We start from the raw sequence: 72,089 nt of genomic DNA on the forward strand, positions 1-72,089 counted from the left end.
GAAGGTCAAGAAGACCCAAGAATTTCTTATTTTTTTTGTTTTACAACTTGTAAATGTTAAAAAATTGTTTAGGGTCGGTCGGGTTACTGGAAACACAGAATTTTTTTAATTTCCTAAAGTGGAAACGTTTGACCACATCATCGGGTTTAAAATTGTTGGGTAATTTACAGAATTTTTCATCGATTTTTCTAATTAAAATTAATTACTTGCTGGGAAGCACGGCGTATTATTGAGCTAGCCGCGATGGGTTCATGTCATTATATTAATGGTATCCTATAGGTGTCATTTCAATTATATTGGCATCTGTCACGTTCAAACAAGTTCAGATCGATTGTGAAATCGATATATATGCTAGTTTCATTTTATCTAGTTAATTTTATAGACAGCCATAAACTAAACTATTATTGTTGCATGTGGTAAATTACGCAAGCGAATAAAACACGTGTACATTTGCTTGCTTGTGGCAGTCAGGCGTGTGGGTGGGGTGGGTGGATGGGTGAGTGTGGGTAGGCGTCAAGTTTTATGTAAATTTATGCCGTCACCCCCAAAAAATTCAAAAAGAAAATTCCAATTTCGACCCTTTCTATTTTTGAAAGGTATTGCAAATTGACCGGAACCGTACTATTTGTCTTGTTTGGTGTAAGCTTTATTTCAAATTTGCCAATTAAAGCTGTGTAACGTGTTGGTTTTTTTTTTGGTTTTTTTTGGTTGTTTTTTTTTTTTTAAACTTTTGTGACTTACTTGAATTGTAATAGTAGACGCTGATCATACAGTATTGAATCACCTGTTGGTATATGTTAGACTGTCGACAGTCGCTCGCGCCTTTTTTCCTACGTTTTATCTAAACTCCGATCCGGCGCAACACGAGTGTATAATCGCAAACTGATATTGAGGGCCGAAGGCCCGAATGGTCGAGGGCGGAAGGCCCGAGCGGGCCTTCGGCCCTCGATATCAGTTTGCGATTAGACTAGTGTTGCGCCGGGTCGGAGTTTAGATAAAACGGAGGAAAAAAAGGCGCGAGCGACTGTCGACAGTCTAGGTATATGTATGTGCAGCTGTATATAGAAATATACAATTTTGTAGTAGATCCATTCAAATTGATGATGTTTTAATATGTCCTCACCCAAAAGATCAGCTCCCAAAAAGTAGTGGAGTCACGATTTCAAACTGTTGCTGTACACCTTGTGAATCAAACCGACCTCGCATGTAAAATATCCAATTATTGGTATTTAAAACAATTATCAAGAAATATTTGTTGGTTGTCTGATAAAAAAATAATGCTACAGATATAATAAGTGCAGTTTTAAATATTTCATGAGGTTAACAACCTTTTGGTGACTAACCCATGTCTACATGTGGGGGGGAGTGCACGAAAATACAGACACACAGTATTACAACAATGTTCGACCAACTGTATCTCTTAGCGTGTCTCCCGCTGTGCTAAAACTACCTACGAGCAGCAAGTTTCTCTATTGACCACAATATAATCTTTCACTCCCTGATGTTTAATTGGATTGTACATTTCACCCGTGGAGTTTTAAGTAGAGTCTTCAGAATATCAATACTGTGGGATATCTAATCTGGCATAATGAACAAAGTTGCAATGTTGTGTTCCAGTTGCTAATTTAACATCAAATGTTGGAGTTGTTTGTTTACCATCTGAGTGAAGTGAGAGAGAGTGTATGTGTGTCATATTATATGTGTAGTGACTAGCCAGCCCTGGCCTTATCAGTTTCAATTAAACATCATGAGTGAAAGATTACACTGTGATCAATAGAGAAACTTGCTGCAAGTACTAGTAGGTAGTTTTAGCACAGTTCAGAGACAGACTAAGAGATACAGTTGGTCGAACATCCTTGTAGTGATTACCAATCATATTCACGATTACTAGATAAACGGATTAAACTAAGGACACAGAATTTTGTCTAAGATTGTGATTTTATATTAAACCCAACAGCAGTAATCGAAGTCTGTCACCAAGTAAAAAATTAAAAATAAGCTACTAAACAAAACAAAAAGATCATTTCTGTTACTGGGCAACGTTTAGTTATCTGACACCTGGAACAAAATACATATTGAAATTGTCAAAATAACATTACATCAACACTAAAAAGATTATCATTTATAGTATCTGACTTCGTGTTGTGACACCTCCAAATTACAAAAGCAAAAGCAAACAAACAAACAAACAAACAAACAAACAATCAACATGTCCATATCTCCCCATCCACATAACTTGGAGATATGTGTTGTCCTATGGTGTACATTCGGAACTTGCATTCCATTCTGAGAGTTGTCTTTACCACAGATAAGTAACACATGAACCATGATACTAGTCTGTGCCTTTACGAACATCTTGAATTCGAAAATCGACATGCTCTAAAAACCATGGCTCTTTCTTTCTTCGGTAAATTACAATAAGAATAACGACAATTAATACAAACCAGTTTTGTCAATTTCTGTTTTGTGTCATATTAAACAATAAAATGGCCTTGGAGGATGCAAAGCTGGGCTGTAAACTCACACGGTTCATAAATAAGTGTTATACAATAAATGTTGACATAAATATGACGTCATGCATAGATTAAAGTTACCGCATAACAATCGCGAACATAAATTGCTTTATAAAAATACATTGACATCTGACATACCGTGGAAAATCATGAAAACGGCAAAGTAAAACTTAATAGCCTATATATAGGGATATTTTCACTATCAAAGCCACAGACATCGAGTTGTCATCAATTGCATCCATGCATCTCATTACAACCTGATTCCAGGCTACCGTAATACTAAAAGTATATAGATGGCCTTGCTTTTGTTTACTGACTGTCTCTTACAATGGGTGCATGATTTGTAAGCTGTACCGGACATGCTCAACAACACGTGCTCGACTCTACTAGACCCTTTCGTTGTCTGTCCAACTACCTTGGTTATATCACAGGGGCTCAGACTTAGTTAGTCAAGTTTACACAAACAAACAAACAAACAAACAAACAAACAAACAAACAAACAAACAAACAAACAAACAATAACAACAACACATAAATACTGAGTCAATCAAACAAGAACGACAGAGTAATTGCAAATCAACATCAACAATATAATGTTTCTATGCAACAAGAATTACTGTAACGATATGTTTTTCCCACATACTCTTGGGTAGTAACCATTTATGTCTATAAAATACTATAATGCAAAGTGTGCCACTCTAACTATAGTATTAAACCATGTTTACCAATAGTCATGTTGGCATTACATTAAGTGTTACAGTAGCGTTATTAGGCTTGTTTTTATATCTTTCTGGGGATTACACTTAAAAATAGCTAACATATACCCAGGAACGACAAAAAGGCCAGAAAAAATAACGCTATAATTATTATTGCCGCTTCACTAGTCTAGCCCCACCTACTTTTCATTGATTTTTCTCTGTATGGCCCTACCAAGAGTTATCAGTTTAATGAAGCGACGCCAGTAAATATAAATATTAATTAATTATAATATTCCAATAGTTGCATGCATTGATAGCTTCGTGAATATATAAGATGTTAATTATACAATATTCCATTTTCAAATGATCTGATAAAGAAATTTATCATCTCATCTTTAAACCATAATATGCCTTGGCCTAATAGTATTATGCACATGTGAAATTCTATTTTCTATGTGAAATTCGCGTTTGATTTTATCACTGGCTTTCGAAATGTTTTTCAATGACGTCATTGTTTACAGTTTCCGAAACGCCGTTTTACGCCCTGTCTCATAATCTCACGGGCAAAAAATGCTATTATGAATCTGAAAACCAGAGATAGACAATGCTCAACTGCTGCCCGTTATAAAACGACGAAATGTGAGTTGTGAAATTCCCCGTTTAAATTGAGTTCATTGCCCCCATATTATAATTTTGAGAACCTGGATGACCTTGAAAACCTGGGAGGTCAACAGTTCAACGATCGCCTATCCATACGGTATATTCTAGCTCAACAAAGCTTCCAAATTGCCGAGTCAGCATAGACGGGCCCTGTTTGCTTACATAACGTCAAAGGTATAATTATAAATCTGAAGACGATTTTTTTAAATTAGCGTACTCAGATTCTTCGTACATCGGTATTACGGTGAATGTGGAGTACGTGGGAAAAGGGAGACGAGATAGAGATAGGCGCGCGAACGGACAGACTAGACGGAGACAGAAAGATAGATAGATAGATAGATAGATAGATAGATATATAGATAGATAGATAGATAGATAGATAGATAGATAGATAGATAGATAGATAGATAGATAGATAGATAGATAGATAGATAGATAGATAGATAGATAGATGGATGGATGGATGGATGGATGGATGGATGGATGGATGGATGGATGGATGGATGGATGGATGGATGGATGGATGGATGGATGGATGGATGGATGGATGGATGGATGGATGGATGGATGGCTGGCTGGCTGGACGGACGGACGGACGGACGGACGGACGGACGGACAGACAGACAAAGAGACAGACACACACACACACACACACACACACACACACACACACACACACACACACACACACACATAGAGAGAGCCAGGGGTAGACAGCAGTGATAATGGGGAAGCGAAGAAAGGAGCCTGATGAAACATGACGGACATGAGGACAAACATAGTCCACAAATGTAATATTTGAGAGGGTGGGAGTAGTTTGACCTTTTTCAAAATGGTGAAAATATGCTAATGGTATTTACAGGCTGAGTTTATATTTTCGGGGATGTAATTTTATCTGCGTATTAAAAACGTACTCACAGTATTCTACTTACTGAACAATACTTAACTATATAGTCTACTTCCTATACAATATCGCTACGACTCACACTGTTGGTATCCAGACCAACCTGAACTATCACTTGCAACTGATGCAACTAAAACCTGGTATAATAATGACTTATAAACGGTCCAATGACGTCATTTATTATGCGCATAAAAAATACAAGAATTCCCTATTACGCAACCAACAGTTCTAAAAATGCCAGAATACAAATTGTAATGTCACAGGCTAGGAGGCATGTATCAACATAGACATTATACAATTTATAGAAGAATTGTTTTTATTGACGTGTCTGTAAGTATTTCCACACAAGTGGCAAGCTAATATACTCAGCTTGTCCCAAAGTATGTCAAGTTAGAAAGGGCTTTCAATTGAACCATGGAAATGCAAGGTCGTGTCGGGTGAATAAATTACAGCAAAAGATATGCAGTGCGTGTCCCTTTGAGACTGAATGATTCAACATGGCCTGGACACACACCCATGATAGCCTTATTAGCAAGACTGTTTTCATAAATCAACGATGCCCCCCCCCCCCCCCATTCCTTATATCAAACCTTGATAAATTGGATGCAATATCTAAGAGGACCCTAACGTTAACCGACTGCATCACACGATTCATATCAATTATTATTTTAAAGACATGGAATCCAGCAAAATAAATCACTTCTTCTTTGTCAGTAGGTCACAGGTCGACGGCATCAACCGACAAGCCATTTTTAGTAAGAATTCGCCATTCTTTTGTATGTACGCATATGTACACCATTGACGCAGATGGCTGTTTTTGTTCTGTCGTCGCGTCCTATACTGAGCATGCGTATTGGGCATACATTCTAAAAGCAAAGACAAGAGAGAGAGAGAGAGAGAGAGAGAGAGAGAGAGAGAGAGAGAGAGAGAGAGAGAGAAGGGGAGGGAGGGGTGAGGCATGTGGTATGGTGTAAAGAACACAAACTAACACACAGCAAGATGAGGATTCAGTTTCGATATATAATATTTATTCTCTTGATTAGATGACAAGTTTGGTTGTACAAAATATTACTACAAAATCCTTGGGAAGTAAGTGTACATGTTTACAAAGTCTACAGAATCATCAAAATTCAACTTTGAAAATAAAGTGGACAAGTGTAACACAAAAAACACGCATTATTGAAGGGTGCTGAACAGCCTGTATGCAATAAAATAAATAATAACGTACTTTGGACTCTAAATGGCAAAAGAAAATTAGAACAAACTGAGGTTTTTCAGAAAAGTTGTTAAAATCGTATTTTTATTTTTTGTTAGATTTCAAAATCATGAATATTTACAAAAAATGATACAAATCAAACGAAAGATTATTTTGTATATTTTTTTTACTTTTTTTTTAATTAGCAACTTGTCAATGAGTTTTAAGTTTGTCTTCGGCTGAAAATATGAGTATCTTATCTATGTACAAATGTCCGTAGTCCTCCCCATCCCACCCGGAAAAAATTTCAAACTTGTAAATCGAAACGGGTACACTGGATTGTTCCTTATAACGTAGAACTTGTGTGAATTTACGACTGTTGACAGATTGTTTTTCAATCCCAGGCCTGACGAATCGATACAGCATCAACGTCTTTCAGTGTTTTGAATTGAAACGTTCAACCCGGAACTGAAAACAGGATCTGTTGCAATTTGACCCAGCCCACACCCACATGGCATTTCCCGGTGTGATTTTCATACTTTTTGACCAAACCATGGTCTGAAAATGGGTTAAAAGTGACAATTTCTGTAAATAATGGTTTCGTTTTTCCTAAAATGGATTCAAAGATACCAAACTCTGCGAGTCAACGTATGCACGGGGCAAAAATTTACAACTTCATTGTTCATATTTGCAAATATTACACAACACTGTGGACAAACACTTCACTATTACAAAAATGACATTTCTCATTTGATGTATGTAACTTCGGCAGATAACTTACGAAAATAAAATGTGAACACAACCGTATAGTAACATCGGTTTTTGTGCGGTAGTGCGACCTAGTGACCCCCGAACACAGTGGTCCCATCGTCGCTGACCACATTTGTGTGGGGGGAAGGAAAATCTGGAAATTGTGCGCGCGAAAGCAACTGCCGCGCTCATCAAAATTATGTAAAGAAATTTAACACGTCAGCAATAGAAAGCACGAAATCACATACATTAATGTCACAGTAAAATGCAACAAGACATAAAAGGTGTCCATTGCTACAAAAAAAAATATTTTCTCAATCAACTGTTCGTTGTGCACAGTCGGAGGTCAGCCATTAAGCTGGGCCTATTTTCGCTTTCAGACGTTGCATAGGGAAGACGACTCGGATCCTTCGGTATATATTCGGATTTACTCCCTGAAGTTTGGCATACTTTAAGTGGCTTTTGCATTTACACGAAGTAGAGAGAGTTTATTCTCCGGAAACTCATAAGAGAAAATTTTGGTGCGTCTTTCTGGCAAGCTTCCGTGCCATAAGAACACCACCAGTCTGTTCATACATTACACAGTAAATGACTTCGGTTTAGGGCACGTCTGGAAATCGCCAGTTTCTTGTTGATATTTGCTCGTAAGACACTTCGCCATTTCTGTTAACTGGTCAAGTACATTGAAAAGTCCACGGAGATGTTCTCTGAATAAGCCAGCGGCTTGTCTCGCCTGCTCACTGTGTTCACTATCCTCTTCCTCGGAACTTTCAGCGTCGGGCGCTCCGTCCATGGTCCCTTTAACCAAATCTATTTTGATGGTACGAAGTAACGAGAAATATGTATAGAGGTCCCTGTTTGAAACATTTGTTGGCACTAGTGAATTGTCTACATTTCCATTTTTTTCTGTGTTCATCGGCTTATCTTCAGTGTTGAGTTTCATGTCTATGAGCCGACTGGGTATCATGACCGTGGAGTCCATTTCGTTGACCGCCTCAATAAAACGTTTCATCATCCCAAGAATCGACTTGTCAGGGATCTTCTCTCGGTCGCTTAATTGTATATCCATGGTATTTCGTTTTGTGATAACTCAAGCAGAAGAAACAGGATGAACTTCACCTCTTGCACATGTACAGCTTTTTGATCTGGAGCCCGGTTTTCAAGCAATATCAGGCCACGATTTGGAGAATTATTAACCCGTTTCACGTTAGCGACCGTTGTCTACATTAACAGATAGAGTGAATAAACAAGCTTAGGTGGAATACGAAAACAGGTACACGTTATGCAAATTATTTTCTCGATCACGCTATGGTCTAAGCTCGTTGATTGGCTAGAATCAGCAAACACGCCTGGCATGCCTGGGCGCATGTGTCCTGAGTATTTGCATATTACTTTGCATATTAATCACCAAAATACAAATGGCCTCATGTATTTGTCATCGCTAGGGTCGACGAACTATCACGTCGTCATCGAGGGAATCAATTGTTTAATAAAATAGCAACGTATTTGAATACAAAGTGATGATAAACAATTCACGCATCAGTTTGATGAAAACATGGACGCATTTTTAGAAGGGAAAATATCGTCAACAACGAGTAATTTGTCGGATTAATCAAATTTTCAATTTAATTGCCTTCTATTTTAGGACAAGGTTTCTGTATGGAAGTAAATCAAGTAGTGACACTGGGGCCATTGAGCGTTTTAATTTCTTTGTCCTTCCAGACACTTTACAATATCCGTGTAAAAATTATCATCTATATTATATATGGTTTATGTTCTATATTTATAGCTCACGGTCTCTCCACGTCATGCCGAGGCATGCACATGTATGCACTGAGAATGAACTTTAGCCAAAGTTTGTTTGAATTTGAAATTGCTACGAAAAATGTGTTTATGAAATAACGAGCGTGATCTTAGAAACTTGTTATATACTTAGTATTCAATTGAACGTTTGTTCCAAACACAACTTGAAAATTTACCTGAAATTTTCGACTGCACACTTCAATCTTTGTCAACAGATTGACCTGCTATTCAGTACATGTGACCTTGCGGACTTGTGAGCCTAATAAGGGGTTTACCAACACAAATGAATTTCCATTTCAACTTGTTATATTTATTTCACATATCATCGGCCATTTTAATACTCCAATATTTAATTTTGGCGGGTTTATGTTTTACGGTCTCAAACATATCGTAGATCACGCGTACCTGTGGTGATCTGTTTTCCGATGGCTTGGACTGATTCCAGTGATATAATTGCTGTATAGGTAAACATGTTAATTGCTTACTACAGGGCTATTCTTAGCGAAATATTCATGCTCTAGAACTATTAGCTTTGTGTTGATGGAGAAACATTCTGCGGGTATTGTTACATATACATGGTATAGTGCTATTTTCAGCATAGTATCCTTCGTTAATTAATTGTCGAATAATTTGCTATTATTGTATGTGATCAATCATGAAGTGAGTGAATGATCTCGGCCTGATGGCCGGCCCGGGCCAACCCAATACAAGGACTCTTTATATAACGTAACGCGACAATGCAGTTGACTTGGTCTGTTTTAATAGTACTGTGATGCATATGGTCCTGCTTGTAGATGAAATAAGTGGGGACTCGATTGCAAAATGGGACATTGTCCCTTTCCTACTCTGGGATAATATGTCAGAATCGAACCCCACTTACATTAATTTGTAATTCTTCTGCAAGCAAGACACTATATTTGTCTAGATGTCTAGCCGTTTGTGGAGGCTCAATAGCCTAGCTAACTGGCGTATCTTATTTAAAAAAAAAAAAAAAAAAAACACGGCCAGACATACAAACAGGTGATTTCTCCAATCTATTGGGTTCTTGTTGTAGCTCGTCTAACAGCAGATCAAAAACACGAATTCGATTCTTCATCAGTTTTAGATTTTTTGATACCTGTCCTGACCTGTTCTCACTCTGAATCAAAGTTTTACCTATATCGTGGTTTACATCAATCTGATTGTAAATCTCATTTGGTGAATACGATTCGATTTCTTTATTTTAGCCTACCTCTGTTTTATTCGTTTATTGTCGTTTTTTTTTGTTCCCGGAGTGATAAATATCGAAAACGAACGACACTAAACGAATGAAACAGCGGTAAATAAAGAAATTGAGTCCGGCGGATTCACCACATCAGATTGGGTTTACATGTATTGTTATATAGCGTCTTATTCCCCTTTTCTTTCTTTCTTTCTTTCTTTCTTTCTTTCTTTCTTTCTTTCTTTCTTTCTTTCTTTCTTTCTTTCTTTCTTTCTTTCTTTCTTTCTTTCTTTCTTTCTTTTCTTTTCTTTTTTACGCATCGGATACCAATAACGCGATGTTATTCGAGGAACAGACATACATGTATTGATTTTGAAATAATTTCTTTTTACACGTGTCTAAAATAAGCTGTATTTATATCACTTCATAACTGTTATTTCAAAAATGATGAGAAAGTATTTGGTTAGAAATGTCTTCTTCTTTTTTTGTTTACGACACTTTGAATGGAAACATGCATGAGAATCTGCACGTACACACGCCGTGATCAGCACGCTGATCAGTCATGGGTAGATCATTGATCCGCTTATTCATATGATAATGTTTATGTGTCTGCGTGATGAACTTGATAATGAAATTGACCGTAGCGTCAGCAAGCATTGTTATTTTCTCCCGCCATGGTATTACATAACATAGACTTTCGGTGTGTTACTAATCGATTTGAGAATAGACCCTACATGAAAGTAGGGTCTATGTCATTTTTGATACGACTTGCCTCAACTCAAGGAAGGTGACGAAATTAAAATAGCTAGACCTTACTCACGATTCCCCTCCCCAGGGGAGAGAGTCCATGGGTAATCATTACCCCCATCGTGTGGACAAACCTCAGACCACTATTTATTGGTCTGAGGAGAGACAAACCATGGAGGTGCTACCTCTATGATTAAACCATGGCATAGAGGTCCTTCCTACCTCCAACTAAACCTACACATAGTAATAATAATAAAAAACTTTATTGCAACCTTATCTATCATTTTAGTTATCAGTATAGTACAATAAAGTAAAGAAGAAAATGCTTATATTGAAAAATGCTTATATTAAAACTGTGTATGTGTTTTATTAGTAAACAAAACTAAACCACATACAAGTATGTCTGTCACTAAACCTGTACTTCTTGTCTATTAAATATCGCGGTAATATCTACACAGTTTCTCGGTTTCCCTGGGAAAAAATGACGTGTGACGGTTTCTTAGTTCTATTAGGAGCGCATATGTCTAGCATGGATGTGTCCATGGTCCAAGCATATAGAAGTGGGATGGCCTTCCTCCATGGTGTAAGCATGGAGGTATAAGGGGCTAATAAGTATGCAGTAGACCACAGTTGAAATCCAGACTAGCAGTGTGTAGTTTAGTTTAGTTTAGTTTAGTTTATTTCAGTATTAAAACAACAAGATCGACAGTATAGATATACAAATAAAAACTGATACAAATTGTTGAATCACATGGATAACCCACAAAGTCTAAGACAAAGGCTGTGATCAGAATTTACTGTACGACAAAATCGCGGGGGGGGGGAGTGAACATTTTTGAAAGTGCGAAGGGGGCTGCGAAAAAAACGCCAAAAATGCTGTTTCTCCCCCCCCCTCCCCCCGCCGTAATTACTGACTGGATTCCAAATTCAAAAAAAAAAACGTAATTCAACCTACCAATGTATGAAATAAAAGTCGAGAGGATCTTGTGGTTATTAACTGAGTATGACATTGTCGTGAAATAATACAATATATAGAAAACTGTGTATGTGTTTTATTTGTCGAAAGAGGCGTTGTATAGTTGAGATATATGTGAAACACATTCACGTCAGTGCTGTCTATGGTGTCACGCACATTACATTGCCGGATTTTGAATACGGATGTAAAATTTTGAAAAGAAAGCCATTACCCGGATCCGACTTGCCTTTGCGGTTGTAAGTGTATGTGATTTACATGTGTTTGTATGTGATTTGTCGGACGAACAGATAAACTGCTATGACCCCAAATAATGAAATGGCATGATGTCATCGAGTGTGCACGGTGCATGTGTATGTATGTATGTATGTATGTATGTATGTATGTATGTATGTATGTATGTATGTATGTATGTATGTATGTATGTATGTATGTATGTATGTATGTATGTATGTATGTATGTATATGTGTGTGCGTGCGTGCGCGTGTGCGTGTGTGTGTGTGTGTGTGTGTGTGTGTGTGTGTGTGTGCGTGCGCGCGCGCTCGCACTTGCGCTCGACCAAGAAACACCAAATTGAATCTCTGTTTCACCTCTAAGCGTTCTTTCAGTACATGGGTCTTAGTATACATGTATATTTATTAGATGAACACTAAAGTCATTATTTATCTGAAGGAAATAGACACTTAGGAGTCGTGAATATTTAATGTTTGCCTAATTTACTGCAAGAACCATACAGGTAAAAAGAGTTTGAATTTGTTGTTTCTTAGCAACGAAAATTATGGTGCGAAATTATAAAAGGACTCTCCAGAACCAAAATTTGCAATGGGGAACATATCTTTATTTACTGCATGGAGTGATATTCCGCTTTAAAGGGCAAGTCTATGAGTAGATATACACACAGCTTTAAAAGTATGTCTGAATACAAATCATTTAAATTTTCAAAATAAAATTTGTCTTTCTTGATCGATTTTACTTCGTGTGTATTTTTGCAGAACCTGGCAATCCGGGCCATGGTGCCCTCGATTCAGAGAGCAGATGACATCATCAATGGCGCGTCAACATGATATCATCAAATTTATCTCACTCGACTACCTGCTGTACGATGACATGAGATAATTTCGTGGCGATTGGCGGTCGTTACCCTGTAAGATACGACGTGAAGTGCTACAGGTCTGAACGACACAAATCTCAGCTGTCTGGAGGTCGTTGACCAATGCCATTCCCTTAAATTAAGATTCCAGACTAGCACTTGAATTTAATATTTGTGGTTCAGCTCCCTGGCCGTACTTGTTACTCGGAGGGTAAACAACTTGATTTGAAATATTTTGCATAGTGTCAACAGTCTCAAACCAGTACATTGTATGTATGGCGTGTAATCAAGGCCAAAGGTCATATACGGTCAAATGATTCATGATTTATTAATACGGTCAAAATGAGCGTCAGCGAATGCGTGTATATATATATATATATATATATATATATATATATATATATATATATCAATCTGCTAAGACAGTGCTCTATACCGCAGTGGCAGAGCGCAATAGTATGTATGTATGTATGTATGTATGTATGTATGTATGTATGTATGTATGTATGTATGTATGTATGTATGTATGTATGTGTGTGTGTATGTGTGTATGTATATATATATATATATATATATATATATATATATATATATATATATATATATATTATATATATATGGAATCAACTGGTCAAAACCAAGGGGTATACCAAATAATGGGGGTTGTCATTGTTGAGCTCTTTAAAGGGCCATGTTTCAATCCTTGGTCATCACATTAGTGTTACCAGTTAATACGGAATACATATGATCATTCTTTTGTCCTGGGCCAACTTTTTTATAACTCTGCCAAACAATCTAGATTTTAATCCTAATCCGAAGATTAATCATAATCCGAAGATTAATCATAATCCGAAGATTAATCATACTGGCACTCGGGCTGATATTGCCAGAAATTGTGTTTGTGAATTTGATAAAATGTATACTTTGAACGCAAAGTCTGCATTCGTGTATTTTAATGCTGGTACATGTTTTTTTTCTTCCTTAGTTCCGTTTGTCCCTGGGTGTCACAGTCACCCGCCCACATAATTCACCATGGACGCATTGTGCGTTTACTAATAGCTATGGTATTTAGTTTACGAGTGTACATGTTCTTCGCTTTCAAAACATGTTTGCCACCGATCGTAACAATTGCTACTTGTTTCTTTGTATGCAAATGACTATAAATTTACTCAGATTTATATGTGATGTCATTCCAAGTGTACAAAGGCATGACAAACACGTGAACTCTTAACAAACCAAACATATACGTATACGCTCAAACACAGCTTTTTGTGAGCTTTTTTTTCTATTTTTGTTGGAAGAGGGGTCACGGGTTAGGGTTCTTCATAATCAAATGAAAGTTATTACAAAGTTAGAACAAGGTGATCAATACTCGGACTAAAAGCAGGATGTTGTTGTTGGGTTTTTTTTTCGAACACCTTCTGTGTGACCCGGATGATGCTGTTTATAACCGTTCAAATTGTTTATTAGAGTGGTTAGGCCAACGTCATGTCATGGTCATGCATACTTCTAAAAATCGATCCATATTGACGTTTTTTACTCAAAACTCATCGCCAGCGTCTATGACGTGTACAATGGTACATTAACATGACTCATCTTTGCGAGACCGCAACCTAGCTATTAAAAGCTTGAGGTATGACCCAAATTTGATAATGATATGCTCGCCTTCAAGGCTATAGTTTTAATGGCTTATTTAGTACTTTAATATTCGAGTTTGGTGCTTGGTGGTTTACTTGCATCACAGCGGAGAAGCTGTTCTGTAGTCACTACACTAGTAGGCCTAGGTACGACACCGCGATTCACACCAAAGTCGTCTGCAAGTAAAGTGGTTTGGTGACCCTTGAATGTACAAAATCTCTCCAAATGTCTATGCACTAATAGAGTTCATGTAAATAAATCACTTCAACTATCGAAATGCAGGTGGACAGGCAATTTGTGTGGATGTGTGAAGGGCTGGGTGTGGGGAGTGGGTAGTTGTTTTTGTTGTTCAACGGTTTTTCAGGGGAGGGGCTTTCACACGTTACTAATGACACGTTGGTATATTGATTCATACCAAGAAGGAAGTGATTACAGTCTGACGTGTTACCTTATGACAACACGTTTGTTTATCTATGGACAGTGGGATTTCTTATCCACTAGTACTGTCTTTATCAACATTGAAATGTCAAGGTCGTTTCACTTTCTTTTCGTGCTGTGACGTCACAGTCACTTGTGAACTACTATTCCATTCCAGGATGGTGATATTCTAGTCTAGGATGATCATAATACAAAATAATGACGTTATTATAGGTATTTACGATATTCAAAATACGGGTACCATTACCGGTGACTGTTGTGGAATAAACAGTGTTACCCAACACAACAGTCACCGGTCATTTTATAGGTATTTACGTTATTAAAGGTATTACGATATTCAAAATACCGGTACCGTTAGTTACCGATGACTGTTGTGTTGTGTTGTGTTGTGTGTATTCCACGATACAAAATAATGACTTTATTATAGGTATTTCCGATATTCAAAAAATACCGGTACCGTTACCAGTGACTGTTGTGTTTATTCCACAACAGTCACTGGTAATGGCACCTGTATTTTGAATATCGGAAATACCTATAATAACGTCATCATTTTTGTATTATGATCATCCTAGACTAGAATATCACCATCCTGGAATGGAATATTAGCTCACACATGACTATGTGTGTGTGACTTCTTTGCATGCTATTTCGTCAAGTGACGTGTGTCATCGTTGGTTTTCGGTTTTAGAACACCCGTGAAAGCCCGGAGAAACTTGTGGTATTATTTTTTGAAGTCAGACGCGTGGTACGCATTGTGCCATTATTATTTTGAAGAATGCTGAGTAAAACCCTTGTAAAAACCACGAGTGTATTTTACATCGTATGTGTTACTGTGTGTGCAAACACTGTATGGACATACACCATTACTCAACTACAGTGCGACCTCACACCAAGAGCCAGACTTATCTTTCGTTTATATTGATGACAATTTTACCAAATACGGCTCTTTTCGAAGAAGCTGGCCCAACTATCAAGATCAGTGAGCCTGATCACAAAGTTTCATGTTGAGATAGACACTAGAAAGATAACACATAAACATCACTTATACAGTGCCAACTCTTTAGTTAGTTAATGATATAAACAGTAACAGCATGCCCACCTTCACAATTACAGTAGACATGAGGTATAATTTCTTGGAAGTTCAAACAAAATCAATGGTCAGAAACCATCTGAGCTGTTTCTTTCATACAGTTACTGTTGATATCATTAGCTAAATAAAGGGTCCACTGTGTATGTGATGTTTGTGTGTTATCTTTTATGTGTGTATCTGTAAACTTGGTGTGAACTATCAATTCAAGACGTGTGTATACACACACACACACACACACACACACATGCACACACACACACACATACACATACACACACACACACACACGATGAGTATCCTGGGTTTTCCACGACACATGACACAACACAAACCAACACAAAACAAGTGTAACACAACACAACCACACACAACACAACACAACACAATACACTATAACAGCACCTAACACAGCACAACACAACACAACACAACACAACACAACACAACACAACACAACACAACACAGTATAACACAACACAACACAACACAACACAACACATAACAGCATAACACAGCACAACCACACATCCCAACACACACTCATACACTCACACAACACAACGCAATGCAACACAGCACAGAACAACATAGCATAAATGAATACACACAACATCAATACAATTCATTCCATGGGACTGATTTATTACACAAGTTTGAATGATAAAATAATTACATAAGTACACATTTCTTAAACGTCTTACACAGAGAACTTCTAAACCTCCAGAAAATATTACATCTTTGACAAAAAAATGTCTGTCTGTGTTATATATACCCCAAACAAAAAACAAAAGCAAATAATATTAATAATAATAATAATAATAATATTAATGATAATTTGAACACCCTGATGTTGTTCCTCTTGATATCACTAATTAAGCAGCCCTATACATTAAACAAAATTGTAATAAACTTTATGAGTTTTGGCATAATCGCAAGATAATATTACTGAACAAAATACACAAACATTGGGCTCCAAAATATAACATATAAGTCTAGCAGTATGCACTATGACCAACCAATCTGCCTCTTGGTTACCATACACCTAAAGAAAATATGCGAGTATAACATTAATGATATTTTTTTATTTTTCTACTTTTTTGATAACTTTCTATCAAATTTTATGCATATGTACATATTTTTTTTCCATCAAAACTACAGGTTTTTTTTTAATTAGTATGTCACTACGCTTGTCTTTTCTTGTAAATACAATAAATTGTCAAACTGGACAAAAGTTGACATTTTTTAGTTTGCTTTTTTCAGGATTTGTTTAATTTGTGAAAGTAAATTTATGCTTAATTATGACCGTGCACACAAATATTAAAGCTATAATGTCTTCAAGAAAACTTTACAAATAAATGAACTTCAAGTGAGTGTTTTTCTCCAATTAAGATCTAGATCTAGCATGATTTGTGGTCGGTTGTTATGGTAGTTTGTAAGGTATGCTGTGCCGGGACGACCACACATATCAGTCACACACCCACACACACACCCCTCCAGAGGGGCAGTGAGGGCAGAACGACACAACAGATCTTACAGTCTATGGTGCTATCTAGTCTCTTACTTTTGGAATGACTTGCTGGGTAAAGAAAAATTAAATATTTTGTTAATTAATGCCAAACTAAGGAGTCCTATGTTTGTGTACAATTACTAATGTACACTGTGATCACGACAAAGACTCCTTAGCTTATTAGGCAATGGTAACTCTTTCAACTGGTATTTTTAAACCCTTTCAGTGTGGTTATCTCAAAAACTCATCCAATCAAACAAGGGAACCATTTCTAGAAACAGCAAAGAAAGCCTACAAAGTTTCCTTTTTGGAGACATTATAGCTGTAACATTTCTCAATGACAGCAGAATCTAAATCAGGCGTTTATAAACTATTTGAAGCTGCACAAGCCTGCCACCTGTGATACGCTATGAAGTAAGAAGATTACACAGACTGTAAGAAATATAACTGTGTCTTCACTGTTGTATATGTAAGTATAGTAAATTGTCTGGTTTCCAGATGCATTGCATGAGACAATGTCATTTACGTATGTCAATTTTTTATAGTTTTTTTCCTGTTTATTATATTTGAAATCTGATTTTCATCAAGAAATGATGGAAAGACAGACACACTGACCTCTGTGATTGATTTGATAAAAGAAAGACTAGAAATGATGCAAGATTTTTATGAATCAATCCAGAGGATGGTGAGGTGACTAATATCTGCCTAAGTAGTTTGTACAGAGCCCTCTGCATTTACTAAATACATGATGATGATGATGTATGGGGTGGCACGTGATGCATCTTTGAACTGGAAACAGGTAACTTCGATGTCGATAGAGAGATTTTATCTTAAATGTTAAACAGGGATCCCTGATAATAGTGTATGAAGGACTCAAGGATTTCACTGACAAAAAAAAAAAACAGTGATCACATACACTGTAAAGTTCCTCACCATACAAAATGGATGGTACAGAATGAAATTGAAAACGCCTGCCCATTTCACCTGTCTCCATTGAAAGAAGATCTCAGGACAAAACATGGGAGGAAAAAGCAACCTGGCTTCTCTAAACCTTACTAGCCCTGCTAGCTCTCTGGAGTATTAAAACAACTGAGTACAAGAGTTGACCTTGGTATATGAAATATAAAATCTACAATATGGCCTTTTTTCTAATTGGCAAACAAACCTCAACCAGCATACACAGTGCCCTGAACTTTCAGTTTACTGATTTGAAGTGCGCCCTCAAACTACTGAACGGTACACTACAGATCTGAATGAATAGGAAGTGCGCCCTCAACCTAGAAAACTGTACAGAGCCGAATGACCATGAAATATGCATCTAAAATCTACAAAACTGTACAAGTCTGTATGAATGAATATGAAATGGGTCCTCGGCTAGAATACTTATCATGGATCTGTATCAATAAACTAATTTCCTCTTAGAATCGTCACAGATCGACAAAATGCATCACTTCACTTTTGTCTACACGAGATAATTCCACATTTTGCATATCAGCATGAAAATATACATTGCAAAAAGTATAAACTGGTGAATAAAAGGTCGGTGTAAAAAGTTAACTTTTTTTTAAAACTGTTGACAAATTTACAGCCACACTACATTGTCTCTAGTGGTATGCATCAACATTCAAACAGAGAGATAATTTATGGTTCAAAAAAGCAGAAAACGTATTTTACAAGTCACATTATTATACAACATTGTTATTTATTAGTAAAAGGAAATGAAATTTGAAAACGGGTTGTAAACAATGAAAAAGAAAATAAAGTCAGTTTGGATACGAGTAAAGATGTGACAGAAGTTGTAACTACATTTGTATCAGAAGGAGATTGCTCTCCGCGATGGTTTGAAAATAGTCTAGATGCTACTGTGGAATCAAATCATCTCTGACCCCATCTAGCTGAATGAGAAAATTTATGCACCAAAAATTGTTCATGCAAATGAGTAAACTCCAACTGTTAGATTCATGTAAACAATGTATAAGTAGCATCCTGAGCTGACAAATATACCATATTTGGATATTGTGTAACTACCCCAATAAACACTGACATATCATTGGGGAGAATTCTGTGATTGGTTAACGAAAACAAGATGTTAATGACTGTGACTGTAGCTGAATTTGGAATTTCATCTCAGAACCTCATTGAGCTAGACATAAGAGAGATCTTGAGATTTGACGCCGCAGATAGCACTAGACTAGTTTGAAAATGACAGCAATTAGCCAAATCTCTAGACCTTTCATTTTGGTGGCTGATTGCTACAATTTGACTACTATTCAATATTCTGGTAACTGAGCCGATGGTTTACTAAGATAGACCACAAACTAAAACAACATATTGATACAACAGTGATAAGCTATTGAATGGATGTTGGTTTAATTATAGTCTCAGTAGGGCAGCTCTCTGAAAGCTAGTTCCATAAACTTTCAGTGTAGTGTTTCAGGACTTCCAATGTCTACACTATTTTGACCACAGTGTGATTACAATCACGCAACCGAGGAACCACTATCACCCACTTGTGTAATCTGCCACATCGAAAAACAATAGTTTTAGTTTGTGTCTATCTCAAACCACTATTTTTCTATCTTAGTAAACCAAAGCCTCAATTGGCAGAGTAGTAACAGGGTTGGACATTAATAGATTCACTCTCCTGTAGTAGTGTGTCCTCTCAAGCTTATTTGCATACTAATTACAACAATAATTTTATACATGATCTAAGGAGTAAAACGTTTTGAAAATGTTTCCAATCTCAAAATGATGCTAAACTTTTTGACTATGAGAAATAAAATGACAGGACTTTGGAACAATAAAACATTGTGCACATCACTGCTTATGACACATGAATTCCCCCCCCCCCAAAAAAAAAAAAAAAAAAAAAAAAACTGTGTAAAAGCAGTCAATGGTCACTTTCTATTTTAACTACCAATATTATTTTGAGAATAGACAGCCTGTCATTATATTCATAAACAGTTCCATGCTTGATTCATTGGCAATTTGTGGCACTGGTAGGATAAGACTTGTAACCTTTGACCTATTAGAAATTCACAACATTGGTGGCAGCTGTGGGATAGAAACCCACAACAATGGTGGCAGCAGTGGAATAGAAACCCATGACATCAATTTGTGGGGACCGGTTAGAAATTTACAATATTGGTGGCAGCAGCAGTGGGACAGAAACCATTGACAATGGTGGCAGCAGTGGGATAGAAACCCATGACAGTCGCACAAAGCCTTAGAGGGCACACTACATTGGTGTGAAACTTACATAAATTGTCAAACCCTGCCTATACTAATCCTTTGACTATACATGTACATCCAGTGTAGATAGGGGTTGATGTTTGTCATTGTGACGTAAAGCAACAAAATCTTCTGTTCCATTGATATCTACATTCAGAGTTGTGGTAGTAGGTGATGACAGCTAGTGAGATATACTGCTACTGTGAACAGAACCATTCAAAAAGCAAAGCAAGTTATTTATATGACTTTTAAGTGTATATCTGTACTGTACTGTACTGTACTGTACTGTACTGTACTGTATTGTACTGTACTGTACTGTATTGTACTGTACTGTACTGTACTGTACTTTTATGCAAACAAGTCTTATGGACCATTTGAATCTGTGTATATCTGTACTATACTATATTATACTGTAATTTTATGCAAAATAGAATTTTTTTAAGTGTGTATATCTGTACTGTACTGTACTGTACTGTACTGTACTGTACTGTACTGTACTGCACTGCACTGCACTTTTAGGCAAACTAGTCTTATGGACCATTTGCGTCTGTGTATATCTGTACTATACTATATTATACTGTAATTTTATGCAAAAGTCTATACTGTACTGTATTGTACTGTAATGTATTGTATTGTATTGTACTGTACTTCACTGTAGTGTAGTGTAGTGCAGTGTAGTGTTATGTAAAATACACTCACTGTTTGAGTCTGTGTATGATTTGTTCCACCAATTTATCTGTGATTCCTGGACTTGATTCTTCTGCCAAATCAAATGCATTCCTCAGTTCATCAATACTTGCATTATGAGTACTGTGTTTCTCTTTTAGCTACAAAAAAAATACAGCAATCTTTCATTTTAATATTCACAGCTGTAAACGTCTGATTTCAAGGCAATAAAAAACATTTAAAATTTGATAGGTAACAGTCTAATCTGTTTAATTATAGAGGTTAGGTCGTGCAATGCCCCACATTGACTGGAACTCTGTTTCTAGTATTGATACATCTCCACATGACTTTCCTAGGAAGATCAGAGAGGCTATTAACACTACAGTCCCAAGATCAACAGAGGTGGGGTATCAGATTATCTAACATCTATATTCAGCTGATCATACTGCCACCTAGTGGTCAAATGTAACTATTGAATTTGTCATTCTGATGAGGAGCATCCACCAAGACAGATAATACCACCATCTAGTGGTCAGCTGTCACTTACAATATGACTTCATAGTCATGTTGTCATGGTTACACTACTACCATTCAGGTTATTAGCCGTACATTTTTAATGTGCAATTACCAGCTTGTTAATGCTAATCAGGACAACTTAAGCTTTGGATCTGAGGACTAAGCGGTATGACAGCTAACGACGCAATACAACAGCATAGTGTACAGACTATGATCTACCAAGCTGATGAACGTATCTGGTCATACTTACCTTTGTAAGTAAAGGCACAAATAATGATTGTAATGACTCAGATTTAGGTTGTCTTGTTACCACTGATGTAGGTTCTGCTACTTGATCTGCTTCTCCGTTAGGTTGGATTTTATTAGGTGAGAATGGCTGTATTTTCACTGTATCAAACTGCCATGCACCTACACCTTTATTACTACTATCACCACTATCAACTTCATTCCGGTCTCTGTAGTACAGCAAAAAAACAAACGATTATCACAGAGGCACTGACAGTAAAACTAAATCTGGGGTTCCACTTATTTTGGATTCAGAGGCCAAATTGGCAAAGGCAGGACCCCGCCAGCTGTGTAGCAGTACCATTGGAGTAACAATAATCAACCAATGCCCACATTTGTTTAAATTACTAAATTACTCCTCTTTCTCCCAAGGGGCATTTGTTTGTACAAAAGTACGTGTTTGGAGAAAGAGGATTAATATATATGGATAGTGGTGGCAGCAGTGGGATAGCGACTCATAGTGACAACCCTTAGATCATGAGTATTTTCCAGCTGAATGAAGAAAAATATTGGAAAATAACATAATTATACCAGTGCCAGTAATATCAAAGAAAAATTGAGGAAAGTAATGGCAAATTTTTGAATGTTTTGACTCATATTTCGAACACAGCAGAACCAGTGATGTACACATGTGTTGTTGTGATATAGAACGACCAGAGCATATACTTCATATATTTTTTGTTCAATTTGGCCCGTACATGGTATAATGATAAGTTATCACTTTGGTCACCCTATATTGATTTGAAATACCTACATGCTATCATCAGAGTCATCATCATCATCATCATCGTGTCCCTCTGCTTTCCATCTTTTATGTCTGTCTATCAACTCTGTTAAGAAGGACGTCTTCTTTGCTTGCTTGATAAACTTGTGTTTTAAAAGTTCTTTGGCGGTAGGTCTCTGCAAGGTTGAATACAAGAATACAATTATGAATAAATAAATGAATGATTGAATGAATGAATGAATGAATGAATGTATGTATGAATGAATGAACGAATGAAGGCATGAATGAGCAACTGAATGACTGAATGACATAAATGAATGATTGAATGAATGAATGAATGAAGGCATGAGTGAAGGCATGAATGAATGAACGAATGAAGGCATGAATGAGCAACTGAATGACTGAATGACATAAATGAATGAATGAATGAATGAATGAAGGCATGAGTGAAGGCATGAATGAGCAAATGAATGATTGAATGACTACATGAATGAATGAATGAATGAATGAATAAATGAATGAATGAATGAATGAATGAATGAATGAATGAATGAATGAATGAATGGGCACATTCACCTAAGGGTTTGTTACTACTCGTCTAGCAACTCGTAGTGACAAGACCCCCTTAGGTGACTCATATTTTCTTCAGCTGAACAATGAAAAATACAGGGGGATAATATCTGCATACTTACATGCTTTGGATCTTTATTTAGACAGGCTTCCACGAAGTCTTTAAATGCCCTGCTGTAATTACCATCCAGGGTTGGTGGGTTGTTTTTAGGTATGAGAAAAAGTACCCTCATTGGATGTAAATCAGAATGGGGAGGTTCACCTCTAGCTAACTCTATTGCTGTGATACCAAGTGACCATATATCTGCCTGTAAGAGTAACATACAAACATAGGGGTAAGTAACTCTATAGTGGAATACAGAAATTCACTAAAGTGTAAACCTGAACCACCCCAGTAGTTGCAAGTGGGACATTTCTTTCATCAAATAACTGATGATAAACCAACAATTGGTCAATTACTTTTAAAAAGATAATGTATAATATTAAGTAGTGGTAGTAGGTAGTGTAGTGGCAAGTTTAAATCTTGAGCAAAAGCTAGGTTTTGAATGTGTCACCAAGTTAAAACTGTACTGGTGACTGTAGTTGTAGTATCATTTTTTTATCAGACAACAATATATTCAATGAAAATTGTTCAAATACCAATAATTAGACATTATACATGCTAATCAGTGGTCGATATTATCTATCAACAGCACTGAAACAGGTTGAAATCGTGATCACCATTGAGGGCACTGATTTTTGGGCATGGACTCTTGGGATTTGATTGTGTATACAGCTACTAAAAAATATGTTGACCTACAGGTGATGAAATACTGTTCATGGTGTGTGATATTACTAGTAAGTTAGACTGTAAGATACGTCACGCTGTGTCATTCCACCCTCACCGGCCTCCTCTCAGGGAGGGGTTGACCAATGTGTGAGGCCCCATCACAGCGTACCTTACAGACTACACTCACCTTAGAATCATACGCAGACTGTTTGATGACTTCTGGGGCCATCCAAAACGGTGTACCCACAAATGTGTTTCTTTTGATTTGAGTGTCAGTGAGTTGACCTGCGACCCCAAAGTCAGCCAGTTTCACATCTCCACTCTCTGATAATAGCACATTGGCAGCTGGCAAGGAGAACAAAGAGATGGCATGACTACTAAATGGCCAATAAAAGTAGATACATGTACATGTAATGTCAGAAATGGATACAGTGGCAGCTGAGAAAGATAAAATGTGAAGACCATTTTAACTTTCAACACACAGTGAATGTATACATTTAGAATGACTTAATTTTCAAGTGAAAGTGACGCATACGTATGGAGAGGGAAATTACACAAAATGATACCATTTAAGATAGTAAAGGTACAAAAATGTATGCATGGCCATCACAAGAGATCAGATATAGAACACATAACATTGGTAACTTGGTGTTAGATATCATTTTTGTCCTTCCAATACACAGATTCTAGATAACAGTGCTAAAGTATTTCTGAAAAGTATGACTTCTCGGTCATCGGATAATTATCAAATACTCTACAGGTACAAGACAAGGACAAGTGGAGAAAAGATAATAACAGTTGGAAAAGTTAACATATTTAAAGGCAAGGGTTTCAATCCTAGGTTCTTGCATTAGCGTAATCTTATCAGTGGCACTATAGCGACTACGTGGAATCATATGTTCTGGTCCACTTTTGCAATATAGCTCTTCCCAACAAAATGTTTTTAATCTGAATGGAACCTGGGCCTGTAAGTCATTTTGAGATGTGAATATCCTAAGAACTCTACTTTGATTAAACACATGAGTAAACAGATGTCATTCAAGTAAACATGAGATCCTTGGTAATAAGCTCTATGTACAGCAACGTGGAAATGTCAAATACACAAAACATGCACAAGTCAAGGACAGAGAGGGTAAAATGATAGTATTAACAGCTGAGAAAGTTAATACGCAATGTATTTCAGTCATTAGACAGTAAAACTACTATGAACACATGGCTAAGAAGATACTATAGTATTTATACTTTACAGCTGGGAACAGTTTGTAATTATCATAGACTGTTGGTGTCCTAGAGAAATCACTTTACAACAGATGTGAGACAGATGGTTTATGTATGTTTCCTTGAATGTCTACTGCATCTGTTGGTTTCCATTCAGGTCATGGTTAGCATTAATCTGATTAAAATCTGATGTAGTGTACACGGTGCGATTTCGTTTTTTGGCTGTTACGTTTACTGTCACTTGTTCTCTTGTGGGTGCTCGTTACATACATCTGACACAATACCATAGGTTTTCCAAAACCCAATTTTGTATTTAAGAGTAGCCAACCAGAATCTGTCTTACAATATAACACTCAGCGTTTGAAATTCAAAGAAAGAGAACCACCACACAATAATGATAATATCGATATGATAATATTGAAAGGAGCGCTCTGAAGCACTGTCCCCTATGTTTCGGAGCATTGTGCGTTTTCATTGGTTGATTGAATTCACTCAGCACTCTTATGTGGTTCGGGAAAACCTATGGTATTGTATCAGATGTATGTAACGCGCTCACAAAAGAACATTTGACAGTTAACGTAACAGCCAAAAAGAAACCTTGCTGTGTACACTACATCGGCTTTTAATCAGATTGGGTTACCACAAGCTATTCACATATCACAAACTAGATAATACTTTGAATACTTTTTAGATTAGCTACAAAGTCTATGAAATCTGCTCTTCATTTATAATGATTTGTCATCATAATAACGCCAGAAATGTTACATTAAGATATTATTTCCCAATATTTGTTTTCATCCAGCCAAGGAAAATACGAATAACCTAAGGGGCCTTCTCACTATGAGTCTCACAACAAGTAGTGACAAAACCCTTAGGTCGTGCGTATTTTCCGGCTGAATGAAGAAAAATATTGGGGAATATTCATATGCATGAACAACTTTTGGTTCATGATTTCTTGTTGAGCTAGACGGGGTGAAGAGAGATCTTGAGATCTGAAGTCACGGATAGCCTCTAGACTACTTACATTTCACAAATGCAAATAAAGGTACATTTCATTATGACTTACCTTTTATATCTCTATGTAACTTTCTTTCAGAATGTAAATAATCTAATCCTTTCAGAATTTCACGTAATATTGTAGCAATATATCCTTCATCAAAGGGACCTGCTTTCATCAGATCTAGGGCCGATCCGCCACCCAAATATTCCATAATAATCCATAATTTTGTACCCTGGAATAAAAAAATTAAAAAAAATGTGAATATGTGGTGTTTTGGTCAGGTTTTTGAACTTCACATCAGTGTAAGGTAAAATGGTACACATGGCATAGATTTCCATACTTGTACCATGTAATTTTGATGGGTAACCCTGGTAACAGTGTAAGGTAAACGGGTACACATGGCATAGATTTCCATACTTGTACCATGTAATTTTGATGGGTAACCCTGGTAACAGTGTAAGGTAAACGGGTACACATGGCATAGATTTCCATACTTGTACCATGTAATTTTGATGGGTAACCCTGGTAACAGTGTAAGGTAAATGGGTACACATGGCATAGATTTCCATACTTGTACCATGTAATTTTGATGGGTAACCCTGGTAACAGTGTAAGGTAAACGGGTACACATGGCATAGATTTCCATACTTGTACCATGTAATTTTGATGGGTAACCCTGGTAACAGTGTAAGGTAAACGGGTACACATGGCATAGATTTCCATACATGTACCATAATTTTGGTGGGGGAATGTTAAACATCTGGGTAACTCCAGTAGACTTTTACCTACTTAGCGCCCTCAACAAAAACACTGATGAAAACATATCAACAATTTTGATTTTCATGATACTGTTATCTTCCCATTTCAAAAGTGAAAGGTTTGTCAAAAGCTTAAAACACTATGTTTACTTTATAACAGTTTTGATGACAGCGGTACATTTACATGGACAGAAAGACAAATAATTGTGTACAGAATGGACACTCCACCCTTTAATCAAACATCACATGGCTAGGAGATTGTAAGTTACCAAAAAAAAAAATGTCACACCACGTTAAATATATATTGAGACATACTTGAGTAAAAATTGGTGGAGGGTTGTCAGAAATTATGTAGTTGTAAGGGTTACTAAGTTGGAGCAAACAATGACAGTTAATGTTTTGCTATACCTAATATGGAGTCCGCTGAGTCCTCTAAGACCATATTTGCAGTCCCCAATGCATGGAGTGCAAAGAGAACAAATCTTTCACTCTATACATTACACTGAAACAATTCTGAAACTAATGTCATTTTTACAAAATATTGCAAAATATGTTCAAAACTGCACGGACAATGGACAAAAGCGTAAGAGTTATTCTATTCTAAAATGATCAGGAATTTTCATGTTCAGAATAATGATTTGTCATCATGTTATTGTTATCATTGTTAGAAAGGAAACCACCCATAAGTCAAAAGCTATCTTTATTATTTCAGTTAAACTATGACAGACTGCCTGCTGATATGTACAGTACATGTCGTAAGCAAATCAATATACGCACATTTGATTTTCATTTAAAAGAACCATCTTTTTATCCATAACAATTGGATAAAATCATTCTTTTAAATTTTGTTCACGACTTAACTTTAGAGCTTTGACAAATCAATCAATCAATCAATCAATCAATCAATCAATCAATCAATCAATCAATCAATCAATCAATCAATCAAACCATCAAAAAATATGTATAGCACCAAAATCCAATATGGCGTAATGTTCTATGGCATTGGACAGGAACAACAGTAAATCGTTGTAAAAAGTTAGAAAACTCTTGCAAACAGATATGTCTTGATGTCCTTCTAAAATTTATCGAAAATTGGTGAAGAACGATGTTCAAGTGGTATACTTTTTCATAAGACTGGCGCTGCTAACAAGAACACACACTCACCATATGACTTTGTACTACAACAGGATACATGAAGTAGACTTTTGTTATTTGAGCAAGGTGAACAAGCATGAGTACAGATGTGTTTTTTCTCACCCAAATTTTAATCAAGTTTGACTGCAGTAACCTAGTTTGTCATACCATATGAACACTGTAAACTTTCCTGCTATTTCAATATGCACATTTTCCAGCACTAGTGAACAGCATGCTGTCACAACAATTCCACTCATTTGAACTTCATTATTCTATTTATAAAAGTACTTTATTTTGTTTGCCAGCCTTTATTTAAAGTACGGCACAGTGCAGCTTGGGGACAACACTAACAAAACATACCAAGTCTTACATTGTTTGTATGTATAACTGTAAAAGAAATAGCTCCCTGCTGTGAAAAGGCTGCCAGGCAAGGTACATGAACTCGAAATAACCTTAACGGACAGTAGCATTGTGGGTAAATGTTATAACATGAACTTTGACCTTTAGTACTGACAATGAACATACACATTGGTCAGCTGTGGCTTATCTAAGGATACAGGATGAACTGTTGAATTCAAGATGGTAAAACAGTTCTCATTACAACCTATTTAGTTCATGGCTGTCTAAACAGTCAACTGTTTATCAAATTAAGAAGTCATTAAAGTCAACCCAAGGTGTTTAGTCGGCTTTAGGCTACTAACACAAGTTTTATTCGCCATAAGATTTTTCAAATGGATATATATACAAATGTAACCATTAACAGATAGGTAGGTACATGTAGGTATAAAATTACGACATTAAAGGAAAAGTCTAGACAGGTTTATTTCTGTCTTTTATTATTGTATTGATGACTGCATGGCAAAGAGATTGTGTACTAAATGATGTCATCACAATAGGTTTTCCTGTAAACCGTTGCGGGAAATCCTCCAAAATGGCCACACATATGTCAAAAACAGTCAGGGTTATTTAGAGAGATGTCAAAGTTGGCAAAGTTACCAAGGTTGTGTTTCATCACTCAAATCATGTAATTGATAGCAGTGATCTATACAAGTGTATTGAAGGTAGAAATAAGTCCGACTAGACTTTTCCTGTACATTGTCAGAGATAATTAGTACAAGGGTACTAAAGGTAGAAATAAGTCTGACTGGACTTTTCCTGTACATTGTCAGCGGTAATTAGTACAAGGTACTAAAGGTAAAAACAAGTCTGACTGGACTTTTCCTGTACGTTGTCAGCGGTAATTAGTACAAGGGTACTAAAGGTAGAAATAAGTCCGACTAGACTTTTCCTGTACATTGTCAGAGATAATTAGTACAAGGGTACTAAAGGTAGAAATAAGTCTGACTGGACTTTTCCTGTACATTGTCAGCAGTAATTAGTACAAGGTACTAAAGGTAAAAACAAGTCTGACTGGACTTTTCCTGTACGTTGTCAGCGGTAATTAGTACAAGGGTACTAAAGGTAGAAAGTCTGACTGGACTTTTCCTTTTAAGTTGATAGCAGTGATCTATACACGTGTATTGAAGGTAGAAACAAGTCTGACTGGACTTTTCCTTTAAGTTGATAGCAGTAATCAATACAAGTGTACTAAAGGTAGAAATAAGTCTGACTGGACTTTTCCTTTAAGTTGATAGCAGTAATCAATACAAGCATACTAAAGGCAGAAATAAGTCTGACTGAACTTTTCCTTTAAGTTGATAGCAGTAATCAATGTAAGTGTACTAAAGACAGAAATAATTGACTGGACTTTTCCCTTTAATATATCAGGTGTGGTCTGATGGAATGCAGATGTTAAGTAATGATTGATATATTTTACATCTGGGCATAGAAATATGTACTTGTATTGAAATATCAAAGAAAGTATAAACAATATCCATACATGTACATGTTACAGCATGCATTGATGGCTACATACTTCAAATTCCTTGAAATGGTGCATAACAGCTGAGAGGGAAAATGTACCACTACAGTGCTTTATGAATGTATAGTTGATTGGAGAGTACCAACTTTATAAATAATTTGTTTTGAAATAATTTGATTCATTTACTTTATGGTCACTTTATTTCATAATAATTCATATTTCTAGACGGACGGATTCATCATTCTTGGTGCCTTCTGTTATATTATTCACTGAATATCAAACTGTAAAAAGCAATGAAGAACTGAGATGATGATTTTAATTTATCTATATTGTATATGTCCCAAAGAAGCTATAAAGTCTTGTCTATACCCAGTGTACACATTAGGACTACTTGAATCTGTTCTGTTTCAGTTAAAGGCCAGCGTTTCAATTCCAGGTTCTCACATTAGCTGTAATATCAGTGGAGCCATAAGGATACCATAAAACCATTCTTTTGTTCCAGACCAACTTTTTGCACAGCTCTGCCAGACAACTGTTTTGCACACTCAAATATTAATCGTTATCCAAACTCCACTATTCAAGGGCTATGTCTCAATCCTGGGTTATAACATTAGTGTTATCTTACCAAGGATTACATCTGATCATTTGTAAGTTCTGGGCCAATTTCTACAATAGCTCTGCCAAATAACCGGTTTTTACATCTAGATTTTAATCCTAATCTGAAGTGGGCCTTTAAAAAATCCTCGTTCTTGGTGATATTTGTTTGTATACAAATAATTAATAGTTGAGCAGGAGAAAATTTGTATATATATGAAATTACGATAAAATCGAAACAGGTAAATAAGACATATATGGTTGTAATCTCCTCCCCTTCAACTCAGTTTATACAGGGTGGGAGGGGGAAGAGGAGGTAGGGGGACATTTGGCATTATTAATGTCCTTTTTTTTTTGCTATCTTCAGTACATTTCTAGACGTCTTCAAGTTATCATTGTATTTATATACTGTTTTCATAGTATAAACCAAACTAAGTGACCTAACACGGTACTGACCTATTGTCAGTTTCATACGTCATAGATTTTTGACCTACTGTGGATCTAACATTTAAACAGTAGGAAATGCAATTAGTACACGTATGTGTATTCTTTGCACACCAGTGAACCATGACTTTTCCATGTATATGGATAATTTCTAAGGAACAGCCTTTATTAATTAATGAAAATTCTATAGATCTAGGAAATACGGGCGATGCAAATCAAATCAAATGACTTTTATGATTTTTTTTTCAAAATAACTTCACTCCCTAAAGAATGGAATTCGTCGTTCTGCCCATAAATTTATGTACAGGGTTCGTACACTTAAAGCAAAACAAAATTCCAGGACTTTCCAGGGGTTTTTCGTCAGTTTTCCAGGGGTATTCATATTGATTTTGGCCATTTTCCAGGGGTGTTGACACTAAAGTAATGACTAATTAAAAAAAAATTTGCAGTGCTACTCCATTTGAAAAAAAAAAATTGATGCAGGACTGACAGTAGAAAGAAAAAATTGCTGTCACTCTGGAAAAAAAATTGCTCCCGTACCTACTTCCTCCATACCCCCCCCCCCGAAATCAAATGGTTCTCCCCTAAGTAGCCGTTTCGTCAAGCTGGTACACTGATCGTGTAAGATTGAGTCGCAGCATTCGTCAGTCTAATTCAGACATATACAGAAAAATAAATAATTTTTTTCTTCAAAATTTTGAATGAAAACGTCATTTACGTTACGAAATTTCGAGCTATGAATAACTGAATACATTCATCGCTTGCGTCTCGATGTTTATGTACGGATGCCACGAGTTGCGGAACATCGCGATTTCTCAACTCAACTTGACCACTGACGAATGTTACTGTACCGAAAACATAAAACAGTAGTTTATTCTTTTAGAACATGTAACACAAATACCCATTTATCGACGACATAAAAGTCAAAACCGTACTTCCACAACCCGGAAATTCAACTGCACTTCCCTAGGCCGTAGTATTGCCATGCCTGAGTTTCTAGTAGTAATATGTCGGACTCGTGCGCCGAACTTGTAACAATTTCTAGTCGTGGTTGATGATGCTTTGATACTCGCTACAATGTTACGATAATCTTGTTAACAGACCTACTGTCAATGTTACCCCTGGCCGGGACTGTTTACAATATCATGTCCCTGAAATGGCGACTGGGAGATGGAGTAGCAATATGCAAGATCGAAACAAACACTGCGGTGCCCATTCAACTACGCATAGGCACGGTCTGTGGGGCAAAGTGTCTCGTGGAACGATCGTTTGACTGGGTCTAATCGGCGTGAATTTTGATTCACCACCGTGGCGAAAGACTTTGAAAATATTTTCGACATTTTACATTTACGAGATTCAGAATCATATGAATGGGTGGCTCGAGCACATACATGACGATCGTCAATATTAATTGATCGATTGGTCATGATCATTTTCCAGGGTTTTCCAGGGGTAGGGCACATTTTCCAGGGTTTTCCAGGGTTTTCCAGGGAGGGTTTGAAATTCCAGGGTTTTCCAGGGTTTTCCAGGACCGTACGAACCCTGTATGTATGAGTTCAGACAATCTCTAGTAAATTCCAAGATGGCTTGATGGCTTCTCAGTACCTGAATTTTCTGAAATATAATATTACTGCCTCGGTGCATCATAAAAATAACAAACATTTGATTTCTTGGTCGACACCATAACTCCCGCTCCAAGTGTTTCAAATGCATTTACTATAGGTGTGCTTGAGAATTAGTCGACCTTCTTGTTCTATTTTGACTCTCTAGCATGAAGTAAAATGCTATTGCAGGTACTGAGAATTGTGAAGTGTTCCAAACTGTACATCTCTCACACTGAAAGGCTGAGGTATCCCATATCACTCAAAGTTGTAGTCAGCACCCCAGATTTCAAGCATAGATGAATCTACTCCCAAAACAGCTGCTTGTAGTAATTTGTTTATATCTACCCATTTTTTAAATCATCGTCACTACTCACCTTCAAGTAAGACCCATGGTATCTTGTTACATAGGGTGAATCACACTGACTTAGTACAGTGATTTCTTGTTGAATGTCTTCAATTTCATCTTCCGCTTCTTCTAAATCAATAATTTTGATGGCATCAACTTCTTTGGTTCTGTTGTCTATACCTTTGAATACTTCTCCAAATGAACCCTTTCCTATCCTTTCCAGTTTGGTGAAAAGTTTTTCTGGGTCTGCTTTGTTCCCCTGTGATGGAAATAAATTATATATATAAGACAGACATAACTATTGGATACTATTCTGAAATCTGCTTGGATTACTATAAACACCCACCAATGATATTTCATGTTACAAAATGTGGAGGTGGACTGTTGGTAAATAAATAATCTTCAGTTTGACAGGATTTTTCCTTTAATTAAGTTGATAGCAGTAATCAATGCAAGTTTACTAAAAGCAGAAATAAGTCTGACATTTCCTTTAATTAAGTTGATAGCAGTAATCAATACAAGTGTACTAAAGGCAGAAATAAGTCTGACTGGACTTTTTCTGTTGATAGCAGTAATCAGTACAAGTGTACTAAAGGCAGAAATGTTTCTAATTCAACTTTTCTGTTGATAGCAGTAATCAATACAAGTGTACTAAAGGCGACATACAAAAGTAACACACTTGTATATACAAATGTATGATACTGTAGCTGGTTTATAACAAATCATTTCCTTTACTAAGCCTTGACCTTATTATAAGGACAGGATTGCTATATAAACACACAGACTACCCCCTTCCTTCCCACCTCATTAGTAATACAGTGACATTTTACAGTGGGGGTTTGAAAGGAAATGAAGCAAAACACACAGATGTTTGGAACACATGTACCGGTATGTGTCATCACTGGAGCTGAACTGATATGTACAGTGGTTTAAGAAATTGCCAAGAGTACACTAAAAAGCCACAACTTATACTTCTGTTCAAGAGCTTTGAAATCTAATACTGGTACTTCTACACTGTGTGTGATCATTAGGGGTTCTCTCAAATTATCACATAGATTCAGAAAAGCTAATCTAATGTTTTATTTCTTGAGCTTACTTGATATAAATTGAGATGGTCCCTTATAGGCATTAAGCTGCAGACCTTGGTCAAGAATTCAGCTAAAATACCTTACAAGAATCTAGCAGTAGTACAGCTGTAATGAATTCTTCAAAGACATGACAGAAATGCCATATTATTCTGAAAAGTGCACCTTTCAGCTATTTCATTTGCACTGATCAGCTGCTTGAATACTATTTTATTGCATAATTGTATACAGAAAAACATTAAAGGGGTACATTTGTATTTAGTTTTAGAGATGGCCAAAGCATGCCTCCCCTTGAGACTCGAGAGTATGCCGATAGGGGCCTGGCAGATCAGGTGTGGCACATGGTGAAAATAACTTTACAGTGACTGTATCAATCTCATCATGATGATGTAGGAATAACGGCTGGATATCTTTTATTTACAAGTACATTTATTTTATTTTTATTTTTGTCGTTTCTAAGAGTTGATCACTTCTTCCTAAAGAGTGGCTATATGATTTCAATAAATGTGGCAGAACTACAATACAATGGTAGACAGTTGGGGAAACTGATAACATAACATTTAGCTTTCACTTACATCAACAGAAAAGCAAAGATGTGCATGACTGAACAGGAATTATGGCAAACCTATTCAGGTTACTCTACTTTGCAGCAATGCCAGTGGTTCTATGGTGTTCAAAACTTGAGTCAAAATATTGAATAATGTCTTTATTTTCAATATCTCATGATTAAATTTGTACAGGTAGAAAAACACTCGCGAATATCATTCTTTACATTGTTTTTGTACGCCCTCTCTAAGCTTATTGATATGCTACTAGTAGTACGCACCAACATTTTTTACCCACTAAATGTTTATTTCCCCCAATCCCTTACTCTGTTGTGATTCACAAAAATAAAATCATTTTCACCCAAACAAAATATTTTCTTTTTTATGAGAAGGCATACTACTGTTGGTTCCATTTATATATAGGGAAGATAGCTATATATATGCTGTTTGTCCTAAGCCCTATGTACATGTTAAAAAGCTGTTTTCACAGCTGTCATATCTCAAATAATTCACTCAATACTGTCATGTTATATTCATCAGTACCAACTGTGTTATAGTTAACAGCTGCAACTGGAAGTTTTTTAAAAACTTTCATAAAAATATAAAATATAATAACATAATATCATACACCCTGCACAGTATTGAATCACCTGGTGAGTAAAAGTAAGTACACATTTGATTTTTGGGTCCGCACCCTAAAATCAACATCCCCAATGAATCATGATTTCATCTTATCACTATATAATACTACTTATAGATAAAATACCAACTGACCAACTCAGGACTGTAAAATAAAGAACAAATTCTTTTTGTACTTTCCCCAAAAACATATTTGTTGTCCCAATCATATCACATTGTACAAAATTTCATTTTAATATTGAAATGTACTAGTTACATGTAAATGTAATGAAATGTATATTTGTATTTCATTTAATGTGATATGCTAAAAATGCAAATTTCAGATTATATGTAGATTGCCATACTTAAGACTGACTCCAATAAATCTTCCACTACAATGATCAAAACATTCTTGAAAAAGACAATGTGGTACAAAACTAGTCAAACATTCAAGCCATTTTTGCATTCATCACTACAAATACAATGTCCATGCACTGCAGACACCAACATTTGGCAGCAGAAAACTCAGAGATTTACATTCCATGGACTAATCACTTGTTACCCTTAGTGCTTTCCATACCACTACATGTATTGTCAATACGCACTGAAGGCAAAAGATCATCACATCTGACTCTCTTAGCCTAACCTTTGACCCAGTGTGATCCATTTCTCCTACCACCTGTTGTCACAAAGGTCACAGACTGTACTGCAGACTTCTTAGTAGCTGTGTGTCATATCAACTCTCGTCTGTACACACCACTCAACCCTGAGGTCATGTCTAGAATTCCATACATACATTGTATAAGTCACATTCTTTTATTTGCATCACTTCACTTTTTTTTTGTCATTCCTTTCTCTCAACACTTTGACCAGTCTTTTGTAACATAATTTTGATGTTTGAAGTCAAGCACTGCAAGCTAAGGTTCTCAAATGACTGCCACAGCTGTGCAATAAAGTGACAATGTTCTTGTCAAAGGCAGTATTAAATAGAATTTGCTAATAAATGTTTGGGAATCCTGCAAAGGGGTGGGGGTGGGGGGTCTGGTTGTGGTAAAACTTGCATGATTGAGTTCAACATCTTATACATGTACAGTAAAATTATTTGGGGGGAATCTACAGTACATGTAGGTACATCATAAATGTAGTACTGTACATTTCACCAACTCACTACCTTACAAAACAATGTTACTATGACTTTATCAGGATTCAGTGCTTGTCATTTATCTTGCTTCCCTCCCACTTTCCACTCTATCATTCTTCAACACACACTACTATACCTGTACTGTACCTATCCCCAAGGATCCCCCCTATACCAATCCCCAAGGTTCCCCCCCCTCCCCATAACCAAGGGCCCTTCCTTCCCCCTCCTCCTATACCTATCCTCAAGATGAAACATCTCTCCTGAATAAAAGCCAACATTTGCCAAATATGACAATGGATAATTGTCCATTTGTATATTTTTATAAATGGGACGTTTTAGGACAAGTGCTCTACTACTGAACAATCAATTACATTTTTCAACTATCATAACTTGGAATCCATGCTGGGCTGTTCTATGCCATAAACAAGTCTTGGAATGGGTACTTGTTATGCCTACTACTCTGTGTAGTACATGTATGTGTTCCACGTACATTTGTATGCTGTGTACTATACTAGTACCACCACTTTGCTAAATAGAAGTACATATGTGTTTATTCCACATCCATTTGTATTACTAGTGTACATGTAGTACCACTTCTGTATGTACACACAGGGTGTTTTTTTGTTTGTTTTTATTTCATTGAAGCTAGTTAATTCTGCTTGGACTGAGGGTCAGGGTAGGCTGGAGTAACACAATGCAGTATAGTTGACAAAGAACAACTGACTGGCAGTTAAATATCAAGCAATCATACCACCTTTAAAGACTGGCATCTGTGAGTAGGGGTCAAAACAAGAACATACACATGTAGGGACTGGAATAGCTCGTAAAAGCTGTCTTTGTAATTATCAATTGTGGACAGAACAATTGCAGTTCTCTCACACATATTTAGTTAAATGGGCATCAAAACTCAAAAACTGAATTTAGTTTAATAAATATTATGACATATTGTTGGTGAAGTTTATAAATATACATTGTATGTTTTACATTTGTTTAGACTACAATAAATCTAAATTCTAAACAAAACAGTGAAAAATAACAAGTTAAGAAAATCTGTAGGGCATTGTGATTCTAGTCTGAAAACCTGACCTACAGATGGAGAAGATTGGCTTGTAATGTAATAGCTCAAATGATGGAAATTAAACTTAAAATAATTATTACAGGATGCATACATATCCTTCATAACTGAAATATGATAATGAAACAATGACAGTACTTTTTATTACATCAAATCATTTGTATAAAAAAATTCTATAAATATAATGTGATCTCATGTCCTGCCATAATATTCTGGACAATCAATGTACACATACATTTTGTATAAACCTATGCTATTTCTGTACCTTTTCTCATACAAAACTGACTACAATTCACTTGCTGAAGTAGACACTCCAAGCATTAGTTTACTGGGTGTGGTTCACTTTGTGTTGACCTTTGACCTTTTAAATCACCTACCTGACAACTTGCCCAGGTATATCTAATGTATGTAGTGTTTATATTCTACCATACTATGAACGAGAGATGTATTGGGTTGTCACCAAAAACATATATCCACCTTACTACGCATATTTGCTTTAGACAGAAGTAACATTTACGTCATAACTAATAATATAAAATAATTTCTATGGCTGGCAGCTTATATACCAGCTTTTTATGTTGTCTACATATGTTGGGTTTTTTGTTCATTTTTGAAGAAAATTTTAGATAAATCTTATGTTTCAAAGAGTATATTTTTGTTCATTTTCCTATTACTACCATTAGTACTATTGTACAACATCCATGTGTACACAACTCAGTGTCTCCTCCTATTTGATGTTCCCCTTGTCTAGAAACTATACATTTTGTACATATTGTTGGGCTTATTTTTCCACGATCTCTCTCTCCGCTGTAGGGTGAAATGGCTTTCTCTAGCACAACATTCCATGATTCATTCTTGCTGTCATTCTGTTCTCGGGTGGACCACTCCGTCTTTAACTATGTGGTAACCCTCCAAACTTTGATGTTCCCATATAGTATAACATGTGGCAGCCCACCAAAATCTGATGTTGCTCTCTTAGTAGTCACTATGTGGCAACCCACAAGAATTTGATGTTGCCCTAGCCCTTATAATATTACATATACGTGGCAAGTTGCGACCCATCAAAATTAGATTTTCTCATATGATCCCTTCTTATGTGGCAACCCACCATAATTTAATGTGCCCCTTTCCCTTACTATGTGGTGACTCATCCATCCACACAAACAACAAAATATTGTTATTGATTTTAAAAGTACACACGTACAAACTGTCTCCCTGGTCCCTGTAAATCTTCAATGACAACTTGCCAATGATTATATCATACATGGATATTGTATTCAAATGATATACAAAACTTGTTATAATACCCATTGTGTTTAGCATCACAAGTTGTATAGAACAACATGTACAATCCTGTGTTTTCACATTCTACATGTACATGTGATGATCACACGACAATCTAGACGACATAATTGGTCTTATTACAATTCAAATATACAATCCATGTACACGTGTGAGCCCATGTCTTATTATGTGGATGGGCACCACCTTACACAACGTGGAGCTGGGAAGGGTGTTGAAAAGAGTGACAAACTGCAATATATAATACATGTATCTATACTTTACTGGGGTGCCCTACCCAAATCTAGTCTTGTTAATATATAGTATCATTAGTACGATTTATACCTTCACTCACACAGTTGGCATCCAGACTAACCCAAATCATGATGCAAGGAAGAAATGGAAGCAATATGTAACTTTATTAGACCCCCTCCCCCACCCCTCCTCAGTTAATGGGATTCCAAAAGCCTTACCAAAATACAGAGTAATGGTTACCTTTGATAGAAATGGTTTGACACAACTTATTCATATAGTTCACTAAATCACAATTTTTACATAAAATCTACATCTGCACCATTCCTGTACATACATGTACATTTAACCCATACTTTCAGATTTATCGTATCGGCAAATACGCACTGGACTGGACTATTGTAAACTATTGGAACTTTGAACAGGTCTTTGACCTCTATCAAAAGTAAAAGATGAAGAAGATGATGAAGATGATGATGATGATCATGTATCTCCAACTCAACAAATTCATGGTTCTAAAGTTAAGAATCATCATAATGAGGAATACTGGGTGACCTGTACATGCATTTCAAAATAATTAGACATGGTGATATTTTACAGGCCATGAAAACAACAATGCCAGGGAAATCATTTCATGCAGCTGCACTTCTTAAAACATTGTCAGTAGTATTCTGTTAATTTCCGGCAACAAGCTATAGAAATTGCATTGGATGAATTGAACATCTCTCTCCATGCAGTATGTGTGTACATATATCTAACAAATCTGTATAAGGCATTGGGGGTTGAGTATTTTTAAGTGAACCACTGCACAATTCTCCTTTTTCAGTTTCCAGTTGTCAGTGTTGCCAAATAACTAACCACATTCCATACTGTGGAACAGATGTTGTGCCTAGGCGAGGCTAGACCATGGATGTATACTATTAGTGAGACTAATACCATGACTAGACTAGACACAGGCCTGACACATGTGCTACTGATGACCTTGCTGCTTGAAAATAGGTGTGAATAACACAGAAATACATACATTACCAAGAAAACTTAGTCAGGAATTTTAATACTAGTAGTATTTGGTTTTCAAAACAAAAACAATACAATTAGATGCAATTGTTATGATAATGTTATGCATTTGTTGACAGGTTTTATTTTCAGAGTTACAAGTATTGTATTCAAAAACAAATTATAACTCAATTGACACCTGGATTTAAAGAACTATGTAGGGTTTTATACTTCCTCATTCTCATTATAGATCTTACAGACCTACTACAAACAGTTTGACACCGCCCAGTTATGTGAACAGGTGACTCATTCGGCATGAATACCCTTTTCTGAATGTAAATTACTAGTTTGTATTATAAACTTGGCCCGCTCTCTGGGTGGTGTCACCTGTCCTAGATCAAATACGGAAGTCATGTTGAGTTGCGTCGTCGGTCAGAATTGACAAGCGAAAGAAATTATCATGTATGTTTAGTTTCGTCTATAATTTTTTACAATTTAGTGATGTTAGGTATGTGAAATATTTGTAAGACGTTTGTTTATGTATTTATTAATTAAATTAAAATGGTTCGTGAGCTTGGAAACTATCCGGCCTGCAGCTGGGATAACTTCATCAGGACCAGAGGGAATACCCTCAAAGTCAACATTGCCACCTGTACGGTGTTGCCATGATAGAGAAGTAAACGCCGGGGAGATCTGAACATTTCGTAAAATGAAACTTACCGGTTCTATATGCGCCATGCCAGAAGTCTAACAACGGATACTCTCACGACAATTATAACAGCTGACAAACCGATCTAAAATACAATCCGAGTTTGTAGGCGTCTGGAAACGTTCGCTGATATTTACTTGCAGCAAGTTGGATGGACTCGACTGTTTACAAATTTCCGGATAAAATTCACACAAATATTCCACAGTTTAACAATAATTTTCAAATACACCAACGATACACGTGCACCAGATCATTAATCAAAAAGGGGGTTCGGCTTCGCTGTCTCCCTACCGGATTTTAATCGTTCGATCTTATCCGCAGTTACTTCCAGTTCGTACAGATGGCCGCCATGTTGGTGTTATTTGATAGGGCGTGGTAGCAGCTTTTATAATCTCCTACTAATGCGCAGGTCACAAAGTAGATCGTAAACAGTAGATAAGCTACTGAAAAATTTCACAAAATACTGAACCTAAATTACTTATCTGTTTTTTTAAGGCTTCTAAGGCATATGAGTGGATGTTTGTGTATTAATATGTGGTAAGTGGCACAATGAAGGGAATTCACATGGCGAATGAATATAAATGACAGAGGGTTACAGGATGAGACCATTTTTCCGGACTACATATACATACAGACAATTACAAAACTATGATGGCGCACTAAATCAAGTGGAGTCGTCGTCGACGCGTCATGTATGTGCACGACACTTCGTCCGCGACTCTGTCACCAACTTGACAATATAGTGGAAATTTAATCGCTATGATTTTCAACAATTTTTAAAATGAAGCAATGGGTTCGAATTTATTTATGGATAGGTAAAAAAAATAAACAAATGTTTGTATATTGTAAAGTAGAAGATCGGAATGTGTTACTTTTAAATTTCAGATCTCACTTTTACTGTTTTAGCAACAGAGATAAACTTGTAGTGATATCTAGCCACCGATATTTTCTCACAAATTATATTGATAAATAGCATAAACCTCATACCAGCATGGTTGTCTGGACATTACAGTGCCAGATCTGAGCTAGAGCAACACGCAGTGTACACTCAATCAAGTACTCATTAGTACATGGTATTATTGATACATAGGGTTGAACATTTCAAACGACATTTATTCAAAGGTAACCTAACTAATACACTAAGCACATTGTCAAGCCTGCAAAATAAGATTCATTTTCCAAATCTGACAGCTGTTGAATTCTTAAACTATTCAATAAAAAATCCAGAATTTTAGAACTAATATAAGCTTGTTAGGGCCGACGTCAAAAGACAAACTAAACTTAATATAGTTTAACGTTTGAATGAAGGTGGACGTGAACGTGGTTCAACGAAATTAAGTTTATCATACGACAGAACGATTTTAATTTAAATATGAAATCGAAATATGGAAAATTAAACCAATGACCAAAATTATAATCTTCAGATTCTCTCTAAACCCCATTCGCAATATTTTAAGCTTTATACCTCCTGAATTAAAATATGATGGCCTTGTGTTTTTATCAGAGCTATACGCGTAGTTTCAGTGTGAAAAATACTGCGATCGAATGCCAGTGTGGTCCACAAAACTAACAATTTAGTTTTGAAGGGGTAGTGGGGAGGGGTGCTGAGGCAAAAGTAAAGCAAGTTATTTTTTTAAGTCACGTGGTATAAGCTTATACATGTACCAAGTTATACGAAATATGACATTTAGTGTCCTTAAATCTAATTAATGTGAGATTTAGAAGTTACAAATCTAACGAAGTAGTGTTGTGTTCAATGACACAAATCTATTATTTCTGCATTTGACGAAACCGAAGAAACCGTCGAGAATACAGGCCGAACCCTCTTTCACGTGCTCCAAAAAGTTTCCCTTCTCCACCCTTTTTATGTCCGTCACGTGTGAATCGTCCGATCGAACACGTATCCGGTCATCCTGGAATCGGACCTAGCTAGAAAATGCCACTGTGTACTCGAAGTGTCGATATTTCTTAGAAATGTTATTGTAAGGCTCATGTTCGGCTGACGTCATTACACATATGCCAAGACATCCGCACTAAAAAAATTAAACCTAATTCTCACAAGTCAGAGTACAATTTTTCTGCTGACGCAACGGAAAAAATATTACTTGCCGATTCTTATAAAGTAAATGATCACATATTGTGATAATGATACTTCTATACCATGCAGTATATATTGTATATATTTCCCGGAAGCCGCTAGACAGGATATCGTGTCAACATATTTTGGTTTTTGTAATACTATAGTATACGGATATTTCAATATGAGGCACAAATTATCACGAAAAGCTATAAAGTTTAAAGACTGTGCCCCTTTACATGTAATTCAGACGAGTTTGGAATGTACATACAATACAAAGCAATGTAAGATTGTGTAGTACGAGTAATAACTAGTACTTTAGAATATTGCCGTTGGTGGCGCTCTTGTAAGCTAGCTATACTCCAACTCGTACACTAAAGCAGGGTCGTTACTGCGGCACTTGACAGTCCGAAAGTTTTATCTAATCAATGGAATGCCAAAGTATTGCTGTCTCTACTGTAATTCAAAACCCCATAAATTAAGATATATTATGACACTTCTTAACACGAGACATTATGGCTAAAAAGATTGGACACTTCAATTTACAAGAAGAAAATTATATTCCATGAGTCTAGTTTTAGTTTGTGACTCGACTCTGTTTGCTGATACCTTGATTTCCATAGTAGTATATCAACAATAGTTTTAGTTTGTGTCTATCTTAGTTTGTCTATAGCTTGATTTGCATAGTAGTATATCAACAATAGTTTTAGTTTGGTGTCTATCTTAGTTTGCCTATAGCTGATTTCCATAGTAGTATATCAGCAACAGTTTTAGTTTGGTGTCTATCTTAGTTTGCCTATAGCCTGATTTCCATAGTAGTATATCAGCAATAGTTTTAATTTGTGCCTATCTTAGTTTGCCTATAGTTTGATTTCCGTACAACAACCGTTTTAGTTTGTGTCTATCCGTTTGCCAATAACCTGATTTCCCCATAGTAGTATCTGACCCACTGGGAACTCAATCTTCAAAAACACATCAAACACGAACACAATTATATTTCAATAATGAGAACACATTTATTCATCACTTTTATAAAACATTATGTACATATAACACAAAAACGTCAATTTAAACTATATACAAATCATTCGATCATTTCCTGAAAACTAGTTAATTTAATTGCGTTAAACGTTAAATTTTCATTTTCTTGATACATGATTCAAGTAAAACACACTCTGTGTGCCTATGTGGGTTTGCTTGTAGTTATAATACATACAACATATATTTACAAAAGTCCAACTCTTGGTTGAAATTTAAAGATATCAAACTACAGTCTGGAGATGGGTGTGAAGAGCGCACTCTAGTGGTGAAGAGTGAACTCTAATGGTGAAATTTTGTTTTTAATGCAAAAATTTTAATGTACATAAAAGTTTCGAATTTTGAACATTTGAAATCATTTTTTTTCTGAAAATTTCTTTTCAGATGTGTGGCTTAGTTTAAAACTTTGCTCATGCTTAGCTTTGTTTTATAAAGCTTGACGCAGTGTTGCATATTTTGAGACAAGTTGCTTTCAGCGTTCTGGTTCTGTCGTTAAAATGTCACAATCTGTCTTGAGCTACTGAGCTACGCAGACTTGCTTTTGTGACTCGGTGATTTCGCCTCACTTTTATTCTTTCTCAGTTTTTGACGAGACTCATTCACAGCTTCTAGTGTTTTTTCCAGGGTGTCACTTTTTTCTCTGCCGTCCTTTATTGAAGCTGCCCTGACAGTTTTATACCTAGTCTGGATCTGTTGGAATAAAAGAAGAAACGAAATAATACTGTGTATCTACCAACAAACATGCTGCAGTGTTCTCCCCAATATAGAGAAAGTACTGTGCTAACACCATCCTTGCTACCCAGGCTGCCATACTTGGCAGGTTTCTGCCATACTATGTTCTCCCCACTATAGAGAAAATACTGCACTAACACCATCCTTGCCATCTAGGCTGCTGTACTTGGCAGGTTTTTGCCATACTATGTTCTCCCCACTATAGAGAAAGTACAGTGCTAACACTTGTCCTGGCCACCCAGGCCACCATGTTTGACAGGTTTCTACCATGCTGTGTTCTCCCCACTATAGAGAAAGCATAGTGCTAACACTTGTCCTTGCCACCCAAGCCACCATGCTAAGCTAAGCTTCAAAAGACTTTAAGTGTTTCTTGAGGTTGAATAATCTTTGAATGACAATATAATAATAATACTTTAACATGAAGTGAAATGGCTTACTGCAATGTCCATGTGTGTATGTGTTGAAATATAAACATGTCAGTGTATGTTTCAATGTTGAAGACATGCATACATTATATGTGTATAGGCCCAGTAGGCTGCTCATTATGCAATCATAATGCAAATTACCATATCCCTGGATTTACTTTCTTACCTGTGATAATAAATGTACTGCCTCTGGGAATTCTTTCTTAAATTTCTTTTTGTCTTCTAATATTGCTGCTAGATTGGCCTCCTCTGTTGTAACTCGGTTTTTCATCTGTTCCAACATTTCTTCTAACTTCTCAGCTTTGTCCTTGTACTTGGCTCCAAAGTCTACTTTACTCTGTCAATATAATAATCACACATCAATCATTATGTACTAGATATTTGACGACGTCAGCCTCTCGTGTATACGTTACTATTACTACATGGTTTCAGCCCATGGGTTAACAATTCACACACACACACACGCACACACACACGCACACACACATGCGCGCACACACACACACACACACATACATACACACATACACATACACACACATACACACACACACATACATACACACACACGCACTAATACACACAACAAAATATAGACACAAACATAGACACATACATACATACATACACACACAACAAAATATAGACACATACATACATACACACACAACAAAATATAGACACATACATACATACACACACAACAAAATATAGACACATACATACACATACAGACACACACAGCAGAACACAGACAGACAGACAGACAGACAGACAGACAGACAGGAGACACAATTACATAACTAAACACAGGCATATCAACATACAGACACATACATATACATCCCTATCATCACTTACCCTTTCATACGGTGCAAAAGGTTTCTGTAATCTGTCTAAATCAACTGTGTTGTCCTTGAAAACTACAGGATGCTTCAGTGCATACTCCAATGCCTTCACGTTACCATGGATATCTACAAAATACAACAGTACAAGTTCATCTATGTTTAGAACAGAATTCTCAGTTTGTTAATGTGATTCAACTTTACATAATGATTTTGGGTGATAAAGGACCTAACTTAATGTTCCACTTTGAAACCTTGTAAAGAAGCCCTACTGCACTTGACACGTGTTCAGCCATTTTGGGGGATTTCCCGCATGGGTTTATGGGAAAACATCTGGTGATGACATCACAATTACCACAATCGACAAATACACAGAGATTTCAAAGGTAAATACGTTACCAAGGCACTACCTTATCATCCAAATCATAATACATGTATTTCAGTTGAGAGTAGTAATCAACACAAGTATACAGAAATAAGTCTGGCTGGACTTTTCCGTTAAATACAAAATGTTATGTCTGTTGAGATTGTCCAATCAGAGTATAACAGTTTAGTTTGAGAACCAATGAGCTGTTTCAGCCATAAACCATTATGTCAAAGTTCAGGGAAACTGGGCATGAACATTCCATTCTAAACTAGGGGTGTTCGGTTTACCTGGAGGGAACATGATATCAGGATCCTCTTCAACATCCAGTAAGAGTTCATAACCTTTGTACTTTTCAGGCATTACCATGGAAACAGCAGCACTGTCAATTCTTTCTTTCTTTTTATGTTTCCTTTTCTCTATTTTGACTGTCGTCTCTTCTTTAAGTGGTTCTTCACCCTGATCATCAACCTACGATATCAAATAATGGAATAATCTCAATTTGTGACTGTGACTATCATACATGTGGATTATATAATCATGTGTCTGATTTACAAAATTGTGTAACTGATTTACATAATCATGCATTTAATTTACATAATCATGATTTGCAATCACAGTTGATTTACATAATAATGCATATGACTTCCATAATTATGCATTGATTTACATAATCATTTACATAATGATGCATATAATTTACATAATAAATGCATTTGATTTACATATCATACACTTGATATTTACATAATCTGGTACTTTGTATGTTCAATGTGGTTACAGAATGACATATTAATGACTATCTGTTGTTGTTGTCCCTTCGTGAAATAAGGGACAGTTTTCTCCCGAGTTGATATGTTTATAGTATACATACCTGTGTAAGAAAGACTGGGTCATCAGCTGCAACAGGTGGCTTGTCATCTAACGTTACCTCCTCTTCCAAGTCCACAACCTCATCGACTCCAAAATTATCCTCTGTCCACGTCTTAGTTCTTGACATTCTGTCATCTTCTCCTGTCCAACCATCTGGTGTTTTCTTAGGAGGTGGTGGTGTGGGTGTGATGGGTGGTAAGGGTTTAGTCTGGTCTAGGGATGATGGTGTAGGGGCTGATTTAGCTCTAGGGGGTGGTGGATGAGGTGTGACATTTTGGCTGGATGGCAAGGCAAGTCTGGAGGGTGCTTCTAACATCAACTGTTCTACAGGTACTTTGGGCACCTTTGGCACATGGCTTGAAACCTGAAATAGTAATTAGTAAAATCTTACAGACTATTTGCTTGGACATAGTTAGTTTGTAACTTAGGTAACCCATTATGGGGTACCTTCACACATTGGTCAACCATTTTCAGAACAGGCATGTACATATTGATATTATAATCATAATTTTCATACAGTTAGATTGATAAAATAAGAGACTTATGTGTTCCTTATAGAATTCATGATTGGGGAGTCATTTGGGCCCCTTTGTAATGCGTGTCCACTGCAGTGTACCCCTTCATGAAAGACAAATATTTTTATTGTGGATCAAAATTAAAAGAAGTAGATGAGTCCAGAAGAACACCAAAATTTGGCGAGTCACAGCAACTTGCTGTGTGGCAGCAAAACATCAAATTGGCTTAGAGGGCACATTGGTCCACCCCAAGGTACTGGCACAGATTCAAGTCAGTTTTTCTCACTAATTGTGCATAATGTAACTGCTGTAATATCATGAAATACCTTTACAGAACCCAGACAAAAATGCCTTTATTTCCCAGAGTGCTGTTCCCTTTTAGCATCAACATGTCACAATAATTGTGATACATCATGTAATTAGTGTCTGCCTTAGCTTGTAAAATGTGACAGCCTACAGTATTAAAATCAGACTGTGAGGTGTTTCCATACCTGTCGAGACTTCTTTATTGGTACTTTAGGTCCTGGTTTCTGTACCCTTGGTGGTTTAAGTCTAGTTAAGTGAATACCTAACCTATCTACTAGGTAACGTCTTAGTAATGGTGGGTCACCACTATTTTCTGTTGTCAATGGGTTGTTATGTATAACCAGCTCTGTTAACATTGGCCAGGCTGCTACAGCTAATAAGCCTTCCTCTTCCAATATCTGGAAAATAACAAATAGATTTATTGATACAGTATTGCTACTCAGAGTTAAACCACGATTATGAACAAAACGTTCACCTCATTGGCATGTCAGGGGGTGCAACAACTTGGGTTGACAATGCTGAAAGTTAAGGAGTAATCTCATTTTCTGTATCAATTTTTTATGTTCATATATATAGGATGAGCCAGAGTTCAATGAAACATTTTCAAAAGATTTAGTCATGCTATTTTGTTTTGCACAGCTGTTCAAATAACAAATAGAAAGGGTGATAAGACAAAGAGATTGTGGTAACTGTGATGTCATCACCAGAAATTTTCCAATAAACCTTTGCAGGAAATACCAAAAATGGCCAAACACGTGTCAAGTGCTGTAGGGCTCATTTACAAGATTTCAAAGTTGAATAACTTATCGAGGTGCTATTTTATCACCCAAAATCATATGTAATTTGATAGCAGTAATCAATACAAGTGTACTAAAGGTAGAAATAAGTCTGACTGAACTTTTTTTAAGTTGATAGCAGTAATCAATACAAGTTTACTACAGACATAAATAAGTCTGACTGGACATTCCCCTTTAATATATCTGGTGCGTTTTGATGAAAATACAGACATTATGTAATATCCTCCCGCTTTCAGACAACAGCTGAAAATATTAAAATGTTCTTTTTACCTTGTTATGAGCCAGACTGAGATACTCCAATTCAGGAAATGGTGGTGGTGATTCACTTGTAAATAAATCACTTCCTATCTGTGTTCCAGTACCATTAAAACTAAGATTCTCATCCACTTCATCTTCTTCTTTGATGTCTTTCAGTGTAGACTCAATCATTGAAATACTGGCAACGTTGGCTATTTCTTCACCTGGAGAAATCATTGAGATGTTATCAATATTACAATATACTATATCACTACCCAAATAATAATGGGTGTTTTGTCAATATATACCAGTATACCCTAACCATCTAACACACACCTAACTGACCAGCACCCTTTCTCTATACTACCGATAGTATACCCTAACCCTCTAACACCGGCACACCTAACTGAACAACGCTCTAATCCATCTAACACACACCTAACTGACCAGCACTCTTATCTAGCCCTCTAACACACACATAACTGACCGGCACTCTTACTCTATACTAGTATACCCTAACCCTCTAACACCGGCACACCTAACTGAACAACACTCTAAACCATCTAACACACACCTAACTGACCAACACTCTTATCTAACCCTCTAACACACACCTAACTGACCAGCACTCTACTCTAACCATCTAACACACATCTAACTGACCGGGACTCATAGTCTGTAGTATACCCTAACCATCTAACACACACCTAACTGACCAACACTCTAATCTAACCATGTAACACACACCTAACTGACCAGCACTCTAATCTAACCCTCTAACACACACCTAACTGACCGGCACTCTTACTCTATACTAGTATACCCTAACCATCTAACACACACCTAACTGACCAGCACTTGTACCCTGTAGTATACCCTAACCATTTAACACACACCTAACTGACCAGCACTCTTACTATCCTTTAAGATGGTCCTACTGTTGTATCTAGCAGTGTCTCCTTTGCTGGAAGTCCTGCTGCAAACACTGCTACTGCTACTCAGCCTACTGATACCACTAAGAACAGACCACTTAGTCTCTAAGCTACCTATACCTATCACTGAATATAAACACAACAAAATAGACATTACTGTTGAGCACTACACAGTACATGTTGATGATGTATCTATGCCAGAGTATTGTCTATGCCTATCACTGATGATGTATCTATGTCAGAGTACTGCCTATACTTATCACTGGGTATAAACACAACAAAATACACTTTAAGGACAATTTATAGTTTCTTCATGTATGTTTGTATTTGTTAGAATACTGCCTGAACTTATCACTAGATACAAACAGAACGAAACATATTACTGTTGATTACTCTCTCTATGTGAGAGTACTGCCTATACATGTACGTACTGACAGTAAGGAATCTTTTTGAGCCTAGTACTAGCCGAGCCTCATACTAATATAGAGCTGTTGCCAGCATCAACCCTTGTAGGGTTTTAGTACCAGCCCAGTGTAAACACAATACTGACTCTTATCCGTGTCAGCACTGAGCTAGCCAAATGCTAAATTCTAAAAAACTGATTACTATCTTTGCTATGTGCAAAATACTTGGATACTCAAATATTATAGTTTGTAACAACAACCAAAGGTAAAACTGATTTCATAAATAAATCAATCAATCAATCAATCAATTTAAGCAAATTAAAATGCCAGACTCTAATATGACGTAAATTTGAGAGATGTTGTACAGTTAGAAGGCTCTGAAGAATAGAAATGTCTTTACATCTGAAGGCATTAGCAGTAGGTTTCACAGTGTGATATTTCAATCTGTAAGTGTAACATACCTTCTAGTTCATTTTTACTACTTTTTCTGCTGTTCCCTCTGCTTGATTTCCTACTGGACGGTTGACTGGCAGTATCACCTGCATTCCGTGGTGTTGTATGACGAGGTGTATTTGTCACAGACGGTGGCAGACTTTCCACCATCTTACCACCAACGGCTCTCAAATGAGGTACTGAATATATATCATTTTTGTCTAAATTAAGTCTTTTCAGTCTGAAAGAAAGTAAATACAAAGGATCATAGGTCAGAGGTTAGATGTAATGCTAGTATGTAGGAATATGGACCTGTTGCTGAGTCCAAAATGCATCATGTGTCGCCCAATACAATGCAATGTATTCTGTATGCAAATAGGGTTTTGAACATGCTGCTAAGGGGGAGAGTTGTCACCTGGCTTATACTCTGGATTTTAGAGTAAAAAAAACGTCTTTGTCATTGACAGAGTTCAGTGTTTGTTCTATAAAAATAATAATATCACTCACAATTAAAAATTTCAATATGTCTTTCCATTGTTTAATGATGAATTTTTTTTTACATGTACCACAGATAAAACAATCTAAAAATAAGCACATGAGCGATGATGTCACACGCAATGTATCTTGGACCCAGGATATCAACTATCTATAGGCATTCTAATAAATTGAGATTTATTTAAAATATTTCACTGCTGTAATATGGCAGTTATTGTTCATTACAAATTCTAGTGCAAAGAAACATACAATCTGTGATACTCAAGTTAAGCAATTTCAGTGTGTGAAAATGTAGTTTCAATTATTTTGATTACAAGCCCAGCATAATAATACACCATTATAAGTGTAATCAACCCATGTTACTGCTACCATTTATGAAGCAAGTAAGATATAAGATGTCAAAAAAAAATTGTCTATATTTGGAAAGCTAAATACAATTATGGTTGAAATGCTATCATTCCCTCACTGTGATGGTCAGCTGACAGAATTGTTCAGTTATACATTATTTGGAGTGATTGAAACATAGTTCTTTTACACCTGATATGAATACTGTAAATGATTGTGAACAAAGTGATATTGCTTTACTTGGGTGTTATATACTTAAATGTCTCTTAGGACTATGAGGGGTTAATGACTTACTTTCTGATGCCAGCAAGGTTAGCAAACGTTGTAAGGTCTGTCAATTTGTTATCATCTAAATAGAGGATTTCTAGGTTGGCAAATCTCGATATCTTCAATGGTGTCATCCTATCACTGTAATCAAATAACAAAAAACATAAATTAACATTTCAACATTGTTGAGTCAAACATGATGGTTGAACAGTTAAGGAAGTTAGGTTGGAATCGGCAAGTTTCTGGTTTAAGGCTTCCTGATGTCATTTGTTTCTGAAGGTTAATGTCCTTTAAGCAAGATTGAACTAGGACTGAGACCTAGTTAATCAAGCTGTATCAATCTACATGAATGCTTACAGAGGCTGTATTTATCACATGTTTGTGCCTTTAATTCATTTTGATTTATTGATTGATTGATTCTAACAGGCATTGCTTAATAACAGGAGGAATGTTCATTATTAATGCAGGAGGAAACCAGAGTACTCAGGGAAAACACTGCATTGTTTGGTAGAGTCAAACTGAATGACACTCTTCTTACTTACAGCGTGGTAAATTTCATAAAACCGAGAATGGGTTCAAACCCTGACCACAGTGGTAAGAGGTAAGTGATTTAACCACTCGCCCACCAACAACCCTTATAAGGGACCCTGACTGCAGTGGTAAGAGGCAAGTTTAACCACTCCGCCATTGACAACACTAAATCAACTAACGATGTCTCTGAATTCAGTGACAAACTACTTACTCATCTCTAAGCATGATGGGTTGTGCCATCTCAGCAGGCAATGACTTCAAACCATTACCACTTAGATGTAATACTTTCAGTTTAGGAAGCAATCCAACTGTAAGGATATCTTCATTTGATAAATTGTTATACGATAAATCTAGCACCTGTCAATCAAATAAAAACATAAAAGGGTTTTTAGTCATTAGAATTTAGATGTACATATACAACATGATCTTGATGACCTATGAATACATTGGAATCCAATGCTGTATATGAGTGTCAGTGTGGTGTATATTGGTATTTACGTGGATGCTTGTGGTATTCTCTGTGGCCATACTTTCATATGTGAAGCGAGTTAAAGTGTAGTAGAAAGTATTGTAAACACAAGTCAAAATACCCACAGTATCTTTTCTAGCACTCAAATGCCATAGGCCTCTATTATAATTACATATGTTTATCTGAATTTAAAGGCCTGGGTCTAATCCCAGGTTCTCATGCCAGTGTTATCGTATCACTGGAACCATGAGGATTACATAGCATATCTTATATATGTTATATGATTTCATAATATCAATAATAAACTTACCTCTAAAAATGGAAAATCATCAAGATCAATTTTTAAATTTCTAAGTCCATTGACAGGAATCTCTAATTCTCTAATTATGGGAAAGTGTTTAAAGGCCTCTGTAGAAAAAAAAGAAAGTATAATTGTATGATAAGAGAGAGTACTTTTCCAGTTACTACTTATTTACGGGAAAAGTCCAGTCAGACTCATTTCTGCTTTCAGTACATTTGTATCGATTACTGCTATCAAATTAAATATTACTTTGGGTGATAAAATAGCACCTTGATAACTTATTCAACTTTGTAATCTTGTAAATGAGCCCTCCTGCACTTGACATGTGTTTGGCTTTTTTTTGGCATTTCTGCAAGGGTTTATGGGTAAACTTTTGGTGATGACATCACATTTACCACAATGTCTTTGTCTGTATTTGTATACGACTACATCTGAAATGGTGGTGTACATGTAATACTTCATTTTCAACTGTTGTTCTTATACCATTACTGTCTATACAGTACTTCAGACCAAAATTAAGTTTGATGTTACATAATAATTACTGAACTGACCAACATAAATACCTGTTTCCCTAAAAACTGACAGCTATCAATCCATGTTAACACTAAAACCGACAACTGATAACACTCACCAAATGGTAATAGATTTTCTGCTGCATTGACATATGCAACATTATCAAAGAGTTGAAAATCATCTTCTCTAGCTTCAGACAGATCTTGACCAGTGATATTGACTGAACACAAATCTGATGGGTCTTCTACACAACAATGTTTCATCTATTAAAGTGAAAGAAAAAAGAAGCCATTTTTTCTACAGCTGACAAAATTACTTATATCAACAGTGACTGTGTCCACAATTCACAGAGTCCTAAAAATTTGATGAAAACAGTGAAATGATCCACAGTATCATCTTAAATCTTAACTCTAAAATGTAGCATGTAATAGGCCTTTCCAAAATTTGTCATGGTGGTGTTCTTCTTCCTGTCTGTGTGTACCTTAAGGTATACATGGTATATAAGAGCACTGCTGCTTTCCTCAACATCTGAACAATACCAAAAATATCCCTGATTTACACTTTTACAGAATACTAAGGGACAAAGCTCTTAAGAAATGGTACTATGAGGTGATGATACCCCAAATTGAGTGAGGGCGCTGTACCATCAATTTCCTGTTTGCAGTCTGGAATAAGGCAATTACTGAATTAGTCAGTGCATATACAATGTACATATACAAATTACAAGTATACATTTAGTACACACATATTTCACAACTGTGTCAAGACTGAGAATAACATGTGAAGTAATATACATGTAATGCATGTAACATGTAAAAATTACTTTTATATTTGACTCACACTCAGGATTCAACACCTTCACAATAACTTTAGACTTTGTATTTTCCAGATACATGTACTATGAACTAAACTGTATTTTAGGCATGCTGCAGAGTGCACTGACATTTTAGGGTTTTTTTTATACATGTACTTACAAGAAAAAATCCATCTAGAAGTCCTGGTGTTTCATCATCTTCACCTCTACTTGACGCTGATGCTCTCTGTCTCTCCTCTCTTTCTCTCTGTTTTCTTTCTTCTTTCAACTGGTCATATGTCTTGGGTTTAGTACATAATATAGCTTTAAATCTCCTTCTTTGTTCAGCTCTCTGTGCTACCAGCCAGGCACCACCAACTGTAGAGAGATGAAGACAGGTTATGACCATGTAATTGCTCACATTTGCAAAAACATAAGCTCCTCTTGGAAGAGTGTGTTTTCATATTTCTACAAAGAAGTCTGGGTACTTTTATGATTTATGATGTGATATTCCATATTCACAGATGATTGTAGTAGAGTGTCTTGTGAAGTGTTATAAACACAAAGAGTAACACATCCATAGTACAAGTAACCTTTTACCATTTATCTGTCAAAATGTTGACTCAGTGTTTGACATGTACAAGATTAGCAGTTACCGAAGTTACATGTATGAAGTAACATGTTACTAAGTCTAACCACAACTATGTGCCTAGCTACATTTCTGCTCCATGGTGTTACACATGTAAAAATGACCATGCTCTAGTACATGGCAGTAGAATCCTGTCATTCTATCTCCATGCCTAGTGTTTCAGTAACCGCCAGTGGCCCCAGCATCCCCTATCACCCCCTCCCCTGCACTGCATAGGGGTTGGGTACACTCTTTCCTACCAAACTAAAATTCAAACCACGGCCAATGATTTTCCTGAGGTCCTGAAGGTTTAGAAGAAAGAGCCAAAACTTGTTATTATTTTGTTGTATACATAATTTCAGATTCAGAATGGGAACATATCTTTAAAACATACAAAGTTAGATTCTAAATACTACCGATCTGTATCATATTAACACCGTATTATTTCGTTTCCACTGACATTGTTTTCATCTATGATTTACCCTGTTGTACAATAATAATTATAATGTCACAAATATTCAAAACAACAACTTGGTGATTTGTCAGACTGTAATATCATTTTGTTTCTTGATCCCGAAACATACACGAATAGCCTGTAAATTCGGAAAATTAAGACAGAATTGAACAATGCCGGTAGTTTTGGTTTTAATAAAGGATATACGTTGTACTGTTTATTCGTTATTGATTGGGGGATCACTGCAGTGCACTGCACAGTGAGTGTGCTTCAGTCTGATTTCGTTACAATAATAGAACACGACAATATTGTGCCATAAAGTAGTGAGGCAAGTACAAGCCACGTACTTTTCGCACACAAAGACAGAAGGAAATATTATCTGTACAAACCATCCTCTGCTGGTCGGAATATGTTCCTAACTGGAAAGCAATTCGCGGTATAACCTCCCGTTCCGTCGTCCAACTTTACTCCAGCAGGAACCGCCATCTTGGATCTGCTTCCATAGAAACATTGTTTATAAATTATAAACCGAGACTTTCCGACTTCATCCGAATAATTTTACATTGGATATTTATCTTTGTAAATGTTCATTATTGTAAATTTATGTAGAATAGAAAAATCTATATAAAGTTAACGTTTTTTTAATGGAGAAAAAATAAAAATAGTTACTATTCATGTGACACGGGTCGCAAAGATACTTACCCATAGTGCAATGGAAACCTATGAATGACGTCAGAGGGCATCCACCACCATTTTGTGAACTTCCCAAAGCACCAGTGTGTCTATTTCTGAAACGAGTGTATGTGAAAACACCCTCTGAACTGAAGTTCTAAATTGTATTTTGTGGTAAAGTTCCGAGGAAGGCTTCGTAGTATGGGAATGGAGTAAGCAGTTCATAGCGACGTGGGGAACGTATGTGAACGGGGCGAAGAGCAGTGGTGTAAGAAAGTGTGTGTATTTGTGTTACTGTTTAGCCCTGTTACGTTGAATCAACGTAATTCGTGTATTTTCATTCAAATTCTTTCTCGGTTGTACCAGGTACCTGCAAGCTTTCCGAGAATTAGTAAGTGAACATGGGAGGTGGAAATTCTCCACCTTCAACATCATCGAGGTCTTATTCTCGATCGAGAAGTCGAAGTCCCCATTCTGAAACTAAACATTACAAACATGGACGAGATAGTGGCCACTCTCACAAACACAGTCGATACCACGACCGCAGACATTCGCGGTCAAGATCTCGTAGTCGTTCACGTTCAAATGAGAGAGATTCATATCATCATCACAGACGTGAAACACACGACGTGAGACACCGAGATAAAGATAGACCAGAATATGAGGAAAAATATAAAGATTATGAAAGAAGTTACTATAGTGAAAAACATCGTTTTCAAAATGGGTATGATGACACAAGAAGGAAACAACAAGACGAAGAGAAGGATACATTTATGGACAAGTAAGTTGACATGACAGTTGATCAAAAGAACTTAGTTATGACCTGAACTAGCCTGTATTCAGGACTGGAGAACTCAACCAGTACTTAATAAATGCATGGAGAAAAGCCGTTAAAGTGATAAATTCTGCTATTTCTTTTATGCAATAAATTAATGGAATCAGATTTGTACATTTCATAACTTAGAACATCACATTCACATCCAACAGGCTGGCACTGATGAAACATTTGGCATGGTGTATGATGAAACAGTTTCAGCAACTGTTACAAGTATTTATTAGATGCACACATGATACAGACGAAATACAAATGTATCACTGATATTGCACTCAACATACATGTACTTGAACACAGATTTATATGAAAATGTTAAAAGCTTTTTTCATTAATTTCCTGCAGGAGAAGAAAACAGAGGGAAGCAATATGTTTGACAGGTGTAACAGAAATATGGGGAATGTCACCTCAAAGATTTGAACCAGAGTAAGTCAAATAGTATTCTAATTTACAGCCAACCCAGAAAGACTATAGCGTTTCAAAAAGTTGCACAATGTTTTTGCATCTCACACAACACCGTTTTTCACTTTAAATTGCATAAACAAGATACAGGCACTGATTGTGCACACACATGGAATCATCAAATGTAACATGTTGTCGTCTCACTGTGAACACAAATAAACCAGATCTGTGTTTGAATCTTCCCTTGTTTCATCTGACAGTGATGTTGCTTTGTGTTCACAGTAAGATAAAATGCATCATTTAATTTGCGTGTGTGCTGTCCGTGTGACTGTCTGTGTTTTGTTTTATGTAATTTGTAGGAAAACATTATGTAAAAGACATTGAGCTAAGCTACCAAAATACAAAAATGTAGAGTGACCCTAGCATTTCACTTAGCATCCAAATTGAAATGCTAGGATCACTCTACTTTGGTAGTACAATGCTTTTGACAGTTGTGCTAAGGAAAAGTCCTTTCAGACTTGCTCTTACTCTGGCAATGAAATCACGTTTACCACAATCTTTTTCTCTTGACAACACTATTTGAATTTGTCAAGATAAAGAAATTATGTTATATGTGATGTCATCACCAGAGGGTTTCCCATAAACCTATGCAGGAAAACATGTATCCGTTTGACAAAATATATAGGTACATGTACTTGTAGTGGTATTGTGAATGTTTTAAAAACTTTTTTGTGTTTGTTTTTCTAGCTCTGATGAGTTCAGTCCTGCTGAGGGTGGTAACAAAGGACGCGATAGTGACAGTGAAACAGATAGTGAAGGTAATAACTTGTCTTTATCAAAGGGAGATGTGATTGGGTGCAGAGTTGACTAGTTAATATACAAAGTCTTTGTATATTAACTAGTCAACTCTGCACCCAATCACAGTCATTGAAATTACCACTGCTTAGTTCAGGTGGCATGCTGTTCAAGTTTGAATAAGATAGTCCTAGAAAGGACGTATGTAGTCTTGTTCCTATATGGCATCGCTACGATTTACACCTCCACTCATGTATAGCCAAAGTTGTTATTTTAGAAGTCCTGAGATGCATGAGATACAATTTAAAATTCATCTACAGCCACCCACACAGTCATTAACATCATGTCTTTGTTAGTCAATCACAGAATTCTAACCAATAACACAGTCCATCATAAAGTTAGTCATGTTGTTGTGGCCACATAACCACATCTGGGAGTCAGCACAATGCATATTCATGTGTTTCCAGTGCACATAGGTAATAAGCAATTAGGAGTCCTGAATATTTATTGTTCACCTGTGAAATGTTTTCACCGGTACTGTATACACTTCTCACAAAAGTAATTTGTATTTGTTTTCACAGAAGAAAGAAGACGTAGAAGGAGGGCAAAGAAGAAGAAGAGGAAGAAAAAGAGAAAGCATAAGAAGAAAAGGTACGAATATCCAGTTGTCAGATACATGAACACAAGCTGTGGAGATCAAGCTTGTGTACAGTTTCGAGTATGAGCTAAAAACATACTATGGAAATCAAGCTAGTATTGGCAAACTCAGATATACACAAACTAAGTCTGTTGTTGCAACATATTGAACTAACATAGGACATTAATGTAATTGATGTACACTCATGACAGGGTAGTGTTTCTGATAGCATGTTAGTGTTTCTCAAGTGGCTTCACATTCAACCTCATGGCATATTTACAATATCTAGATTCCAGGGTGATTATACCCACAGCATTGCCATCAACCATTCATGTAATCTTCCACTTGTGACAACAGCAGTTTTAGTTTGTGTCTATTTTAGTTTGCCTATAGCCTGATTTCCATAGTAGTATTATCAACAATAAGCCAATAGTTTTAGTTTGTGTCAATCTTTGTTTGTCGATAGCTGGACTTCCGCGGTAGTAGTGTAGAGGGGTCGTACCTGTGATTTATTGGGAATAAAATTACATGACATTGCAAAATGTTTGGTTTTACAAATGTGCCATAAATCTATAAATAATGGCAGGGGTAACATTTGGAATCAGAAGTTTATTATTTTTGCTCATATGCTTGCAAAAATATTTACTGGAAGTGATTGAAGTTTCATCATACACACGCAGTTTTCATTTTGTTGTGCAGGTAGTTAGAATGCTTAGAGAATAAGGTTTCTTGTAAAGGTACATTTGTTTGATATTCGTCTGTTTTTGTCTTGTTTTCAGCAAAAAGAGCAAGAAAGCAAGGAAAAAGAAGAAATATTCTGACTCTGATTCTGAAGCTAGCAACAGCAGTAATGACGATTCCAGTGATGATTCTGAGTCTGAGTCTGAGGACGATGATGGTGAACAAACTTGGGTAGAAGTTAAACGTAAGTATTTCACGACATAAAATGTTGGATATTTCACTATATATGAAGTTCAACAATAAGATAGATGAAGTCTCAACATAAAAATGATTACATGTCCAAAAAATGCAAATTTGAAATTTGTGCAGAATATGAGGTAAAGATATGTATGTGTCCAATTTTGACGTAGGTAACAGGAGTTCATTGTTATACATTGTTATACATTTTTAAAGAGTTTGTGTTTCTTTTAGAATAGAAGTACATGTATAGTAGTATATCAACAATAGTTATTTGTGTCAATCTTGGTTTGCTGATAGCTTGATTTCCATAGTAGTACATCAACAATAGTTTTACTGTGTGGTTATCTTAGTTTGCCTATAGCTTGATTTCCATGGTAGTATATCAACAACAGTTTTAGTTTGTGTCTATCTTAGTTTGCCTATAGCTTGATTTCCATAGTAGTACATCAGTAAGTTTTAGTTTGTGTCTATCTTGGTTTGCTGATTGCTTGATTTCCATAGTAGTATTTTAGTAAACTAATCACTTGCTTATGTTGTGTTTCTTTTTATGCCTTCTTTGATAGGTAAGAGAATAGATGAGGATGAGTCTGTTGGACCTTTACCTGAAACATTTGGTGATGAGAAAGGAGGACGTATGGAGTAAGTATCACATTTTTGTCAGTTTAACAACACAAATAACGCAAGTGATTCCACTGTGTGTCATACTCATTTATAGTGTTCATATCAATTGTAAAGTAACACTTTCATTTGTTTAAATATTCAATTAGTAATATGTGGCATAGGGCAGCCTGGGCTGGCTGTGACAGACATCATCACCTCATCTGCATGTGTTAGAAAACTGTAAGGATACTTAATACTTGCACCATCCTGATGTTAAAACTAGACTAGCTCAATTTTAACACCAGGTCAATAATAACATCTGATCAACATATTTTAGTAACTTTAAAGGTTAATGCTAAGTTCCACCACTTGATGTTAACAGCAGGCTAGCTCAGTGGTTACACTGGGTTGGCACTAACACCTCAACAGTATGTGTTAGCAACTGGAATAGTTAAGGCCTACAACACCCTGATGTTAGCACCAGGCTAGATCAGTGTTAACATCAGATTGACACTTGACAAGTCAGAAAGTGACTCTTGAGCTGTACTGCATTCTGTATATATACAAACATTAGTTGACATGTTACTATTACTATTTCCAGTTTTGGACGTGCTCTGTTACCTGGTGAAGGTGCCGCCATGGCAGCCTATGTAGCTGAAGGTAAACGTATCCCTAGGAGAGGTGAAATTGGTCTGACAAGTAATGAGATTGTAGCCTTTGAAGATGTTGGCTATGTCATGAGTGGAAGCAGGTATGTAAATGAACATGTTGCCCCTGACAACTGACCAATATAGCCTGGTTTGTATGTGAATGCGAATGTATAAGTGAAATAAGAGAGGAGGCTGCAGTAATATAATGAATATCATTGACTCATCACCACAAAAGGAGGTGTGGTATTAGTAGGAAATACAACGTGGCACTGGAACACCTTGGTGTAGTTTCTGTACTTATATTATGATTGGGAAAATGCTATTTTAGGTAAATAGCACAAGGATTAGTGAAAACTTGAAGTTTTATGAGGAAAATAACCAAATGAGTGATTTGTAAGAACACAGGGAAATAAGAGACGGGAAAATTATGTTTCTATCATGTGCTCGTAGTAGAGAACATCGTATATGTCTCTTTTGTATTAAATGGAGCAGAACTACAGTACATGTTGGTCAGAGTAGCAAATCAGTATAATGCTAAGGAGCCTCACCCAGACATTAAATCTAACTCAAACCCCCCTAGCTTGTGGAAAAATTTGATTGCTGTACCAAACTGCATGATTGTCAAAGATGGCTGAAATTTTTTGTAAAATTTATTTCAGCTAAGATTTTGATAAACATGATAACTCAAATTTTGTTTTGTAGACATCGTCGTATGGAAGCTGTGCGTATACGTAAAGAGAACCAGATTTACAGTGCTGATGAGAAGAGAGCTCTAGCTTCATTCAACAAAGAAGAACGAACAAAGAGAGAAAATCAGATTCTGAGAGACTTTAGAGAACTTGTTCATTCAAAAACACACCATCATAAGAAGTAGAACCATCAACTTCATTTTGTTGTCAACAACTACCGGTACATCTATGGGTCAGCTTACAACTTGTTTTTGCTCAACATGTCCTGGAATACATGTCCATGTTTTTTCTCTTTTGAACTATGCCCTCTAGTGGCAAGATACAGCAGCAATTAAGTTAATCAAATACATGTACAACTATTGGAAAGAGCTAGACCAGTTCGTACACAGTTTTTTTTGAAAGAACAATGAAATTTAATGTACAACAGTAAAGCACTACATATTTTAGTTCTTGAAAATACTGCTGTGTATGATGTGGAACACACTGTATGGGTAGTCCTGATATTTGAATGGACCAAAGTAATTTTTGAAAGTTAATTAGGACTTGAAACCATTACAAGGTTCTAATTGATCTGAAGACATTTGCAACTGTACTTTACTTATCATAACAAAGTCAATCATTAACAAATCAGGTAACAGATGAATTGTTTTCTAACCAATCAGAGTGAACCTTATAAAGTGATTTGTGTTATGTGAAACATTTTGCTTTCAAACATTATCAAAATTCTTCCACCAGTAGATGGCGCTGTTTATACCTGGTGAATTTCACAAATATTACTCATAATTTTAATGTCATTTTGTACATGTTTTGGCTCAACACAAGTTGGTGTTTCCAGAGTTAGCTCGCTCTTCAGCTTTGAGAAAGTGAAGAAAAATACATTTTAAATGTGTGTGTGTTGGTCATTATAGTGCTGTACACAGATATTCAATTCCATACTCAGAGAAATATCAAATGTAACTCGCTGCATTTTCCTTGAGTCATACACGAACTGAAAGCTATAACAAAAGTTTATTATAGCCATGAAAGGGCAGATAATTTTGTTAATGCTAAATACTGCCATTTTGTATGCACCAATACAATTAATCCATATATTTGTTTGGCTTTATAGGATGTAAAAATTGAAATTAAAAAAAAAATCAAAGCAAAGCCATATGTCCAGAGATACTTTTTTGATTTTGAGGCAGTAGAAAGGTAGTCTTGTTCCTGATGACCGTGTTTCGATTTACACTACATTATCTTCACACATTACATAATGTGTGACAAAGATAACACAGTGTAAATCGGAACACACGGTCGTCAGGAACTAGACTAGTAGAAAGGTGTCATTGCTTAGTTTGACTGCTAGGAGTGCTGTTCAGAGCAGCTCTTGGACCAGAAGTGTCAAGATAGTTAGAGTGCTCTAGCCTCCTTCTATTGTTTCCCAGTCTTTCATGACATAATTTGGCTAAACATTCTACTAACATTGTTTCCGATAATATCTTTTTGATCCCGAGTTTGTTTTTTTTTGAAACTTTTTGTTGACTCCTTCATGTACGTATGATTTAGCCCTTGCCTTTCTTCATATGGGGTGCCCATTTTGACAATTCTTTCATAAATGACTTCTCACTGGATTATCAGAATATAGCTCATTAATTTAATTCCATTTAATTGTATACAAACCCTTGAGAACATAGATGTTAGCCTCACAGGGCCAAAATGATTTCATCAGAATACAACAGACAAGCATTGCCATCATTAAATGGAACCCTACCTTCTTTGAAAAATCATCACATGGGTAATATGTAGTTGATTGCAAGGAACTTAGAACTTTAAAGGCATGCTGCATACACTAAAGATCACACAAGTGTTGTTAAAGTGGCCATATGGATGAGGATGTGGTATTGATTTAGGATTTTTAATTTATAAAACAATTTTTATCATGGCTTCCTACTTGGAAAATCAATGTGAAACAACATTGCCAAAGTCTGTGTTTGTAACTCAATAAATTGCAAAACCCTGATAAATGTGTGAAATCTTTGTAATTGTACATACAATAACAAACTATTGTACACATTTTTTAGCTTTTTGCAGTTTATTGAGTTACAAAGTCCAGACTCTGCCAATGTTGTTTCACATTGATTTTCCAAGTAGGAAGCCTTAATAAAAATTGTTTTATAATTTAAAAATCCAAACTAAATACCAAATCTGCATCTATATTATATGGCCACTTTTATGCATTTGTTTGAATTTAGAGTTGAATTAAGAACCTTTGATGGTTAAAGATGTAGAAAGTAACAAAAAAATGAATAAAATCATACTTTATAGAAAAAGATGTCTTAACTAGAGTTATTGTGTAGATTTTGCTGTTAGTCAAAAGTTTCATGATATGAAAAATGTCTTTATTCAAGTGTTAAAATTCTTATAATAAAATAGCCTTGTAAAAATATTTCAGTCTCTGCAATTCTCTTTTACGATCAGCTATCAGCTCGCAAATACAGACATGTTAAAATTAATATTGCAAGATGTTGATATCAGGTATATAGGTGGGAAGACAACGCTGGTGATCACTCACAGAATAACAAAATTGAAATTAAATGACAATAAATGAATGAAATAGAGATAAATAAAGAAACCAAGCTGTATTCACCGTATTAGATTGTGAAAACCCCTCAACAGTCGTCAAATATAGTGTAGCCCCTCCACACACACTCATTCCTGAATGTGTATCTCTTGTCAAAATATGTGAATGATCTATTCTGAATAAAAATTACTATGATTTAACCGTAGGGTCTGTGATTTAACTATACCATGTCTTATGTATGTGTATTTAAAAGTGGATGAGGATAGAGTATTCATTGTGGACTTAAGTTTGTAATTTATAAAAACAAATTTGTAATGGCTTCCTGCTTGAAAATCAATGTGAAACAACATATGCTAAGTCTTTGTTTGTAACTCAATAAATTGCAAATGCTTAATAAACATGTAAAATCTTTGTTATTGTACGTACAATTATTATTATTATTTTTTTTTTATAGCTTTTTGCAATGTGTTGAGTTTCAAACGCAGACTTTGTCTGTGTTGTTTCACGTTGATTTTTCAAGTAGGAAGCCATGACAAATTTTTTTATAAATTAAAAAAATCCAAAATATATTCCAATCCTAATCCATATGGCCACTTTTAAAAATCTTGAACACATAAAAAGCAGTATCATTTTTTTTTTCGGTTTACTAAAAAGACGTAATATTTTTACTATTCCAAAACAATGATTAAGCATCTCTTTCGGCAAATTTTCAATTTCATATATTGGTTCACTTTTGAATTTCTATATTTCTGAAATGCCTCATTTACAACAGCTGTTAAGTTACTATACAAAGTATGATACATCATTATATGTATTTCAATCATTACAACCACATGTGGGTTTTCTGTTTCACAAACGAACTGGTGAGTGATTGCCCCCCCACCCCCACCTCCCCCATTTTCAATAGAAATAAGAAAGAAAAGAAAAATAAATAAAACTAAGGTATTTTCAGAAGGCAAGCTTACAATACAATAATTGGCTAAAATATGCATATTCAATAACATAGGATGAAAATTGCGTTAGACTAAAGTTAGCAAAAATAAAAAATTGCATTCAAACTATTTCGCCCTAATGAGGAGCTGTGCGGCACAGAAGTTGTTAATTGCGATATAGATTAGATCAAATTACCACAGCTAATGACATAATAATATATATGATAGGGCCAGCGAAAGGTATGCACATGTACACATTTACTGATGTATACTATTTGTCATGTCAAAATATAACGTATATGTCGTGAAAACAAGTCCGTTCCAGTACTTCAGCCACTCAATTCACTACCAATATCGTAGCCAGAGGCATCGGATGTTGGTGTAACCTAACTTGTCAACTTGGCGCAGACAGGTATTTAATGTGTCACCATTTTTTCTTCTTCATATAATTCAATCATTGCAAACCCTCATCTGGCCATAAGTCTATAATAAGAACGATATTTTAACTTGGGATCGAGGAAATAAGACAAACGATTCCAACTGTTATTCTACATGTTTTTATTTTTGTTGAAAACAAATCATCACGAGAAAAGTGGTCAAATATATTGTGCCACATATTTGTCGTGATGGCGGAGTTGTCAACTTAACACTACATCTGATTGCATATCGATTTGATAACATGGCAGATGACGACATCACAATATTTGGCAAACACCTTGATAATTTATATTTTGTAACCATACTCTACTCCAGAAACCATTTCCCCCAATTGCAAAAACTACATGTAAAGAACTTTCAATTCAAACACACAGTCATATCATAGACCCTACACGTTCAGGGTCTATGGTCATATGTATAGAAATATACGCAGCACTCCGCGAAAAGATAAACCTCGTAGTCCTTGGGGTAACCATTTTTTCCACGCATTAAAAACCTATTTCATTTAATCGCCAGAAGGCATACTGTAAGATTGATTATGGCGTCATGTTCCTTTATTATGTAATTGTGGCAGGGCAGAGCAGCATCTCTCCTAAGTTGTTATGGTAACCGGGAGGATGAAGATACAGATGATGAAGGGTATCCGGAGAATGTACGTTCTTGTCTTCGTCATCAGTATCTGTATGATAGCTGTCAACTTGTACGTCATTTTCACCGCAGAACCGATAGTGGTTCGACGATTGCCGCCACTTGAAGTAAATAGTATAGAAGTTGAAGTGGAAAGGCAAGTTCAAGTTTCTATCACCTGGTCTTTGCAACGAGTAGAACTGCCTGGGCAGATCTCGAGGCATATTTAATGTTACAGTAGTGGATTTATTCATAATTTTATCTATTGAAAAGTTATATCTGTTTCGGAAAATCTCTCCTACCCCCCCCCCCCTTCTCTTCAACCATAGACCCTCCATCAACGTTGGTGGAGGGTCTATGCTTCAACACACATACATCACCACCACCTCAACCCCATGATCCTAACCACTCAACCAACCTCGCTACCGCCACCGCCATCAACCACCCAACACCACCTACCAAACACCACTACCATCACAACTCGTATAGTACCACACTGTCATGATAAGAATACTAATTTCAATATCAGATGCCTGATAATACACAAACAATAAACAAGCCATGCATTGTCAACATCAAAGACAATTAAGGAAACACTTACTATTTTCGATTCAAATTTCACCACCAGTTATCGGGACAAATCGTTGACCAAGAAGATACCGTCCACCTACACGCTGGCAAGCAACCCGATAAAGACAGTGACACAAATTGCTACTGAAACGAACACAAGCCCACAAAATACAACCCGGGGGAAAATAAACCACATTGGTACAACTATCAAGACTATGGGCAACGATTCTTTGAGAACCACAACGTCGATAATGCTTAGTACTGCTGAAACGGATAGAGAGAGTTTAATGTCCAAAAGTACAGTTACAACACCTCCTTCATTAAATATCAAAGGAAAATCTCAAGAAATCGGGAAAACAAAGCGAGATGTAAAGATATACGTGTACGATCTACCCAAAGTCTTCAATACAGATTTGTTAAACTGCATCCAGAATAAAGTTACAGGTATCTGTATCCACGTTGAGGAGAATGGGTACGGAAAATCACTCTGGGAAGAAGGTGACATAGCCTTTCACTTTTCTCACCAATTTGCCCTTGAACCGATCATTCACACGAAGATACTCACCAGTCCTATGAGGACTTTGAACGCTAGTGAGGCCGATCTGTTTTATTTACCATACTACGCCGCTTTTAAATGCTTCTGCGATGAAAAATACCAGACGAGTGTGTCCGTCGAGCAGCTGAATGAGATCTTTTGGGAATACGTCAAACGGCTTCCGTATATCCACTGGAAACCGCATTTCATGGCACTCGGGAAAATAGAACGGGAACATACACATGAAAGATGTTCTCTCCTGAACAACCCGAATTCACCTCTGCTTCATTATCTTATGATTGAACAGGAACAACGTCTTCGATCTAGGAAGTACCACAAACGATTTGGTCACGAAGACGAAGTCGTTGTTGTGCCATATCCAAGCTACGGTCATTTCAAGACACCAACAGCAACTATCGGGAACGGCAAACAACGGACCATATTAGCTCTGATGTGTAGTGGTGTCAGAAAAGAACAGACGTTCAGAATGAGACTGGTGCATGATTTGAAGGCAGCGGAACACAAGAGAGACTTCCACCGAGGACTGTACTACAAAACAGGAGAGTGTATTGAAAGTACACGATTCAAATTGATTGACTATATGCATCAGGCAATCTTCTGTCTTCAGGTAAATTGATCTTTATAATGCAATTCTCATATAGCAACAACGACCTGTTTTTTGATCCGTCATATTTATGAATCATCGTTTGAAATAGATAACTACACTGGAAAAATGAAGTACGAGAGATCAGATGTTTTCAGGCGGTTGACAGATAACATGGACATAGCTACAATAATTGTTGTGTTATTGTTTTGTTTCTTAGCTTTTTATTGTCCCAGGGTTTGCACTCGTTATTTTCGAGAGCAACCGTGTAGCATTAAAAGTTTCAGGAAAAAACTCGCTACTATTAATTGTTTGCAGCTAGTACAGGCCTGATGTTCAGTCACACACTACCAACATTCACGCAGACCATGCGGACACTGCGAAATGACTGTGCGTCTTGGACGGTGTCGTAAAAGAGGCTGTTTTTACGACGATGCTTATCAGTGGAATATCAACCCTTTTAATAAATGGCATCTTTCCAAACTACCAAACCTAGACTACCCACAATTCCTTGCCAAATATTTGAAAATAATACTTTTTCCACGGAATAATTTTCGATCACATTTGATGTTTTCCCAAAATTTTTGGTTCGTCTATAGCTTGTTTTCGACAATAATTAGATAGTATGTGATAAGCTGTATAGTTAAAACTTATATATTTTTTTGTTTTAGAAAGATTTTGTTAGGTATTATCTTCAAAACTGAGTCTCCTAAGTCGTTCAGTTATGTCTGGTCTTCAAGGGGCCTAAAACTGATCTAATTTAAGTTCATTTATCTTTTTCAACTTCCTAACACAGCCATGGGGAGACAGTCCAACCAGAAAATCCTTCTACGATTCGGTACTAAGTGGGTGTATACCAGTGAGGTTTCTTCGTGACGTCATTTACCCGTTTGAAGACACACTCAACTATGACGAGTTCTCACTCTACGTGGATAAGGACGAACTTTGGACTAAGAACATCAGCATCGTTGACTACTTAGAAGATATACCACCTACAAAAATAAGACTGATGCAGCTAAAACTACAAAAAGTTGCCCATCTTTTGCAGTATGGTTTCTATGACGACGGAGAGGATGCGTTCACAATGGCGGTTCATGAAATAATGAGAAGGGAAACATACAATGGAAAATATAACTTCCGATACATTGATGAGTACTGAACACCAACTAACCATCGACCATTCTAAAAATCATTGATTGACATAATTATTCAAATATTTAATATTCAAAGTCAATGATGACATCAAAGTTTTAATTTTACAAGAAATTTGAGATATTTTCCAAATACTGGATTACAGAAGTTGAAGGTGTTGATAACAAAAATGTCCCAGCTAGTTGCAGCTAGTGCAGGTTTAATGGCTTTAGGCAAAACACAACATCTTGATAAAATGCAATGAAATAAATATTTATGATGTCTTTTTTACCAGTCCATACAAGAAAGAAAGTAAATAAAATGGCATCCCTTGCATTGTAAAGATTTTTCTTTTAATAATTTCAATCAGTTTTTCCAGACATTTCATTTTATGAAAATTAAGATTTTAAGTTGTACAATACATTAAAATGTATACCTAAATCTATGCTGTGACGGGGCACCCTCACACATTGGTCAGCGCCTTTCATAGAGCAGGTAAAGATTTGAAGTGCTACAATACATTATAAAAGTATATCTAAATTTACTATTTATATCAAAAGTACATGTACTGATTTTATAAAGACTTAATTTGACATCAAAATCAACTTGTTGATTAAAATTTTATTGCACAAAGACAGAATTGACATCTGTTATTTCACCTTATTTGGTTTGCATTTCATTAGGCAATGAAGTGTTCTCATACCAAACAATAAGGCCAAAGAAAAAGAATTGTGTGGTTCTGATAAAGCCTAATTTCAAAAACAGGGTGTGTAGTTAGGCCATTTTTTATTCTTAAATTTAAAAAAAAAATGTAAGTATTTTTTTTGTCTGGTTCAGTATGTAGAGGTCAAAGGTCAACATATATTTCTCATCAATGTGTTTGCACTTTCAGTATGATATATGCAGATGACATTGTGTGCTACACTGTATTCTGCCATGTTGTTTTGATCACAAGACAATAATATCATCAAATCTCACTATTTCTCTCACAACTTTGCAAACAAATTTTGATTTTTCAATATTTTTTTTGAATTACCTAAAAAAAATTAGGGTTGGTAGTGAAAAACTAGGTTGGGTTGGGTTATCGGAACCAAACAATTATTTTTTTTTTTGGCTTAAAGTCTAGCTAGACCATTTCAATCTCACTAATACAGCTATTATTTCATCTTATTCGGTTTGTATTTCATTAAGTAATGAAGTGATCCGATACCAAACAGTAACGTCTGTACAAACCATTTCACCCTAGCTGATACATCTGTTATTCTTCTTTTCCTGAAATAGGAAAACATAGTGTGTTACAAATTGAATGGCAAGGTCCACAACTTCTTACTTCAGTAAGTCCAGTTTTAATTAAACAAGTACTTATATTAATTAGTTGTATATTTACTTCCTATTTTTTACAAGTTTTCCAAGTTTTGTTTCATTACATCAGCTCCCATTGGCGTTGTGGTTAAGTACTGAGGAGTAGCAGTTGGGAGGTCACGGGTTTGAATCCTACTGCAGACTGGGATTTTCTGTGACCAACCCAAACCCAAGGTGAGTGTTCTACAGCCTTGATGGGTAGGTTGTACTACTCAGCCATGTCTCACTCGCAAGACGCATGCAAATTGGGCAACTCCTGGAGCAATGACTCGAACACTTGCAGACGATTACTTACATGGAGCTTGCAGGTTCTATTTGTTATTACACCCCTGACAATACTCATGAGAAGTAAGTGAAAATTTTTGGTTGAATTCCAAGAAATTGTATGACTCTCTGTGGACATTTTCATTTCATTACTATCCTATCACATGGTTAAAACTACACACAATATCAACTTCTGCTGTAACTTACTTACCTGCACATAGGAATTGTGAGGAAGCTTTCTGTAATGTGGATCCCCCAGGCAAGTACATAACTGGAAAAAACAACACAAATACCAGTGATTATTTGCAACAAAGTGTACACATACTACTACCATTTTCAACAAGGTATACATATATTGCTATTTGCAACAAGGTATTGCTATTTGCCATACAATACTGGAATGGTTTTCATAAATAAGTATGCAAATAAGCACATAAGTACTCCATAGCACAGTTATTATTTTCACGAAACATACCTAATAATAACATAACCCCCCCCCCCCACACACACACACACACACACTCCCATGATGCCTGAGTGCCAGTGTCCATGTTTTGGGTATTTACACTCCTGTTTGCAGTGTTTGTTTGCTAAATAGTCAATAACAGTTGGTGAATGAGCAATACACTAAATGTTTTCCTTTTATTGTTTTTTATGAATTTTTTTATCACGCAGCTAGTAAGTTGCTGTTTTGGAATAAATTTAGTAGGTAAACTGAGTAGAACAGAAGACTTACCCTTGTCGTAATAGTTGAGAGTGGTTATCTACAAGGTATTTGTCAAAGGTACCAAAGGGTCCAAGATACTTATATGGAATCAAATCTGGTCTGAAACAAGTCAGCTGTAGAAAATATATCACAATAATGATAGATCAAGAAACCTGAAGATTTTAATTACAAAATAAAACAGAGGTTTAAAATAATCTCAAAATTTACATGAATTATCAAAAATCAATTATATATGCTATGTTGGTAACAAACACAGCCCATCTATGGTACTGTATCTAGTTAAACTAACTCTCCTTGGCTATCTGTTAGTCACTAGATCTAGTACGAGGCAAACACATATTATAACACGTTGTTTTCATACAGCCTTCGAAGAATGGCTTAGATTGTGTCATGTAGTATGGACTACTGACCCACTGTGACCTCAATTTGCATAGAGTGTGTACTACATGTTCTATCTTCCATAGGGCACTATTCATGTAGCATGGGAGTCCTACCAGTGATTTGTTTGATTTAAGTTAAGAATACATACATGTCTATGAATATGATGTGTTATAAAACACTTATTGCCTGGCTTTGTTAGGGCACACATAGACGTTATGCAGGAAATATTTCCGTCGACTTTTAGCCTCAGGATATAGTTGCTGTATAATAGCTCTCGGGGTAATAAACACAACTAGTGCCCTCATAACCAGGCAATATGAATACTGTTCCACCGTATAATATCATATATAACTGTA

At 36.2% G+C, this 72,089-nt stretch overlaps 5 protein-coding genes across 5 annotated transcripts in view; 1 reads left to right on the forward strand and 4 right to left on the reverse strand.

Moving 5' to 3' along the window:
• Nucleotides 1-5,802: 5,802 nt before the first annotated feature.
• Nucleotides 5,803-7,965, reverse strand: LOC144442186 (mid1-interacting protein 1-like). The gene has a single exon (XM_078131457.1). It carries the CDS (start codon nucleotides 7,787-7,789, stop codon nucleotides 7,298-7,300), a length of 492 nt encoding a protein of 163 aa, XP_077987583.1. The 5' UTR covers nucleotides 7,790-7,965; the 3' UTR covers nucleotides 5,803-7,297.
• An 8,561-nt stretch (nucleotides 7,966-16,526) lies between these two features.
• LOC144442183 (serine/threonine-protein kinase 25-like) lies at nucleotides 16,527-40,987 on the reverse strand. The gene is made up of 9 exons (XM_078131453.1): nucleotides 40,643-40,987; nucleotides 32,958-33,188; nucleotides 26,255-26,420; nucleotides 24,158-24,315; nucleotides 23,324-23,509; nucleotides 22,662-22,807; nucleotides 21,873-22,077; nucleotides 21,140-21,267; nucleotides 16,527-20,640 (listed from the first exon to the last, which is right to left on the reverse strand). Exons 1-9 carry the CDS (start codon nucleotides 40,658-40,660, stop codon nucleotides 20,622-20,624), a joined length of 1,257 nt encoding a protein of 418 aa, XP_077987579.1. The 5' UTR covers nucleotides 40,661-40,987; the 3' UTR covers nucleotides 16,527-20,621.
• Nucleotides 40,988-43,809: 2,822 nt separating this feature from the next.
• On the reverse strand, nucleotides 43,810-55,896 carry LOC144442232 (X-ray radiation resistance-associated protein 1-like). Its single transcript, XM_078131512.1, has 14 exons — nucleotides 55,794-55,896; nucleotides 54,504-54,700; nucleotides 53,648-53,792; nucleotides 53,026-53,123; nucleotides 52,458-52,603; nucleotides 51,743-51,856; nucleotides 50,638-50,849; nucleotides 48,874-49,064; nucleotides 47,992-48,204; nucleotides 46,987-47,349; nucleotides 46,403-46,583; nucleotides 45,765-45,877; nucleotides 45,070-45,240; nucleotides 43,810-44,436 (listed from the first exon to the last, which is right to left on the reverse strand). The coding sequence occupies exons 1-14, from the start codon at nucleotides 55,888-55,890 to the stop codon at nucleotides 44,272-44,274; spliced, it is 2,406 nt and encodes an 801-aa protein (XP_077987638.1). The 5' UTR covers nucleotides 55,891-55,896; the 3' UTR covers nucleotides 43,810-44,271.
• A 250-nt stretch (nucleotides 55,897-56,146) lies between these two features.
• On the forward strand, nucleotides 56,147-64,272 carry LOC144442448 (NKAP-like protein). The gene is made up of 8 exons (XM_078131804.1): nucleotides 56,147-56,857; nucleotides 57,254-57,334; nucleotides 58,058-58,128; nucleotides 58,687-58,756; nucleotides 59,522-59,667; nucleotides 60,227-60,302; nucleotides 60,865-61,014; nucleotides 61,616-64,272. The coding sequence occupies exons 1-8, from the start codon at nucleotides 56,478-56,480 to the stop codon at nucleotides 61,785-61,787; spliced, it is 1,146 nt and encodes a 381-aa protein (XP_077987930.1). The 5' UTR covers nucleotides 56,147-56,477; the 3' UTR covers nucleotides 61,788-64,272.
• A 4,908-nt stretch (nucleotides 64,273-69,180) lies between these two features.
• Nucleotides 69,181-72,089, reverse strand: part of LOC144442566 (transmembrane protein 254-like) — a 3,701-nt gene continuing 792 nt past the window's right edge. The window contains exons 2-4 of the mRNA XM_078131946.1: nucleotides 71,362-71,465; nucleotides 70,837-70,896; nucleotides 69,181-70,271 (exon numbers count right to left, since the gene is read on the reverse strand). Coding sequence (XP_077988072.1) covers nucleotides 70,157-70,271; nucleotides 70,837-70,896; nucleotides 71,362-71,465 — 279 coding nt within the window. The 3' untranslated portion in view covers nucleotides 69,181-70,156. The remainder of the gene's footprint in view (nucleotides 70,272-70,836; nucleotides 70,897-71,361; nucleotides 71,466-72,089) is intronic.

The sequence above is a fragment of the Glandiceps talaboti genome, chromosome 11 (assembly GCF_964340395.1).
Source record: "Glandiceps talaboti chromosome 11, keGlaTala1.1, whole genome shotgun sequence".
In the NCBI taxonomy this organism is placed as follows: domain Eukaryota; kingdom Metazoa; phylum Hemichordata; class Enteropneusta; family Spengelidae; genus Glandiceps; species Glandiceps talaboti.

Excerpts from the sequence above, each read along its gene's own strand:
- LOC144442448 (XM_078131804.1), top strand. The coding sequence starts at position 56,478 with ATGGGAGGTGGAAATTCTCCACCTTCAACATCATCGAGGTCTTATTCT. Across the intron at positions 56,858-57,253 it reads AAGGATACATTTATGGACAA|GAGAAGAAAACAGAGGGAAG; the intron begins GTAAGTTGACAT and ends AATTTCCTGCAG. Across the intron at positions 60,303-60,864 it reads GAGAAAGGAGGACGTATGGA|TTTTGGACGTGCTCTGTTAC; the intron begins GTAAGTATCACA and ends TACTATTTCCAG.
- LOC144442186 (XM_078131457.1), bottom strand. The coding sequence starts at position 7,789 with ATGGATATACAATTAAGCGACCGAGAGAAGATCCCTGACAAGTCGATT.
- LOC144442232 (XM_078131512.1), bottom strand. The coding sequence starts at position 55,890 with ATGGCGGTTCCTGCTGGAGTAAAGTTGGACGACGGAACGGGAGGTTAT. Across the intron at positions 51,857-52,457 it reads CCCATCATGCTTAGAGATGA|TGATAGGATGACACCATTGA; the intron begins GTAAGTAGTTTG and ends ATTTGATTACAG. Across the intron at positions 46,584-46,986 it reads ACCCAGTCTTTCTTACACAG|GTTGATGATCAGGGTGAAGA; the intron begins GTATGTATACTA and ends TTGATATCGTAG.
- LOC144442183 (XM_078131453.1), bottom strand. Across the intron at positions 24,316-26,254 it reads GTTACATAGAGATATAAAAG|CTGCCAATGTGCTATTATCA; the intron begins GTAAGTCATAAT and ends TCTCCTTGCCAG. Across the intron at positions 22,078-22,661 it reads GATGACTCTGATGATAGCAT|AGACCGGAATGAAGTTGATA; the intron begins GTAGGTATTTCA and ends GCTGTACTACAG.